This window comes from Adiantum capillus-veneris, chromosome 21 (assembly GCF_014529385.1).
Source record: "Adiantum capillus-veneris isolate H3 chromosome 21, ASM1452938v2, whole genome shotgun sequence".
NCBI classification, from domain to species: domain Eukaryota; kingdom Viridiplantae; phylum Streptophyta; class Polypodiopsida; order Polypodiales; family Pteridaceae; genus Adiantum; species Adiantum capillus-veneris.
In genome coordinates this window covers 53,105,454-53,177,542 of record NC_140951.1, presented here as the reverse complement: position 1 = coordinate 53,177,542, position 72,089 = coordinate 53,105,454, and the positions used below count along the sequence as shown (strand labels likewise).

The window sequence follows — 72,089 nt, the reverse complement described above, 5'->3', positions numbered from 1 at the left end:
ATGAAGCATTTTAATTACTCAAAACACATTTGAATACAAGGTCTTTTACAATGGTTTTTGACATTTACTCATTCTACTCTCAAGCTATATTAAATCAATGGAGTTGTTATCTGGTTCTAAGTCTGAGTGTTGTGGTTCTCCTTGTAATTCAACCTCTACATCTATTATCAAATTCTATTCTATTTCGTCTACAGTGCATTGAGATACACCAACATTGAAATCTTCTTCATCTTTGTTTTGATATTCATACAACCAGGTTGGCATTTCCTCCTCGTAGCCAGCACTTTCGATGTGATTCAATATCTTTTCGTTGCAATACATATACACTAATTTCTCTGCTCTGTTTGCTAATAGTATGTTGTGAATAGTGCTGTGAACATATTTGTACATACTCCAGTTTCTCTCTGAGCTTGAATTTGCTGCACATTGTGTGAGTAATTTCATTGCAAGGGGACGTAAGGTAGAGTAATGCTCTCCACCATTCATCATCCACCACTTCCATGCAGGTTGCTCTTTTGCCATTACCTGTACAAAATCATTCACAAAAGGACCTTCTTTCAATCTACATGCACTCATTTCTTTGATGCAATCAATTCGGTCCTGAACGTTGGAGTAGAACGTGTTGACCACGTGATAGAAATCGCCTACCACCTTTGTATTGGTCATCATATCTAAATTCCAATACTCTGGATCCATGTAAGCCACGCTATGGAGTGGACTATGAGCACTCTTCCACCTTGCATGAAAATACTTAGCCAAAATTTTTCGTTGTTTGCCAGAGAATGGTAATCGCCACTCCTTCTCTACTACAGACTCTTTCATCTCTTCAGGATTTTCAAGACTCTGTTGGACTGACCACCATGTCATCCACACTTTGCCCAAGTTTGGCGCCCTTTGATCAAGATTGTGGATTGCGAACATAACGGGCATCATTACATGGTATGCATCCATTACACTCCTCCACCAAGCAACCTTGTTTACATTGCTACGTAGACATGTAATTTTATCTTTCACTGTTTCTTTCTGCTCAAGTTGCCATTCATCAAAGGCCGCGCAATTGAATGTGTCAATCACAGCATATTTATTACGTAGAAATGATTCCAAGGTATAAAACTGTGTGCAGAACCGAGTTTCAGTAGGAAGTTTTAGCATCTGTGACATATGCATCCTATACAAATCGAGCATTCTTTGTCGTTTCAAGATAAATTTCACAACCTGACGTGCTGTATCAATTATTTTGGCGAACCATGTGGTTTCTTCGCTAGTGTACCAATCTTTCAGCACCAAGTTCAAGCTGTGCGTATTACAACCATTGGAAAAAATGTGTGGAAAGCACTTCTTTATTAATTTACTGGCGTTTTTACAATTCTTTGCATTGTCCATGACAACTTGAACGACATGTTTAGCAACAATTTCTTTAATTACATTAATCAAGACCTCAAAAATGTATTTGCCACTTTTAATTGCACCAGAACTATCAATCGCCTTTATAAACGTTTCTCCCCTTGGACAAACCAACATTACATTGATCAGCGGTCTTCTTTGAACATTTGACCAGCCATCACTCACAATCGTACATCCTGAAAGCGAAATATTCCCAAGTATTATTTTGCCAACACGCTCTTTGAATTCGATGTAACATTTGTCCAAGAAAACATTTCTTATCATGTGATAAGAAGGAGCTGAAAATCCTGGACCAAACTCACCGATTTTCTTCCAAGCAGCCTTCCAATGATTGTTGTCTACCATGACCAAAGAACTTCCAGTAGAGAATATTGCTTTGGCGAGTGTTGTTTGTGCTTCTTCTAGAGACTGAATCCAAAAGCTTTGATGTAATGATTTTTGACGCATTTGACAAAGTCCACCTTCATTGTGACGTTTATAAGGAACACTGCCTGGAATTTCCTCTCCTTGCGCAGGTTGTTCTCCAAGTTTAGTTGGCGTCACTACACGATCTGCGGAGTTAATATTTGGCTCTGGGAACTCTTGACTCGAAGGCACAGAGCTGTCATAAAATCTAATATCTAACCAATCCAAATGATTTTCTCATATTAAATTGATCACTTAATGTGGGAGAATAAACGGGAACAAGTGTTAAGATATAGATATGTGCTTATAGATCTATCTCAACACGGGGCCAATAGTAAAGGGGCCCAAATGGGAGATGGTCTATCAAGAGCAAGGCTAACCAATGGAGCATAAGACCTTAGGGTTAGCTTCATTGTAGATCTCCAATAATGTGTGTAAAAGTCCTTTGACCTTAGGTAAGCTAGGGCTGAGCTTGAGGTGGGAACCCGGCCCAAACTCGAGGTGCTTGTCGTGCTTGAGGTGCTTGTCTTGCTTGAGGTTCTTGTCATGCTTGAGGTGATTGATTAAGATGCTTGAGGTGCTTGACTAGCTCCATGCTTGAGGTGCTTGACTTGGTGCATGATTAAGGTGCTTGAGGTGCCTTGAGAAGCTTGCCTGAGATGCTTGTGGGAACACCCCCTACTTCAAGTGCTTAGTCATGCTTGATGACTAAGGGGCTTGATCATCCAAAGTCAAAAAGATCCCTACAAGGAGGGGGGCGAGCCTACAAGGGGGGGGGATGAGAGAGAACACACTCACACACACACAAGGGAAGCCCCAGCTTGAAGAGGCAGCAAGGACACTTGTCAAGTTCCTCCTCATGTTGCCCTCATGGTGTGCCTGAAACCTATTGGTTGGCCACCCAAGGGGTCCAATGATAATTTAGGATATTTAATTAATTGATTTTTCATTTATCAATTCCTCTCTCTCAAAGGGGAAAGGGGGACACTTGTCCCAAGGCTATCCCTGTTGCTTGTAATGGCTCCTGCTTGTGATTGGCGAGGCCTGGAGGGGTCCAATGAGCTTCAAGCATGAGCTACAAGGGGGGGTCAACCCAAGCAAGCTAGGGGGGTGCTTAGGGGGTATACTCACCCACACACACTCACAAACACTCTCATTGTGTACTATGCAAAGTGCAAGAGCTCCCTCTCTTTCTCCAAGCAAGTAGAGGTTGAGAGCCTACACCAACACTCTTGGCTATGGAGTGCAAATCCATCCAAGAGCCATGCTTCAATGCTTGAGCTTACCATCTATTTCTTCTTCATTACTATGCTATTATGTATGCTAGCACAAGAGTTATGATAAGTGAGGAACTAGCTCTTTCTCGTATGAAATGTTTCTTCTTCCTCTTCCCTACCCTCATTCCCTGCTAGCTCTCTCCACCTTCGAAGGTGTTTGAGGTCTTGGGACTGAGTCTTGGTATATTTAAAGCTTTCTTCAAGTTTAGGTTATGCTATGATGGTGATGCATGAAGCTTTCCATCTTCATTGCTTCACCTAGGTCACAAGGAACACAAAGAATGTATTGTAACAATTCTCTCTTTATGGGAGAAATCATAATACAAATGCCTATTGGAAGGGGGACCGGCTCCACATAAATCTGGTCCTCAACTGTTGTCATGTTCTCTGAGTTCTCTCGCTTGCAAAAGTATTGTCTATGCCAAGTTAGCTAATTGCTATGATTATGTTGCTATCTTCAATTATGTCTACCCGCTATGCTCACAAAATCATTTCTTGAAAGTACTCTCATTAAATTCCGCTACTCTCAAATTGAATAGGCAAATTCCATTACATTGGTATCAGAGCATTTGGTTTCTCTTTTCTTGCTTAAGAAGAGAGGTCCTTAAGTAGCCTATAAATGGTTGATGTTGTTAATTATAATAGAGTAAGTGGAACTGGGATCTAATATCGGTTTTGTTAAGCCCACTATGTGGGGGATGGTGCACACCTCGGGAGATTTGGACTTAATAATGGAGTCTTTTTAGACTTGCCTACGGCTTTACCATTATTGAGCCATAAGATGTCTGAAAGGAGCTAGCCCTTGGCAACTCTGCTATGTTAGACCTACTCCTCTACTCTCTATAATTAACCACTTTGAGCCGTGGGTGTAGATACTTAAGAGCCGATTTTCAAAGGCTAAGAGGAGTGGCAACTAAGGTTTTTTATTGCCAAAGCATACACTAAGTATAAACATAAATTTTGTTAACATGGCTGACAATAATCAAGAGAGTAGAATGAACATTGATAGCTTTGATAGTAGAATGAATGATCCCATGTTTGTGAATTATCTCATCACTAGGTTGCAACAAGCTATGGGCAACCCTGCTTTGCAAGCCGAAGTTGCTCAACAACTTCGTGCTTATGGAATTTCCCTTCCTCTCCCAGAGGAGAGAGAGCTTAGGAGGCCTCTTGAAGAGACCCCCAAAAGAAGACTCTCTCCCATTCGAGAGGAGGAATCCAAAGAGAAAGAAAGCAATGACAGTCTAAGTTCTTCTGAAGATGTGGCTCCACGAAGACGGCGGTCTAGACGATCGCCTACTCCTCCCAAGAGGAAAAGAGCAACCCATAGTCCTTCTCCTCATCACTCTGAAAGGCAAGAGAGGAAACAAAGGAAGAAAAGGGCTAGGAAGAGGTCACCCTCTTGTCCTTCTTCTTCGCCTTCCTCCTCTTCCGATGAAAGTTATGGCTATTCTCCTAGAAAATACAAGAGGGGAGGACATCGCAAATCATTTCCTGCATGGCGAAGGTCACAAAAGCTAAAGAAGTTCAAGGAGGGAGGAAAGAGTATCTCTTTTCTCACCTATGATGGCACCTTTGGTGCTACCGACAAAGTGTTGGCCTTCATCCAGCAATTTGATGCGGCCTTTGGGGACGAGGGCTTCACAAAGTCCTCCAAGCTACGCCATGTAGCTATGCACTTCCAAAAATCAGCTCGTCAATGGTGGGCTAGCCTTCGTGGCAATGGAGAAGCCCCAAGGACATGGAAAACTCTACGAGTTTCCATCATGAAGCAATTTCTTCCAAGTGATACTAAAGATAAAGTTCTTGCCGAATGGCGCGGCTTAAAGCTCCTCTCTCATGAGTCTATCAACAAGTATGTAGACAAGTTTTGGGATTTACATTTCAAAGCTACTGTCTTTCAAAAGATAGACTTTGCCGAGAAAAGACAGCAATTTTGTGCGGGATTACCTGAAGAGATGGCCGAATACATCAACTCTCAACGGCCCGGTACTATTACCGAAGTAATCCACCACACCATGGTTGCTTCACGCATCAATTTCCATCAAGGGGCTAGACGTAATGTCAAGCCCATAGAAAAAAAAGATAAAAATGATGCAAAGGGGAAATCCAATGCTCAAAATAATTCCCAAGGCACTTCCAACAACAACAACAACAACAACAACAACAATCGGTCCAAGGAGAAGGGAGTTTACAAAGGTAAAAACAAAATTCTCTCCTGAAGAGCTTGAAGCTTTTCGCAAGGACCATAAGTGTTTCAAGTGTGGAGAGCAAGGACATGGCTATCGTTCTTGCCCCAAGAAGAATACTCGCAATGAGACTCCTAGAGCTTCCACCATCGAAGCTCCAAAAGAGGATGGTCATTGCAAAGGATCATCACTTTCCTATGTGTGGGGAAAGGTAAGAGACTCATGATGCCTTCATCTTGTTTGACCCAGGCTCTACTCTCAACTTCATATCAATAGAGTTGGCCACCAAGTTGGGCATTCAAGCTTTTGAGATGGGAGATATAGTAACATCCGATGCAGCTTTCAAGGGACAACAAGCCTCCGTTACTCCCTTGATTGGGAAGTTGAGGCTTCATGTCCAAAGCTATGTCGACAAAGAGGAGTTCTTCATCTCTCCTCTCCAACATCAGGATGTTATCCTACGGGCACCATGGTTTGATCGCATGGCTGCCAACATGAAGTTCCCTGAAAGGAGAATTTAGTTCACCTACAGGGGAAAGAACATGTATATAGATGCTAGTGAGCGTGGTCACACTATTCCACTTGTAAATCCTCTTTCTTTTGATAAATCAATGAAGAGCTCAGTTTCTGCGTACATGATTTATGTCAAAGAGTCTCTAAAAGCTAATAATGTTTCATCAAATGAAAATGATAGGAATCAAGAAGAGTTAGACTTGTCTACTTTTCTAAAAGGATTCCAAGATGTGTTCATCGATGATATCCCTATGGACCTACCAACAAAACGAGGGGATGATGACCATCGTATTGAGCTCCTTCCAGGAAGCTCACCGCCTAAAAAACCTCCTTATCGAGTCTCACAAGCTCAACAAGAGGAGATTATGAGGCAAGTACAAGAATTGGTAGACAAAGGGATGGTGAGGCCTAGTTCCTCTCCCTTTTGTTCTCCAGTCCTTTTTAGTGCAAAAGAAAGATGGTACATACCGTATGTGTGTGGACTATCGAGCACTAAACCATATCACTATCAAAAACAGATTTCCCGTGCCTCGGGTAGAAGATCTGTTTGATAAGCTACAAGGCTCTACCTACTTCAGTAGGATTGACCTTAAGAGTGGCTATCATCAAATAAGGATAGTGGATGAAGATATCCTAAAGACCGCGTTTCGCACAACATTTGATCTTTATGAATATCTAGTCATGCCTTTTGGCTTGACTAATGCACCAGCTACTTTCAATCGTCTCATGGAGAAAATTTTTAGACCATATCGTAAATTCACTGGAGTGTTCTTTGATGATATCATCATCTACTCCAAGTCTTTGGAGGAACATAAGCAACATCTCCAAGTGATTTTTCAAGACTTGAGGGAGAACAAACTTTTTCTCAACCAAAAGAAAAGTGAATTCTTCCTTCAAGAGATTCAATATCTAGGTCATATTATCTCTCACGATGGTATTCGTATGGATCCATCAAAGTTAGAGGTAATAAAATCATGGTCTAACCCAAGGAATCTACATGAGCTAAGAAGCTTTATTGGTATGTGTGCATACTATAGACGCTTCATAGCAAAATTCTCTCAAGTAGCAGGACCACTACACGACTTAACAAAGAAGAACGTTAAGTTTGTATGGACTGCTAAGGAGCAAAATGCTTTTGAAAAACTCAAAGAGAAGCTTACTTCCCAACCAGTCCTCGTGCTTCCGGATCTCTCAAAGCCATTTGAGGTCCAATGTGATGCTTGTGGTGATTGCCTTGGAGCGGTTTTGCTTCAAGAAGGGCATGCCATAGCATATGAGAGCCGAAGGCTCAATAGTGATGAACGAGTCTTGGGCATTTATGAGAAAGAGCTTTTAGCTGTTCTACATGCCCTAGACACATGGAAGCACTACCTATTGAGGACTCCATTTATCCTACGAACCGACCACCAAAGTCTCAAGTATTTCATGACCCAAACCAAGATTTCCGACAAACAAATGAGGTGGGCAAATTTTCTTTCACAATTTAATTTCCATATTGCTCACATAGCTGGTAAGCACAATCAAGTTGCCGATGCACTTTCACGATGACCAAAAGTTAATGCGGTGTCTATAGCTACTCACAATGATCTATCCTCTATGATAGATGAGTATGCTAGTGACCCTGACTTTAGAGACATAATGTCAGCCCTTTCTTTGGGGAAGAAAGAGGAACCATTCACCTTGCAAGATGGTTATCTTCTCCACGGAAATAGGCTATGTGTTACCCATTCCCTTCGTGAGAACGTTATGTATGAATCCCATGCTCCTCCATATGCAGGGCATAGAGGTATTCAACCTACTCTCCGAGGAGTAGAGACGTATTTCTATTGGCCTACCATGAAAGTGGACATACAAGAGTATGTTTCAAAATGTGTAGTATGCCAAAAGACCAAGTATGATAGAGGGAAGCAACCTGGATTACTCCAGGCATTGTCTATTCCAAATTCACCATGGGAGAGTATATCCATGGATTTCATCTTTGGATTACCCAAGTCTATCCATGGGAATACAGGAATATGGACAATAGTCGACAGGTTTAGCAAGCAAGCACATTTTATTCCTGTCAAAAAGACTATTAAGGCACATCAAATGGCAACTCTCTTCATATCTCAGATTTTCAAGCACCATGGATTACCCACATCCATCGTGTTAGATAGAGATCCTAGAATGACCAGTAATTTCTGGAAAGGTCTCTTTGAAAATCTAGGAACAAGATTGAATTTCTCTTCGGCCTATCACCCACAAACGGATGGCCAAAGTGAGATAGCCAATCTTACGATACTTGATCTACTCAAGACTTATGTTACCGAAGTAGATCAACGCTCACAATGGGAAAAGTATTTACCTCTAGTAGAGTATGCCTACAATAATACTGTCCATACTTCTACGGGGAAAGCACCTTTCGAGATCATAGAGGGAAGACCTAAAAGTCCCTTGCTACTCAAAGTACATGGGAAGATCTTCGCCGCCGATGAGTATAGCCGTGACCTACAAGAATCTTTTCAAAAGATTAGGGAGGCTATAGCCATCTCTCAACAAAGGCAAAAAGCTGTTGCTGATAAGCACAAAAGAGCCTTAATGTTCAAAGAAAATGATTGGGTCTTACTCAAGTTTCCTAAGGCTCGATTAAGGCAAACAACGAGCAAAAATCCTACGGGCCATCAAAAGTATTATGCTAAACTAGCAAAAAGATACTATGGTCCTTTCCAAATCTTGAAGCCATCAATGAGACGGCTTATCAACTCAAGTTGCCCAACCATTGGCTTATACACAATGCCTTTCATGTAAGCCTACTTAAGCCCTACAAAGGAGAGCCACCAACTGAACCAATTATTGAAGACCCTCCCGAAGTTGAAGACCAAGAAGAGGTGCTACAACCCAAAGCTGTCCTTCGGCATGAAGACAAGGTACTACGACATGGTAAGATAATCCGACGGTATCTTATTAAGTTCAAAAATTATCCTTTTGAAGATGCTAGATGGATGCAAGGAGTACAACTTAAGGATAGTATGAACCTTGTCAATGCTTACAATGCTACATTAGAGTAAGCAAATGGACAAATTCCTTTTAAATGACTCATGTTTTTGTCTTATAAGACTAGTCCTCTTTTTAATTGTGCACAAATTTAACTAGTATGCATGCTTAGAATCATGTTTGTGATGACGACGTCTCTCAAACACCAAGTAGAATTTGTCACTCTACTTTGGGAGAATGAAATGGACTAAAGAGCAGACATGCTTGCCACAGCTATGTCTCCCAAGCACCAAATGGATTAGTCATCCATCTGGAAAGATGTCGTAGGGTAAAAAAGGGATCCTCTAGGCCGCTAAGTACAATTGACTAATGACTAAGGCTTTATCTCTTCTACCTCATAGTCGAGGACGACTATGATTTCAAGAGAGAGGTAATGTCATAAAATCTAATATCTAACCAACCCAAATGATTTTCGCATATTAAATTGATCACTTAATGTGGGAGAATAAACGGGAACAAGTGTTAACATATAGATATGTGCTTATAGATCTATCTCAACACGGGGCCAATAGTAAAGGGGCCCAAATGGGAGATGGTCTATCAAGAGCAAGGCTAACCAATGGAGCATAAGACCTTAGGGTTAGCTTCATTGAAGACCTCCAATAATGTGTGTAAAAGTCCTTTGACCTTAGGTAAGCTAGGGCTGAGCTTGAGGTGGGAACCCGGCCCAAACTCGAGGTGCTTGTCGTGCTTGAGGTGCTTGTCCTGCTTGAGGTGCTTGTCATGCTTGAGGTGCTTGATTAAGATGCTTGAGGTGCTTGACTGGCTCCATGCTTGAGGTGCTTGACTTGGTGCATGATTAAGGTGCTCGAGGTGCCTTGAGAAGCTTGCCTGAGATGCTTGTGGGAACACCCCCTACTTCAAGTGCTTAGTCATGCTTGATGACTAAGGGGCTTGCTCATCCAAAGTCAAAAAGATCCCTACAAGGAGGGGGGCAAGCCTACAAAGGGGGGGGGGGGATGAGAGAGAACACACTCACACACACACAAGGGAAGCCCCAGCTTGAAGAGGCAGCAAGGACACTTGTCAAGTTCCTCCTCATGTTGCCCTCATGGTGTGCCTGAAACCTATTGGTTGGCCACCCAAGGGGTCCAATGATAATAAAGGATATTTAATTAATTGATTTTGCATTTATCAAGTAAAGGAGTACGAGCGGAAGTGCGACGCGAGAGAGAGTGCGAGAAGAAGAGCACGACGATATGGTGAACTCGCTCTACTGTAATGTGTAGAGCATAGTGAGTTCTTATTAGGTTTTTACAAAAGAATATGTGTACATACCTGGCGGCCCGCCCACTTACCTGGGCGACCACATTGGGCTTTATACCCCAAAAACCTCCCACTTAAAGTCCAATGTGGTACTTTAAGTGTGAGAGAAGCTACTATACAAGCTAATATACAAGAGATGTAGAGAAGTGATGTACTACCCTACACCTAATTGCTTGTGAAAATGCGCAAAGCTCTCTTTGGGAAGTCCTTTTGTAAGTAGATCAGCAGGATTTTCTGTGGTGTGAACTTTGACAAGCTGAAGTTGCTTATCCTCGAGCATTTCCCTGATGAAATGATACTTCACATCCACATGCTTTGTCTTTGAGTGATAAACTGGATTGCGAGCCAATTGTATAGCACTTTGACTATCACAATATAACACATGCATCTCTTCTTTGATTCCCAAATCTGTTACTAGTCAATTAAGACAAATTGATTCTTTGCATGCCTCTGATGCTGCAACATATTCAGCCTCTGTAGTAGACTGAGTAACACAATCTTGTAATCTAGAACGCCATGATACTGCTCCACCAGCCAATGCAAAGACATACCCTGACGTAGACCTTCGGTTGTCTAAGTCACCTGCATAATCTGAGTCTGTAAAACCCTTTACACTTAGCTCCTGACTCCCATAGCATATACGCATACTCTTTGTAGCTTTCAGGTATCTCAATATTCCTTTCACTGCCTCCCAATGTTTCTTGCCTGGGTTTGACATGTATCGACTTACTACTCCCACTGCAAATGCAATGTCTGGGCGAGTAGCAATCATTGCATACATCAAACTACCCACTGCAGACGCATATGGAATCTTATCCATTTCAGCCTGTTCTTCCTCAGACACAGGACAATCTTGTTTGCTAAGTTTCACATATGGTGGCAATGGAACACTCAATGCCTTTCCCTTCTCCATATTGAAACGTTGCAAAACCTTGTCAATATACTCTGTTTGAGATAACCAAATCAACTTCTTTGATCTGTCTCTCTCAATGTGCATACCAAGTATATGACTTGCCTCACCCATGTCTTTCATGTCAAACGATTTTGCCATCTTTGACTTCAAAGCTGAAATTTCTTCCAATTGCTTGCCATCAATCAACATGTCATCCACATACAAAATAAGGATCAGCCAACTGCCATCCTTAGCCTTCTTTGTATATAGACAGTGATCGAACTCACTACGTTTGTAGCCTTGAGAAAGCATAAACTCGTGGAATTTATGGTACCATGCCCTCGGTGATTGTTTTAAGCCATAAAGACTCTTTAACAACTGGCATACCCAATCTTCCTTGCCTTTCTCAACAAACCCTTCTGGCTGCTGCATGTAAATTTCCACATCTAAATCACCATGCAAGAACGCTGTCTTGACATCCATTTGGTGCAACACCAAATCTAATATGGCAACCAATGCAAGGAAGAATCTAAATGTAGTCATCTTGACCACCGGAGAAAAGACTTCATCAAAGTCAATGCCTTGTTCTTGCTTAAAGCCCTTGGCAACAAGCCTTGCTTTGTACTTTGGCTGACTATCATGAGCGGTGATCTTATACCTGTAAACCCATTTACAAGGTAGAGCCTTTTTGCCCTGTGGTAATTTAACTAGCTTCCATGTCTTGTTTTTATGCAAAGCTGTCATATCTGACTGCATGGCCAATTGCCAATTCCCGGAGTCCTTCATTTGCACTGCTTCCTTGTAATATGAAGGCTCATTGCAATCAGTCAACATGACATAGTTCATAGATGGAACAAACCTATCAGGAGGTCGTGTGACACGTCCAGATCTACGCACAATAGGTGGCTCAGGCTCAGCCACAACTTGTGGTTCCACTCTATCTTGTCCTTGCTCCTCTTGAGCCCTAACATTTTGTCTTGCACGTGCAGGTCCATCTTCTTGGAAGACAACTCTTCTAATCTCCTCAACCCTCTCTGGTTTAGAATGATATTTGGATTCATTAAAGTGAACATCATTGCTGCGAACAACCTTTCTGGATTCGAGATCCCAAAGTCTGTACCCCATCTCACCAGAATTACCATAGCCTAGAAAGATGCACTTTCTACTCTTTGGCTCAAGTTTGTTCCTAAATTCTTTTGGAACGTGAGTATATGCCTCACAGCCAAAGACTCTGAGATGCTTGTATGAGGGCATTTTGCCTGACCATACCATCTCTGGCACTGAATCCTTCTGCAAAACCTTGCTAGGAGATCTATTTACAAGATGAACAGCTGTTGATACAGCTTCAACCCAAAACCCATTTGGCAGCTGTGCATTAGACAACATACTTATGACCTTCTCTTGTATGGTCCTATTCATCCTCTCAGCAACACCATTTTGAGGAGGATTGTAAGGAGCAGTAAGTTCACGTTTTATACCCTTTGACTCACAAAATTCCTGAAAGGCCTTTGAAACATACTCTCCACCATTGTCAGTGCGTAAGCATTTAAGCTTCTTGCCACTCTTATTCTCCACAAGTGTCACAAACGTTTTGAAAACACTAAACGCTTCATCCTTGTGCTTGAGAAAGTAAACCCATACTTTCCTCGAGTAATCATCTATAAATGTCATAAAGTAAGAAGCTCCCCCTAGAGATAGGTTAGGCATAGGTCCACACAAATCACTATGAACAAGTGCCAACTGTGTATCTCTTCTATTGCTTCTATGCTTATGTGGCTGCTGTGTTTGCTTACCATACAAACAATGTTCACAGAATTCAAAATCATTAAATGAAAATCCAGGCAAATAACCAGAACGAGACAAGATTTCCATTCCCTTCTTGTGCATATGTCCTAACCGGCTATGCTACAAAGAAACGTTCGGCTACTCGGTTACATTGATTACATTTTTAGAGACATTTGATACATAAATCATGTAAAGTCCTCCAGACTTTACTCCATGTGCTACTGTCATAGAACCCTTGGATATCTTCCACATGTTCTGTCCAAAGGTGGTGGCGTAGCCAGCATCATCAAGTAAACCTGTGCTGATCAAGCTCTTTGTAATTGTGGGACTATGTCTCACATTCTTCAGCGTGAAAGAAGAGCCATTCTAAAACTTCAATTGAACATCTCCAACACCTAAGATCTCACATGTCTGCCCATTGCCTAGCCGAACATGATCTTTTGTGGTCACATAAGAAGTAAACCACTCCTTGTTTGGAGACACATGAAGTGATGCCCCTGAGTCTATAATCCAGTCACTCAGTGCATTTCCATCAGATGCTGTAAGAAGAGCTGAGTCCATTGTATTCTTCAAGAAGTAGATGTCTCCTGACACTAGACTGTCATCCTCTGCAACAGTGTTTGTCACATTTATTTCTTGAATCTTCACTGAGGACTTGTTCTTCTCACCATGGTCTTCAGCTTTCTCTTTGACTTTTTTTGCTTTCCATTCTCTGCAGTCTCTTTTCATGTGACCCTTCTTGCCACAATGGTAGCATTCTATGTCACTCTTGCCTTTAGCACTGCGGGACTTGCTACGAGACTGATTCCTCTTTCCACCTTTGTACTTTTCTTTGGTCCTTCCCCTGACAACTAAGGCTGTTCCTTTGCCTTTGTCCATCGTCTTTCTATTGGTTTCTTCAGTAAGAAGACTTCCTTCTACACCTGCTATGTTCAAACCATCTGGAGGTGCAGAATTACTCAAAGCTGTGCGAAAAGTGTCCCAACTTTCCGGCAATGTGATCAACAGGAACATAGCTCTAACAGGTTCATCAAACTTGACACCTTGAGCTGACAACTGACTATAGATTGTGTTGAATTCATTCAGATGATTGGACATAGGTGTCCCTTCTTTCATCTTCAAGTCAACAAGCTTCTTAAGCCAGTATACCTGTGAAGCTGCACTCTGCTTCTCATAAAGATCACTCAGCTTTAACCATGCTTGATAAGCCGACATCTCGTCTGCTACATTGAAGTAAACGCTTTCTGCCAAAGTCAGCATAATGGTAGAAAGTGCCAATTCATCCATTTCGCTCCATTCATCTTCGTCCATATCTTCTGGTTTTATCTCCTTGAGCTTTATAGGTTTTATCTGCTTCTTTTGTACCAACACGTGCCAAATCTGCTTCTTCCACAATGGGAAATTGGTTCCATCCAGCTTCTTGATATTGTAAAGAGCAATGTCCTGTGATCCAGCCATAGCTACGCTTCACAGTGGTTTACTTTCCTAGGAAAATTTCAGCAGAGTTTCCCCTGTAAATTGACCTCTGAACCAATATCAACCTGTCAAATGAACCAAGAAAGCTTCAGATTCTGCAGAAATTTTTGCAGAGTCTCCTTTGTAAAATGGCTCTGGTGTACTAAAAACAGACCAAAAAACAACTCAAAAAACCATTGTCTCTCTGACACTGTAAGCTGCGGGTAAACCTGTCCTGCACCTGTACTGTCTCTGACTGTCCTGTCACTGTCCTTTAAGCATAGACTGCGACAATGCCTCAACGGCAGTAAAGCAAAGATGCAATCCCAACTGTCTAACTCACAGTCAATACATCCTAGCTGCCTATCTAAGGGTGCTCGAGGGATCGCTCCAAGACCTATATCACCGAAAGGATCTCAACATTCGAGAATCCCCCAGCTCAATAAAACCTCACTCGACCCTCAACAAAGGCTGCAGTAAATCTGACAGTACATAGACTTCCCATAAAGTCATACATCCACAAGTTTCCCACTGTATGCTGTAACCGCTGCGGCGGTTGTTTGCTGCGTGACTCACAGCCAGCAAACCCTCAACAGACATACATCATCTCTGACAATACATCCCATGTGGATGTACCTGCAATGTCAGGATGAAATCTGGAATATCAAGCAGCAAACACAAGCTACCTCATGAACTAGTGGATGTCGCCTACAGTTTGTGTGTAGATGCGCCCTTGTCGTATGTAACACGCCTCCAAGAACTGTGAGCCGTCCTTCGATGTGTAGACAACCACAAATCAACACTCTGGGAGTGTCGATATCCTCAGCACCTGCAGTCGTAGACCGAAAACCCCAAATTTGCAGAGTCGGATTTGCACCCGTCGAGACCACGTAGTCGAAAATGGCCTGCGCAGACCTTTGTCGAAGCCGAACGGTGGCCGAGATGACCTCAGAATGATTTGGGGCTGTGTCTTCGCCTGTCGAATTTTACTCCAATCTGAGCTGGTGACTCTAGCCTCCTGCAGTGCTGCCCCGAGCCTCGATCTGAGCTCTAATATGAGAGAAATCATAATACAAATGCCTATTGGAAGGGGGACCGGCTCCACATAAATCTGGTCCTCAACTGTTGTCATGTTATCTAAGTTCTCTCTCTTGCAAAAGTATTGTCTATGCCAAGTTAACTAATTGCTATGATTATGTTGCTATCTTCAATTATGTCTACCCGCTATGCTCACAAAATCATTTCTTGAAAGTACTCTCATTAAATTCCGCTACTCTCAAATTGAATAGGCAAATTCCATTACACAGAGCTATATATGTGTGGTCTCTTGCCACCCTTTTTCACGAGCTCTTCTCTCAAACGCTTTGCAACTGTAGGTGCCTGAGAATGTTCACATTTCTTACAACTGTTTTTAGCGCTATCCAGAGAATGATCCCTAATATGTGGTGCACCGTCAGATTTTGTTGTGTCACAAAATTTACATTGCCAATCCATATATCAGCTGCATATGTTGTGAGCATAATCCCACTCTTTGCCAGGAGCTTTTTTATTCTTTGGCTTCTTCATACCACTTATGCCCACATTTTGCTCCATTGCTTTTAAAACTGAAGAGAAAAGAACAAGATGTTCATTTTTGAACACATTTTTTTTATTTTTAATATATATTATAATTTAAAAACCATTCAATATGAAAGTAACCATGATACACATATGAGATTTTCAATGCACGTCAATCAATCCACATATCGATCACCTATATTGTGAGCAACCATACACATTGCAATGTAGTCTATACATGGCATAATAATTATTTATGTGTCCACTTTGATTTGCAAACAATAAGGCACATCTAATTTCATTTGCTACAAAAAAACAAACGAAAGCAATAAAATATATGATTCGTCATTTCATGCACTAATAATCTATCGTAATACATAATACACTCTTTGTATAAATCAATGGATGAACTAACGCAAATAAATCTTTAATATAATCACCCAATTGGGGACTACTTGTACCCAGTGAAGGATTGTAGCCCACCCATGCAACCAATTCAATATATAAAAGCTATTTTAACCCAATCAAGGATTATAACTCTTATATTGTAAATCAACTCAAATGCAAGACTTCAAGGATCTTTATATACCCGGTACACTAGTAGAGGACATCCGACCCTTGACTATCGACTCGTCATTTACATATGCTCATCTTCTAAAACCAATTACAACCCTCATTTGGACCAATGGCTTCTTCACAATGAGCATGATTCTTCAAGTTTTCAGTTGTTTTGGTTTCGTACCTTTATGTCGGTAAACGAATTAAATTTTTTTAGAAGTGGTTGCCGAATTAAGAATCACGTTCGGCCCAAAAAAAGGACCTGTGACTCTGTAACCTTAGGTCAATTCACAAGGAGATGACAATACCCGGCACTCGGATACACTCCCCAAGGATTTTCCTAGCTAAAAGACCGGGGTTAGTACACTATTCACTATATATAATTACTCCCGTCGGTATCTTTTATTTTCCCGACGGGCTCGCTGGGCTGCTGCATATACCTGGCAGACCCGTAGGGAAAATGAAAATGCCCGGAGAACTAACCGGCTCTTTAGGTTTTTGCACGTCAAAATCAAGGTCACGTTAACAATTAACGTGATCACGTGATTTTTTTGTGTAAATTATACTAGAGTTATTTACGTAATCACTCGATCGTGATTACGTTAATGAAATCCCTGAAGCCAGTAGAAAGATTGTTTAGCCACACTTCTAGTAGATGAAATCTTGTAGTTGAAAATCTGCTCAGTTGGAGTGGAGGGGGTCATATACGGTCTCATAAGCCTTGGAAGCAAGGGATACCCATCACAATATATTCTCTTATTGAGAAAGAACCATTTGTATACTTGGCACCATTTAGAATCAAACCACGATTGCACAATAATAAAATACTGAATTTTGAAGCAATCTAGCATCATCGAAAGACCTTGGAAAACCAACAAAAACATCCAAAAATTGCATGTCACTATCCACTACGCATTGAACCAACATGGAATAGTCTTTCTTCCGATCATACCAATCCAAACTTAGCTCACCTTGTGGCCTCTCCATGACAATGTGCGTTGCGTCCATAGCCCCACACACATTAGGTAAGCCTTTCTTATAAAAAAAACTTGCCTTGACCTTGTTGATATGAGATAAGCTTCTAGGCCAAGCTATAAAGTGGCATCGATGGACCAAGAAGGCATGTATAAAATGATTGATAGTCTCAACAACTGTGGATGTTTCAACACCAAACAACTCACTAATGGCCATGGTTGAAGTGCCTGGTGCCAAACAAAATATACCAATCACCACTTGCTTCTCAACCGAAAGAACTCTACCTTGTATACTTAAAAATGACTATGGTATCTTACCTTGTTGCAACTACTCCTAAAGAAGCTCAGCGAGGTTCTCAAAGAGATCTTAAGGTAATCTAAAAATTCTCTTAAATCTTTTCTCATCAGCTTGAACAAAACCAACATAATAATTCAACCACCTAAGTGTCCGTCCTTTCACGTACCGATTTGAGATTGCATGTTGTGCAATGCAAGCTTTGAAGTTGAAGTGCTCAATATGCATTTGTATCAAAGCAGTGAATACAACAATCTATGCTCCTTGCACAAGCTAACCTTTTTTGGTGATTACTAAGTAACTGAGAAGCTTCAAGATGGCTTCGTGTTGTTTGCTGCCTTCGTTGAAGCAATTGTAGAAGCATAAAGAGTAGACCACGCATGATTGAGAAGAGCACTTGTTGTTGAGAGGCCATGCTTTACTAACGACAACTTCCAATGGAAAATGCTATAATGAAAAACAATGACTTTGAACCCACAAGTTGGCATACTTCGATGTACAAGTTCTAGTCAGATCTTCTCACAATTCGTGGCATAAATTCAAATGTGCATAGAGCCAGGCTCAACATAAGATCGGTACTTCAAGCCAATAATCTTGCAGAACTCTCACTACATGCATATGGTCAACTTTCGCAACAATATCACTGAATGCATAACAATCTGATAGAAGTCTCACTACATACATACATCAACTTCACAACAATCTCATTGTATACATATGTGTTGTTGAGAATATCCAACAATCAAGAGATAAACAATGGACATAAGACAAGCATTTGCAAGTTGGTGAGGCAATAGACATTGAGACTTATCCGTGCTCACTTGCCAAGCGAAGTCCATGTCTTGCTGCTTGGTTGAAGATAATCTCATTGGCATACATTTGCAATCGTCCCAAATCTGTCTCATGTCACAAGCACCATGGGACAAAGGGCTGCATTATTGTTCACCAATCTAGGGCCAAGCTCGCTTAGCAGATCTGGCAGAGGCGTGAGGTCTAGCTCCTTGGCGACCAGAGGCAACAACATAGGCTTGCAGGCGCTGCAGCAGAATGAAATCAAGGGATTTGAAGCTGCCTGTGACTAGAAAAACGCCCTGCGAGCACCTGCCATCTTCAACAACCCGACCAAGGTGATGGTGCCTCTCTCGATCGATTGTGGGAGCAAGGGATCCGCTGTTTTTTAATTTTACAAAAAAGTGGCTCGTCTTTGTTCTGCGAAAACGTGGCGCCGTGTGAATCCGACCACCAGTTATTTTGTGCAGTTCATTTCGTTGCTTGCCCACCCAGCTCCACAGGAAGGCTGGACGGCAGTCTCACGCGACCAGGCCATTACTCCACAACCTATCTCAAGCCTCTATGGAGCACGCACATCATGGCTAAAGGCCCATGGGGGAGCCCCCTTAGCCACCCATGGAAGTGAGGGTTATAAAATGTGTGAAGGGTTTCAAACGCACCATTCAAGGATGTGGATGCTAGAGATGGGCCCCGCGGTCCACATAAGGCTCGTGGGCCTGACACTAACTAGAAACCCTAGAAATGTTAGGAAAGTTTCTTTCCCAATGCGAGAAACGAGTCTGCGTAATTTAGGTTTCATCACCGGAGGGCTTAGCTACTCTGCATGCAAGATGACTTGCGCAGAACTAGCAATTCTTGCCCCTGAGTAGCTCTGCGGTATCATCTAGTAGCTTCAAGCTTCCCATCGCCACGCACCTGGCTACATGCTTTCTTTGTCTTTGTCACTGTCTTTTGCCGCTCCTCCTTTCAACCAAAGCCATCATCGCAGCACGTTACAATTTCCGCACACACAGTCAAATGTAATTTGCGTGTAAATGTTTTGCAGCAAGTTCACTGTGGGTAAAGAATCCTTGACTCCCCGTGAGTAATTACTGAGCTCATAATGTGGGCGCAATCTTGCTACAGGAGGCTGCGACTTCTTTCTAGCTAGTGCTGCTGGAAGATGACAACGTCCATTGCTGGACGTGGGTCTGCAGATTAACCTTCTTTCCATGCTTTTCTTCTGTGCTCTAGAATAGCTCGCTTTTACCCTGCGCTTAAGCAGCTTAATTAGCAGCTTATTAATGCCCATAACCACGCTTTGAGCAGATCGAGCAGCTTTTACTGCAATGGAGTCAAAAGTTTAAAGTACTTGCTCGCGCATGAACTTTAACGGAACCATCAAACGTGGACCCTACTGCCTTCTCATCCTAGCTAGCTGTACTGGCACCTTATACCTGTTCACAGGAAAGCGAAGAGCCATGAAGAAAAGCCTACCTCGTCGACATGGCGAGAGCATTCTTCAGTAACATAGTCTCTGTAGGCCAAGCTCCTCCCTATTCATTCCAGCAGTACAAGGTCGACAATGTCACTGTTTGCCCCATCGGCATATTGGAATCAGCCTTCTTTTGCAGTGAAGCCTCAATACCGAATTATAAGCCTACCTGCGCCAGCTTCCTCGTGCGCTCATAGCAGCCTTGTGTGCAACAAGACCCGGTGGTCATCTGAACAGTATGTCCAGCTTCAACTACCAGCTTGCTCAGCTCGTTTCTGCAGGCGCAATTAGTTATGGCCAGCATTATGGCGCTCCAAGTATAGCGCATACAGATTCAACTACCCTGTGCCCTAGGCCTTCCTTCAATGTTCATGGAAATGACATGCAGCAGGTTCCCCTGCCTAATTCTCAAGATTCACACCAATTCTTCTCCGCACAATATGCCCGTGCAGCAGCAAGCCGGGCAGAACCGGAAAGGAGTACCGGAGACCTTTCAAACCCTGGTTATATTTCGCAGATCATCAAGCTGGAGGGTACTTCGGATACTTGCCGACGCGATGAGCACTCTCAAAGATCAGATATTTCGTGCGATCAGCCCATGGCAGAGGTCTGTTCTGGTGCTACTGAAGCAGAAGATATGAGATTTCAATCGATGATCAGGCTGTTGGCGATGCAGACGGCAGAGGCCGAAGAAATGGAAAGAGCAAACGTCAAAGTGGACATGAGGGCAGAAAAGCTTAGCAGGATCGATCACACTGAACCTTATCCTCAAGTCATAAAGCCAGCGGCTTCAGTGCTAGCTAATGGCATTTCTGAAGACTGGCATATCAATATGTCAGCACCTATTAGCCTCCAGCAACAGTTCACTGCTGGCCATTCAACAACTAGGCGGGATAGCAGAAACTTTGCAAACAATATGGCGGCCAATGCGGCCTGTAAAGAGCTTCTCTTGCTAAACTGTGTGCAGGCAGCAGCCAATGTGGGCGCAATTGAGATTAGCAACAACAGTATACTGCAGCATTGCCCTTCAGCAGCTGCATACGAAGCACGGAATGCTGGTGGTGTGTATTTGAACGCACAGCACTTACTGCTTCGGAGCTCCCTTCTTGCCAATAACCACGATTCGGTGGCGGATCCTATGAGCAAAGGTCCATGTACGCAGCAGCTATCGGATCAAGCTCAGATGGCTGCAGATGGCAGACATCAGTTTGGTATTGTAGCCAACACAAACCCTCATTTTCCCTTGGAGGAAAGCTACTCCAGGGAGGGCAGTGAAAATCTATTCACATCTTCTCAAAGGTCTTTTGTGCAGCAACAGGCGGTCGAGGTAGAGACTCCATATAGCAGCTATAGCTGTATGCCGAGCAGGCAGAGTGCAATTATCGCCAACAGCGAATTAGCATTCCATAGTGCAGGGCATAATGCTGCTGGTATGTTCTCCCAGCCGAGCATCAGCCCCCTGCTGCCAATTGTAGACGGCGCAGCAGGGGCCCTTGCACGTTATATTCAGCCTGAGGATCTCTCTCTAGGCAGGAAATCAAGTGATTTTCTCAGCCTGGATCTCACGTACTCACGCTCAGGTATATTATATGTTGTCTAGCTTGCATTCAAAAGGTAGCAATTTCATTAACAATCCGCGCTCTACAGATGATGGGCGTAGTTATCTGCCTGATGCAGAAATTTTCTCTGCCATTAACACTATGTTGGTGATTGCAGGGCCTGTTAGTGTACTGAGAACTTCCAAATATCTAAAGCCTGCGCAACAGCTACTCGAGGAATTCTGCAACGTCAAGCAGGAGACTAATTCAACTGCAAGCGATTCGTCAGCTCGCAGTGCCGTACTAGAGGGCGCGAAGGAAATATCTCATTATAGCAAAGTGGAAAGCTCGGCGGCCAAGCTGCAACTGAGTGCTGAAGACAGATGCTATTTGCAGATGAGGAAAGCTCGGCTGGTCGGTATGGTGGAAGAGGTAAGGGAAAGAGCTCCATGCTACTCTGTTGTCAATTTCTTCTTGGTTCGAGAGTATGGTCGTTAGTAATTAGAATTAAGGAACCATGTCAGACGCGATATGAAAATGTGGGTCGAGTAAGTACAGCAGGGATGTACCTCGAATGGGCCGTGGCATTAGAAATTGTGAAAAACTCGCAAAGAACGTGTGTGCTCATTGCTCAAATGCGCCATCTTCAATTTTTCTGTGTAGGCTATGTACGTTGTACGTGTGCTACTTAGTATGCACAGCGCGCTGGCCGCCGGGTCATCAACTCCGCCCGCGCTCAGATAAGTGACAGTTGATTTTGCAAATCATCACGTACTACACTACATAAACAATGCCCACCAAAGGGGTACGGGCCCGGGGAAGGGAATGCTCTCTTCATTGCTCTACGTCCTTCACTATCCTAACGAGACCAGAAGTCAGAACGATTTGAACAGAACCCATTGCAACATTCTTCCCTCAAGTTTTGTATTGATAATTGAAGCCTTCACCGTTTTCTCTTTGACATATGGGTAAATGAGCCTTACACTCTTAGAGGACCTCCACATGGAGGGGTAACTGTTTTGAGTTAACCCCTCCCCCTCCATTAAGGTGTAGTTGGTAGCGAAATTGATGGTCTACAAGAAGCCGATGATGGTGACCAGCTTCCACCTGGGTCTCGAACCCATAACCTCCATGTTGGTAGTCCAACACCCTAACAATGTAGTGTGTGCATTTCCTTGCTCCCCTAACCACTTGGCTTGGTTTTAAAGTAAACCGACTCAAGCAAAACAAACTCGAATCCATCAAACGGATCCTGAGCGCCACAAAAATTTGCCCTAATTGAGTCATGGATCGCATCGCTTGTATGTCATTCAAGATATCATAGTATATAGTGCTAAGGAAGAAACTCCCCTTTCGCCTCTACACATGTTGGAAGGACATACACTTGGTTTTTCAAATTTTCTATAATTCTTTTCAAGACTAGCATTTTTCTAGCCCTACTCCATAAGGATAAAACCCCTTGGAAGGATGTTTGATATTTTTAATTTTAGGGCTTGTTCCATACAAGGTACAATGGCCCCAATCATCCCCCTAAGTCGGGCATGATCTAAATCATTGATGGATTTTTTAAAAACCCGATTTGAACTATATGTGAACAGACTCAATGTGAATAGTATCAATTTTTGTGTAAACCATGTGAACTAAGATTACTTAATGCCTAATGTGTATTTATCAATAGTTAACATTCATGCAAAAACATGTCCTTTACTGAACACAAATTTTGTGAACTATTAACCAATGCGGGAACTAACTATGATCTATATGTGAACTAAGATTGTCTGCCCTAGAGCGTATTAATTCAGCTGTCAAAGTAGATAAGCCCGTGCTTTTGCAACCATATTAGAGCGTTGGCCACTCAACAAGCTAACATTGTGTTCAATACTCCCTATCCCCTCCCCTCGATAATGTATGGCCAAGAATTAATGATCATCGCAAGTGCTTGATCCCCCTCGTAACATGGGGGTGTCATCTAGTGTTGAGGACTAAGGATCCATTTATTGAACCTCTCTCTAGCATCTTTGCATTTGAGTCTTTATATATAGCTATCAAAGTGTACCAGCAAGACAACCGATATTATGTAACTCTCTCATGTGCCTCTTTTGATGGATCTTAAGATACCACTTTGACATCCAACTCTCCCTCACCATACAATATTTTAGGGTTTTGAGATCATCAAGAGTGTAATTCAAGGTTGCATCTTCAAATTCTCAAGGTGTTTCACCTCACTGATGAGGATCTTGAGAATACCTTCCTTTATTAGAGATTTAAGGGAGTTAAATTTCTTTAACATGTGTTGTACAAGAATCTTTCAAAAGCTTATGTCTATTGTGGAATGCAAGGATGATATCCCTAAAAGAAAGAACTGCACCTTTGAGAAGGCAACCAAGGCCTCCATATATCAATCCACCTATTCTTGTTTCTTGCCTCAAAAAAGCAAGAGAAGGCTCTTAAGCAGTAATTAACAAAAGAAAAACAATCCTTCTTCCATCCATCTTCGAAACCCAAGAAATGGAGCAAAGGGTTTATTATGCTCTCTAATTTGAAAAATGAAAGAGCCTAGGATACCATTCACAAGTTTAAAACCTTTTTACCTATAATGAAGAGTTGACTATATAGATTTCTATAAGAGGCTCAAGATTTCAAGACAGTGGCCTACACCCATAGAACAAATATTATTACAATCTGAAAGTTAATGTATTGTACAAGAGGAGGTTTTTTCAATCAAGACATATCCCAAGCACAAGCCTATGAATTAGTTGTCCATATTGATGACCTCTATTTATATCGGCCATAAGTCCTTTGCAAAGGTTTTTCCTTGTACTTGCTTGTGCTCTAGTAATAAGAAGCCCAAACCTATTTTGGCCAAAGCTTAGGACTTTTGGAACTATAAATTCTATCTGCACTAAGTCTGAAGTAGTATCTATACCTCAAGCTCTAATTCAAAGATTGATGGCACTAGAATACTTAGGCTTTTATCAAGATTGTAGTTTATGTATGTTTAAGTTCCCTTAAAAACTTGAACTCTTTGTAATAGCCTATATTTAATCCATCAGAAGGATTTCTTGACTATTTATAAATTATTCTTATAAGAACAAAAAATCCCTCTTATTCAAATGATAAAAGCTACCATTGAGAGGCCTTGTAGCACTGATAAAACCTAGGCTTGGCTTTGATGATCCTTTTTTTTACATGAGTGTATTTCTTTACCTAAAGACGTTCTATTTTTTTTCTTTGAGTTTTGTGCTTTTCAAGTTTCAAAGGCTTGCCTTCTCAAGTAAGCATCTTTACACCACATAGACACAACTACTCTCAAGATCTTATAATTATTTTACACAATTTGTACAAATATATCATTCATGGAGCATTTGTCAAATCTATGAATGCTCTTTAGCTGCTTAAGGACAAGATCAAGTGCATCCTAACTTCCAGATGATCATAGCATATATCCCATTGCTATCTCAATCAATTGCTTTTCAAGATTATTTTAGTGGCTGCAAAGGATAGAGTAGCTAATATGGTCATATTATTTACTATACTTGCTTCCCAATCAGTCCAATGGAACTAATATTCCCTAAAAGATGGCTTTGGAAATATAATATCAAAGCCTCGTTTTGAGTTCTTTCTATACAAAGAGTGGAAGTAATTCAAGAAGTAAACAGTTATAGCTGGTGAACATGATACTAAGCTTGCTCAATTGAAAAAAAAAAGTGTAAAATATAAGACTTGTAAATCATTTATCTTGTCTTCTTAGTATAGATAGGATCAAGGTGCAAGCTTGGTTCATTATATGATAACTATTAAATAAAATCTTGTGTGTTCAAGCTACTCAATTGATAGGACAATTTTAATACAATATGATATCATTTTGATGATACTTTGTTTATTTTCATTGCACATATTGTAGACATATTCTTTCAATTATTTAGTGTAGGATTTCAATTATCCTTTGTTGAGCTTATGTGATTGTCACATTCAACATGAAAACAACAATAATTTCAATAAAGGAGGAGAAAGAGATATTATCTCATAATGCTCTCCTTGTACAGTAAAGCTGTCTTTGAAAAAACTTGCAAGAGGAAAAACCTTTGAAAGTAAATTATGGTCAACATGGGATCAATCTATTTACAATTAATAGTGGAAGCAAACCAAAATCAATAATCGAGATATGGTTTACATTGCTAGGGTGATGATGGAAAAGAGACCACCAATACAAAATAATATAACAAATCAGAGTGAAGGTAATGGTCACAAAAAGTATCGGTATAGTGCAAAAAGCAATGTAGAGAATTTAAAACGTATGACCATATACTACATGTCAAAAGAAACCTTGTAATTGTGTCTGTACATCATAAATCTAATTAGTATACAAGGAATCCTAACTGGTCTCTCCTTTATTAAAGTATGAAAGTTTGAATGGTGTGTGTGTGTGTGTGTGTGTGTGTGTGTGTGTGTGTGAGAGAGAGAGAGAGAGAGAGAGAGAGAGAGAGAGAGAGAGATTACATACCTTTCCAAATATTTGGTTAAAAGGTCTAATAAAACTTGTTTTAAATAGAAATACTAGGCTAAAAGTGAAATGCATGCAAATGATGTAATCACCATCTTATGTAAGCTTAAGCAAGTTTTGTAACCGGTACATACATCCATCATAGTAAATTTAGTACTTTCATCTTATACCACAGAATAAGTAAGACTTTGACATTCACTTGTGTAAAAGAATCCAACCCAAACTAGATATAATGTACAATATACTGCTTTCATTTAACACTAAGTTTGTGTTTGAGCCACTGAAGTGGCTTGGCACCTCATTCTATGAAATTGGATCTAGCATTTGTTATGAAACCATGAGCATAGTATATCATTGAGGTCCTATCACATAAAGGAACATTTTAGTATACCATTTAATTTAAAAAATATTTTAATTTCTTAAAAGTAGTAAAAATCCACAAAACTTTCTTTCAAATTCGATAGCGTCATTAGGCTAAAACAAATCGGCAATCTTTCTTTTAAAAATGGTATATATTCAATAAATTATCATTGTAAAAATGTCCATGCATTTCTCAAAAAAGTTTCAATGTTCTTTGAAGGTTTTTAAGGGTTCTACATGGGATGTCAAAAACTTTGAGCAATTTTTATTCGATTGTACTTAAAAGATGGATTGTAAAAATATATACTTCTTTTATATAAGATTATTTTTTTTCAACTCCCTTTTTGACCTTCCCTGCAGCTAGACAACAGATCATCGGGAATTCCTTGAAAAGGTGAGGGAGATCAAGTCAGTGGCTATTTTACATTGCAAGCATCTATCTGGACCAATTTCCCAAGTGAGAAGCTTCACCCCAATCCGCAAGACTCCCCATAGCACCTTCCATAACAAGACCTTCATCATATGCAGTCAATGAGGATGCTGGATATTCTTCACGATCGTCTTCCATCCTGACCCCAGTCATCTTTCTTTCTAGTGCTTGTTGTTAAGTAGGGATAACCAAACCTTTGAAGTCATAAGGGTGAGATATACATCCTTAGTTTTTGGTTTTAGGAAACGTCTATCCTTAGGCCATTGCCAAGCTTTCCACTCAAACTTTGATTCATAGTTTAGCAAATGCTACCTGTTAACCCTTTCTAGGGCTTTGATGATTAGTAATCTTTGTGTTCCACTGAGATTAAACTAGAGAGCCAACTAATCCGTTCCTTTTCAGCAACTTCTACTGTAGTCCCAAAGTTGGCCAAGACATTTAATACTTTTGTTATGTATCTTTATGAAAATTCCCCTCCAAAAAGAGGTCTGAAGCATGCCTCCAGCCTTGGAGAGCCAATGGGTACCTTTACACCTCTCCTCATTTAAAGGACTCCATTTCTCTATTGCATTTCCGAGTGACTCGTTTTTCGTATGGATACCCTTTTTTTTTTTTGCAAAACTCACAATCGTGAGTAGATTATATTATCAAAGCCAAAAAATTACAAATTCCTGCCATGCTTGTGACGAGCCATTACAGCTTCAAGGTCAGAGTTACATCGGCTGGATAGGGGAGCCACTCCTTGACAATGAATGAGCCCACACTTTTACCCATGCAAGTTAGTCCTTGTGGCGCCCACATCTCTACTCCACTCATCATAGTTCATCTATATTTCCCAATGGCGATGATCACCCCCTTGCTTTCTTGTACTATCTGTGTGAACATAACATATGAATGAACCTTGGAAATAGTAAAAAATTCTGCTCTTTGTTATAGTTCTTTATACAATTGATAATTATTAAACATGGCTTATAAAACTTGCTTCATAAATCTTTTAATGCTATGCAATATATGAAACATTGATAACACACTTGATTCTTAAGGTTCAGATGTGGTTCCTAACTCTAAAATATATTTAGAGATAAAACAGACAAATTGTTATATTCCAGAAACCCTTACTAAATAAATTAGCCTCTCGATTGTGATTAAAGTAAGTTTTGAAGTCTTGTAGAGAGCTTTATAATCATGAATCTTTAGACAGGACTCTTGGACACCAACGACATAAGTACATAGATCCTGTAGTTTTTGTCAAGGCCATGTATGATAAAGATAATGATCTTGGTCTTCATGGTTGGACAAGTAAAGTTACGGTTGTATGTTGCTAGGTTCTTAACACTAGCCTTGTAATGGGCCGCAAAGTGGTTGGAGCCACTAAAGTGGCACATAGTATTTTAAGCATAACTTTTGCATACGACATAAAAACTTCATGAAACTTCTAGTTGAGCATCTTGTTAGGATGTGCTTAAGACACTTAGTCATTTATTGAGTTAAAAATACTAAATATATTATTTTTTTACTTTTTTAAAATTAGCCTTTTTGCGTATAGCAGTGACTTACTACCTAATTTGGGAAATGTTGTAAGTCTTTATGTAAGCAACATAGAAGTGCGATAGGCTCAATTTATACCTATTGAGGGATTTTTTAAAGAAGTTTGAGTCTGTTAAAAAACAAACAGGTCTATCATTGAGTCAGTTTAGTAAAAAATCTATATGCATTTTATCAAATTAGTCTTTTGAGATGGCCATGTAAAAAAAACTTCAACCCTTAATTTATTCTCTCAACATTTTTTATCAACTCATACTATGTGTTGGGTGCATTTCTCTGACACGGTTTTTTGTTTAGACATCACTACAAGAGGTTGTGTGCTCTTGTGACGCTTATAGCGACGGAAATACATTGGGTTTTTTAAACCCCCAGCATCACTAAAAGCGTCGCTATTAGCGTCGATAAGATACGTCGCTATAGCCGTCGCTACCACAGTCTCTACCAGCGTCGCTATATAGCGAAGCTGTAGTGCACAATTTAGATAGCGACGCTGCAGTGCACAATTTAGCGACGCCCGAGATTAAAAAAATTTGGTGGCAGGGCATTCAGGGCATTGAATGCCCTGCCACCCATCAACCATATTGAATGTTTCATTGGTCTATTTACCTTTGAAAAAAAGTACAAAGGTAAATATAGACCCAAAATAGTCAGCCACAAGACAATATAATCATTAACTCCATCATCCATAGTACGTATTGTTTGCAAAATAAAGATACAAAAATGACAAGCGTGAATTGATGGAAGTAAATAAATGACAATTGTACACAGCAGCAAAATCACTTGATTGTTAATCATTGCAAATGTAATAGTTACAAACCATTGTCATTATTTAAAAAATATACATGGTTTTCAAAAATACATAGTTACATGGTCTCATGATACATAAGCTAGGACAAAAAGAAACTAATGCTATCTAGCTATGGCTAAACTGACGTCGTCTAGTCAAACGTCTCATCGCGTCCAAGCGGCGTATCCGTCGGATTCTGCACAGAAAAACAATAAGATAGCTTTTTGTAAGTATAAACATATAGCGAGCGACGTTTATAAAACAATACAATAAATAGAAAAGAATAAACCCTAATACTAACCATGACGCCGCGAGAAGTCAGGATGTCTATAAGGGCGTTTAAGCCTTTCCTACCTGCGTACTCACGCTCGTACGGAGTGGGATCACGTCCTGTAAACGACCACTGTCAAAACATACAAAGAATCCATTATGTTAGAATTTCAAATCCCATAAACCCGAAACTATCGAACATAGATGCAAAAACACTTACAAAATCGGCCTCAAATGATGCCCACCCGCCGCTCCCCAAGTGGTGCGAGCTCCCTGCCTCTACTCGCGCTCTGGCTACCTCCTTTTGTTGCTTCCACTTGTCGGGATTCTCGCGCGCTTCTTTCTTCGCATGCTTCCAATCTTCTTTGGCCACCAATCTGGTCTGTTCCATCCATGCTTGATTGCTTTTTGCACTTCGGAACGCTTATGCTTGCAGTATTCGCGCATTCGAACCTTCATCACATCTTCATTGAAGCGCTCATCCCGTGTTGGAACGGGAAACTCGTCATGAAGCATGCTGATGACTCTGTCTTTTAATTCATTCGCTACTTTACTCCAGGTGTTTAGTATGTAGTGTCTAAACACCTGAGAGCAAAGATCGCGCATGCGCGAAATCACCTTCTTGCCGTCATCATCCAAGATGATGTCGCCGCTGAAGTCGATGGAGTAAGGCAAGCCCTCTCGCCGCTGACGCGTGAACCTGGGTGTCTCGACAGGGGTCTCTAGCGGCATGTCAACGGGGGTGGGTACGGATGCCAGGTGTCTCCACTGGAGTCTGAGCCCCGAAGAGAGGAGTGTCCACTGGAGTGACTCCTGGAGGAGTAGCTAGTGGTGTGTAGCTGTGGGGAACGGCACTCAGCCGTGCAAAACCTGGTGTCGATGGCAATGCCGTGGCTGGTGTCGGGACGGAGTCCGACGGACAAAGAAGGGGAGGGTAAAAGCCTCGTCGAACACGAGGCGGTGTCGAAGCATCAGTGGCGCCACCCCCACAACAACCGCCACCGCCACCGCCACCACTAGAGCGCCGGTGCCTAGACGAGTGTGAAGATCGTCTCGTCGACACCGAAGCTTCGGAGCGCACTGAGGACTCCGAAACAGAGGGAGATGAGGATAGAGTAGGAACGCGCGATGGTGCGCCTGAGCGATGACACTCCACGTACCACTGTCTCTGCTGGGGTGACAAAGAAGAAAGAAACTTATCATCATCCATACCTGCATTAAACACACGAACATTTAAACTTAATATTGGATGAATGGAGTAGAAAACATGGACAAGTAGATAGATAGAGAGAGAGAGAGAGAGAGAGAGAGAGAGAGAGAGAGAGAGAGAGAGAGAGAGAGAGAGAGAGAGAGAGAGAGAGAGAGGAGGAGGAGGAGGTGCTCGTCGTCTCTGCTAATGAGAACATACCTAGAGCATACGTACCTGGAGTGGACACAAAGACCATTAAATACAATGACGCATATAAATACAATGACGCAATGACGCAAATATTTAAAGAGCCGGAGAATCGTAGAAGAACATTCCAGTGCTTGTAGCTTTGGAATGTTCAAAGGCTAGCAACAACAGAAAGCATTCTTCTTCTATTCAACTTGAGTGATGAAAGAGGCAAGTACATAACTCTGAATTTACAAAACGGAGCACACTTGTTCAAATACAATATTTATGGCTTTAAGAGATCTCTCTCTCATCCTCGCATAGCTCAGCATAACTTCCTATATCTATATAGAACTCTGCATTTAAACAGATGTCCTCTGTTTCATTTTGTAGATCCTCTGCATGCACCCCATAGAGAGTAGCAGCTTGATGTTCGTCTGGCACCACCTCCACGGCTTCTGACTGGGCATCTTCTCCGATCTCCTCCATTGATGCCGCTGTGATTGGCACATGGTAGCCTTCATACGTCCGTGCACTACGAGGGGCTACCTCTATGACGTACCACCAGTTTGATGCAGACTTTGTGGGATAAAATATCACCTGCCAGAGCCACATAACTTACATGAGAGCTTCCAAGCACATAAATTCTAAAACACATGTTAACTATTTACATACTTACTTGTTCACAATGCTCGGGTAGTATGAAAGTGTCTCTTAGGTCAGTCCATTTCTTAGTTGAATCCACCTGAAGAAAACCAGACTCTCCTCTACGCACAGTAGCGTTGCGACCCTCCATGATTATCTTGAACCATTGCACGTCAAACAAGTCGACAAAAAATTCTCTATAATCGATCCTCAAAATCTCTTGTAGCGTGCCGAAGTAAGTGAGTTCCGCCACCACAGGATCTGCATCAGAGGACCATCGTCGACTAGACTGTTCAAATTTTGCCATGATTCCACAATCTTGAGTAAAACGTTTTTTGTCGATCCGTTCCACCCTAAAATGTCGACCTTTACACCATGCTGCTGTGTATGACTTATACTACAACCAACAAAGATTATGAGTGGCCGTTCAAACATCTAGAAAGTTACTAGTCGTACATTGCAAACTTACCTTGGTCGCGCAACCCCTAGAGTACTCCCACTCTTCCTCAGTCACTTTTTCACCGCACTGTTGTGCGCTTTTCAGTTGGTTGTGCAACCATCTTAAGCTCATGAATGTTGGTAGGCTCTCTAGACCCGTCGGATAGTGCATCGGTGGTCGTCTTCCCCGTCTCCACTCGATTCTTGCCCTTTGTCGCTCTTGCTTTGCATCCTCATATTGTGAGATCCACTTCTGCATGACTGGATTGTGAAGCATGCAAAATCGGTTGATTTTAGCCTCTAGATCTTCCGTCATCTTCTTCTCAACACCGAGATTACACATGACAATTCAAGATATGCGCTCATCATCTATGGTTCGCCTTCTGCCATGCTAATCTCCAGACGTGCCTTCTGACGCACATATCCCTTGAGCGTTTTCATGAAATGTTTTAAAAAGAACATCCATCTGGAATGTTTGTGTCGGCTATTTCCACCTCATCAACTATGTGAACAAGAAGATGCACCTGAATGGTTAGCATGGTAGTAGGAAAATGTTTCTCAAACATACACACAACCTCCGCAACGTTTAGTTTGGCGAATGGTATGGAGTCTACGTTGATCTCCTTTTGTGAGATCCATTGTACGAACTTCATAAGTTTGTAGATTGTGTTACGGACGTCAAGAGACAGACATCCCTCAATGGAAACCGGTAAAATAAACTGCAAAACACGTGCAGCAATGATATTAAAGTACGTCCACACACGAATTTGTTACCCAATTCTCACTATGATATACTCCACTATGAACATACCTGACACATTTTATGCCAGTCGTGTGACTTCAAACCGGTAAGCTTTCCTTCTTTAGTAAAACACGTTCGGAGCGAGTTCATTACGCCAGTGGGGGTCTGCAAAGATCGAATGGTCTCTTTTACTTTGCGTTCTTGGGCTCTTGTGAAAATCCATGGTGCTTTAGGGAGTTTTATCGAACCATCGGACGCTGTTTGCAGCCAATATTACTCCATACGATCCACATTTCTAAGGTCAACTCTGGCTCCCAAAGTATCTTTCTTGCCAGTCAGATGGTCCCATAGTAGATTACCCACATTCTTGAATATGTGCATTGGATCGAGCAAGTGATTGATCATGAGTCGGGGCCAGTATGGTAACTCGTACCATAGAGATAGTCTCTTCATCCCTCGGGGCAATCCGTCATCACTCATCTCCTTCTGCTCTAACCATGCTTGTGCAGACATCCTCGGTGGCTCTCTTCCCAAAAAGCCGTCGCGTAACACATGATTCTTTGGAAGATACGCTTGATGACCTTCGTAGATTTGCTTCTTCAGTGAGGGCGCCCTACGTGCATTCAGTTTAGGTCCACATGTGACACATGCTCTGTATCCGCTTGTTTGAAGCCCTGCATGTATACACATGATAATAGATCAACTTGAGAAAAAGCAAGATTTACAGTGTCTGAGTGAGGAGTGTAAATAGATCACCTGAGCATTATGTTAGTTCGGGATAGTCATGCATGGTCCACATTAGAATGCCTCTGATCAAAGAATTCCGTCGACGTGTCTGTCGGATCATATCCACCACCTCTATGCCAATCCACAATTGTTGTAGCTCTTCCAATAGTGGACGAAGATACACATTCATATTCTTCACTTTATATCGCCCCGGCACAATCAAGCTTAACCATAGGTGCCCCTTCTTCGTAGTCAGCCACGGGGGAATGTTGTAGTTGACGATGACAACGGGCCATACACTGTAAGATGTTGATCTTTGACCAAATGGATTTACGCCATCCATAGCCAGGCCTAAGAGCAAATTTCGAGCTTCCCTGGCAAAATCCGTCCATGTTCCATCTATATGTTTCCAGGCTGCACAATCTGTAGGAATCCGTAGCACACCATCCGAAGATTTATTCTCCTCATGCCATGATGCTAGGGCGGCCATGGACTTACATTCGAAGAAATGCTTGATGCGAGGAAGCAGAGGAAAATGTCGCAAAACCTTTTGCGGAATTTTTGTTCCATGGAGATCTACTCGATATCTTTCGGAATCACATTTCGGACACTTCTCTATGTCTATATATCCCCCTCTGAAAAGAATGCAGTCATTAGGACAAGCGTGGATCAAATTATAATCCATCCCCAAGTTTCGCAAAATCTTTTTTGCTTCCTCTCGAGAATCTGGCATCACATTATCAACTGGTAGTATGTGCTCTTTGAGCAATCTACACAACATAAAAATACGATAGAATTGTGTAAAAATCTATGAGATCATTATACATTTAGAGTTTTATTAAAGTAAACTAATTATAATAGATCACCTGAAAAGAGCTGTGACGCTAGTCACTCCATCCAAACTTTGTCTGCATGTTGAGAAGAACCAGGAGCACTTTCAATCTAGACACACGTGCTCCATTATACAATAGCGTATCGGCTTCACTTTTCATATCATCATAGACAAGCCTTTTTGAATCCATGATCGTCTCGATCATTTCATCCATTTCGGGCTCAAACATTGCCTCGTTGGGAATGTGGTCTGCATGATCATCCCCCGAGCTGTCAGAGGCTACATCTTGTGGCCTCACATATGCTGCTTGACCAAAGCGCCTGCGAACACGTCTATTGGGTTGCAAGATTGCTGCCTGTTGGCCAGCGTCAGAGTCCGACGAGTTATAATTGGCAACAACTCGATCTATAATAGATGGATCGAACTCGCGAAATTCGCGAACGTGCTGCAAAGAAACGTGTCTTGTCCGTCGCACAGCATACTTGCAATGGTTACAAGGACATAAGATCCTCGTTGAGAGATAGGTGTTTCAGTTGGACGGCCGCACATCCTCGTCACTACTCATAATGAGGGCAAAAATCTTATAACCTGGACAACAAATTTAATCTTCTATTGGCATTCTTCGTCTTTTATCTCTCTCTCTCTCTCTCTCCCCCCTTGGGTGAGGGCAGCTCTGTGGAGGGGCGTTAGCAAGAAGCCTCGCCCTCCCCTCCCCAGCTCACACATCTCGTCTCCTGCAGCTGCTCTCCATCGCCCTGCCGACCTCGAGAAACACAGGTCGTGGTCGTCCTCGCCTTGCAACACAAGAGCCGCTCTCGGTCTCAAGCAACACAAGCCGACCTTTGATACTCTGCACAATCTAATCCTTTGTGTCGATTCTCAGACGGTTCCCACATAAGCTTGACCACTTAACACAGTCAGCCGACTACGTCAGAGCTCCCCTCACGCGACCTGCAGACAACAGTGCTTGGTTCGGACCTGCCCGATGGTGAGCATCTATTCTCTGGCGACAGTGAGCATCTCTTCGAATCTCTTCGACAGCGATAGTGCATTCGATTTTGCTCGCCACTGGCTCGACTGCTCGACTACTCGATTCAAGCTCGACTACTCGACTGGCTCGTGCTTGACTACTCGATTCAGTTAAGCTTGAGTTTTCGATTTCCTATTAGGTTTGTTTCAATTAATCAAGGGTTAGTTCTTGCACAAGCTTCTTGCACAAGCCTCGACCCTTGCTTTTCCAACCAAGCCCACAGTTCTCTACCGAGGCATACAAACCCTAACTAAGCAGAGATTCACACAGAATCTCAGTTTTGTGTGTGCTCTCAACAAGAAGAAGATTAGCATCGGAAGCATGACGACCAAAGCCACCACTCCGAAGAGCTTTGCGAAGACACGACCAAGCTTTGCTGCCGTTTTAGCAGCGCCAAGTAAATCTGACCGAATCGAACGCCTTCAAGCAGATCTCGATCGGGTCATGGAAGAAAATCGCGACCTCAAAGCTCGCCTTAGCAAGCTTGAGGCACGATTTGATTCCATGGTCGATCTCGCCACCAACAAAGTGAAAGAAGTCGAAGCCAAGGCCATCGAAACACACTCGACAACCCTTGCACAGGTGAAGACATGTGTGACAGTAGAGCTTCGAGAACAACGACTCCAAACAGAAAATATCCTCAAGATCCGCATTGGTGGGCTACCTCAAGCATGGGAAACGACCAAGTACGACTTCTCGGAACGCATCAACTTCCTCAATGAAACCCTCAAGCCGATCAAGGTCGACCACACCGCAATAGGCCGTATCACTTGGAGAGGCCCTGACATGCCTATACCAAGTGGACATGCCATCCTTGAATTTGAAAGTAGAGAAGGTCGGCTCAAGCTTCTCCAACAATTACGTCTTCTCAAAGACACCAAGTTTTGGATCGCAGAAGAACTCACCCCGCTACAACTCAAACGCAAAAGTGAAGAGCTCAAGAAGGTACATGAAGCCCGCAAACAAGGCAAATGGGCAGTCTACCGAGGTGGTAAAGCCATCATCCAAGAGTTTCGAAGCCCCAAATAGGCTCTCCCCAGAGCTGATCCCTCTTAGGTTTTTGTCTTTTTCATCTTTCCATCTTTCCAATGGACCCTCAGTCCTTAACTGATATATGTATTCAGTGCGATTTGCTACAAATGTCACCGTTGTACTGTTTGTTTTTGGTCCCATGGGTCATATCTGACCTCCGTGGACGATAATTCAATCTATCTCTCTCTCTCTCTCTCTCTCTCTCTCTCTCACGGAGGATAATTCAATCTATCTCTCTCTCTCTCTCTCTCTCTCTCTCTCTCTCTCTCTCTCTCTCTCTCTCTCTCTCTCTCTCTCTCTCTCTCTCTCTCTCTCTGCTCACACTGTAAACTACCTCACATTCTCTAGTCATGTCCAATCCCCGCACACCTCAGTCTAAAGGTGCACGGAGATCAGAACCACCGGGTTATAATCTCGTCTTTATTGGTCAATGTCTATATTTGTGGGTACAAGAAATCTACACACCCACGTCTACATGATACTGCATGTAGTGGACAAAACCCCTTTGCCTCTTCTCTAGCTGTAGCATTTCACAGCATCTTAACATCTTTTCATAGTAGATCTTTGTTTGTAGCATGCAGGTACATCATTCTTGCAATGTAGCTGATGTCTGCTCAAGGCACTTAATTCTTATTCTAGATTTGACGGGATGTGGTGTGTGTGTGTGTGTGTGACCCTTGGAATCGTCATCTTGCATCACTAATTTATGTGTATGCTCAATTTACTCTTCCATTAGCTGAACATGACGGCTTATTGTATGGTAGCAGCAGTCGAACATGCACGTGGAATTGCTGGTCCGCATGGACTGTCGAGGCTGTGAGCGCAAGAAATTTTCTCACCATTTCTTCTAACCTTATCTTAAACGATTTCTTCGCCATTTATTCTAACCTTAATTAAATAACCTAAATCTAATTTAATATAACATATATAAACCTAAATTAATAAACCTAAATCTAATCTAATATAACGTAAATCTAAATCTAACGTAAATAAACCTAAATCTAATCAAACGTAAATCTAACTAAAAATAAACCTAAATCTAATCTAATTTAATTTAAATAAACTTAAATCTAATTTAACATAAGTCTACTAAAACCCTAATTAATCTTTAATGTCTTTTGGAATAGTTTCCTACGGCGTTAAAACTCTCTTCTTCTTGTGTGTGTGTGTGTGTGTGTGGGTGTGTGTGCCAATAAAAAGAGAAAAATGGTATAACCTTTCCATCACTCAAGTGTGGTAGATTGGTTATGCCATTTTCCTTCTTGAATAACAAGTCTTGGTTTCAACTCCTCGTCGGCTAGATTTTTAGGTCTCTTTAATTAGTTTCCTACGACGTTAAATTAAACTCTCTTCTTCTTGGGTGTGTGTGCACGCCAATAAAAAAAGGAGAAAAATGGTATAACTGTTCTATCACCGAAGTGTGATAGATTGGTTATGTCATTTTCCTTATGAATAACATGTCTTGAGTTCAACTCCTGTTGACTAGATCTTTAAGGTCTCTTGGGATACTTTCCTACGATGTTAAAACTCTCTTCTTCTTCTTCTTTTCTCTCTCCCTCTCTCTCTCTCTCTTTGTTTTATATATATCTCTCTCTTTCTCTCTTTTCCTCTCTCAATGTGTGTGCATTCTTTGATTATGCATGTGTGTGTGCACTTTTTTGGTTTATGCATGCTCTCTCTCTCTTTTCCTCTCTCAATGTGTGTGTGCTTTCTTTGATTATGCATGTGTGTGTGCGCATTTTTGGTTTATGCATGCTCTCTCTCTTTTCCTCTCTCAATGTGTGTGTGCTTTCTTTGTGTATGCATGTGTGTGTGCGTTTTTTGTTTATGCTTGTGCTCTCTCTCTCTCTCTCTCTCTCTCAAAAACACAATGTGTGTGTGTGTGAGTGAGTGAAAGAGAGGGAGAGAGAAAGAGGGAAAGGGACCATGAGACTGAGGAGAGGGAAGGAGCATACCTGGCTCTCCTTCCTCTCCTCGTGTGTGTGTGTGTGTGTGTGTGTGTGTGTGTGTGTGTGTGAGAGAGAGAGAGAGAGAGAGAGAGAAGGAGAGGAAGGGAACATGAGAGTGAGGAGAGGGAAGGAGTATACCTGGCTCTCCTTCCTCTCCTCGTGTGTGTGTGTGTGTGTGTGTGGAGAAGAGAGAGAGAGAGAGAGAGAGAGAAAGAGAGAGAGAGAGAGAGAGAGCGTTACCTTGCTTGCTTTGAGCGCACGTTAAAAACTCAGATCTGAGTTTTCGGACGCTCTCGGTTATTTTTTTAGCCCCGTCGGCGTCGTTATATATGTCGCTATAAGCGTCGCTATGTTACTTTTAACATAGCGACGCTCATAGCGACGCCATGCATTTTCATGTTTGAGCGTCGCAATATGAGCGTCGCTAATGTTAAGCATGGCTTGTAGTCCATCTAAACATCTATTGAATTGTTTTTTACAAAAGCCTCTTAAAGCCACAAAAGTGGCTATTTGTTTACATAACTAGTGTCAACATTATAAAAACTAGATTATGATTTTTCTCTTTTAGGTCAGTACATTATAGATTCTCATTTTAGTACTTATCTTACATTATGATGTTTGAAATTTCTTATTTAGCTTTTGTTTCTGTGATCATATTAAGATTAAAATATAACATTTAAGCCTTTAGCTCTCATATCCTTCTTCTTGTGATTATTTTTACAGTTTGGTACTTCTCTTGTAAGTAAGCTTCTCTTGTATTTTCCCTTAGCCTTTTTTTCAAAGCAAGATTAAGTAATTTTTTCTTTCTTTCATTAAAAAAACTTGTTTATAAAGAATGATCGAAGGTACTTAGTGGTCTATTCTCTTACTTGAATCATTGTATTCTGTGCCTTGATGTTTGTTTTGTTTAAGATTCTTTTAGCCACTAGTCTTTAGTCTTTTTTTTGGTTGCAAATCTCAATTATGTGGGAAGATTGTACTAAGAAAACCAAGAAAGATACAATTTAGCCCATGCAAAGACATTTGCAATGAGATTAATAGGAAGGGAAGGGATCCGCCTCATGCTGATGGAGCATGCAAAAATCGCATTGGCGCCACAAAGACCATAGTGACCAAAATCTAACCCACGTGAAGAAGATCACAAATTGTTGAAGAGAAGTTGGGAGAATGTCAAAAACCGAAAATCGTTTGTGGAAAACTCTTGAGGAAAAACGGAGGTACATGTAGGCTAATATGCGATCAACGAAAGGCTTCGTTACGCAACAAACCCAAAGAAGATATTTGACAGTCTCATCATAGGATGAACATCTGGCACAACAAGAAGAGCTATTGCAACACGCTTTAAGGAGAGTTCCAATAGGGAGAAATCATAACAAACAACGCGAAAAAAATAGACGCTCCTTAAGAGGCAAATGGAACTTCCGAATTGTAGTAAGAGCCTTTCTCCACCATTGATAAGATTTATGCAGAGACCATAGCGCATTAGAATGATTAGTCAGCCAAGATTCATGCAGGCGAGAAGCATAAATGTTGCAAACAGAAATGGCATCAAGAGGAGTGCCCCATAAAGTCCAATTCGACATACGACATCTATTGGCCAATGGAAGAATGGGGAGGAAAACAGTCAGCATATACCCAAATACACTCCAAATTTGATTTATCATAATGCACGCCCAACCCAAAATGTGCGGCTACATAGAAAAGAAGAAGTATATTCCCAGAAGGATCAACCATATCATCCGTCGTGTGTATGCCTTGGTAAGAAAGGAAGTATGTCTGGTGAGGCGATCGATCAACAAGAGTAAGAGATAATGCCCTACTTCAGTGAATGCCTCCCAAGCGCAGTGAATTCCCATCTAGTTGTTGTCTGCCATGCCATGAAAGATGAGCCATAACGACTTTCGAAGAAAAGAGGAATCTAGACATGACCGTGCAACCATATGGCCGCCCATCTTGCCAAACACAATCTCCCAGCGAGAAGTCTGAGAGTGACCAAAGGCGAAAGTGGGAGCATAATGACATAGTGTGGCAATCATAACTATCCATGGCTGAGACTATTGTGCAAGAGTAGACAATAACAAGGCCTTCTCCGCTAAAGCGTGGTGGTGAAGGTCCAAAATATTCAGTCCCCCTAAACGCTTCAAAGTGCAAAGTTTCTCCATTGAAAACAAACAGAGTCCTTTCTTTCAAGAACTAGTGCTTCACAAATGAAAACCCACACACATATACATGTAAAGAATTGGAGAGACAAAGGAAGATAGAGATAGAGAGATCAATTGCCTCTTGTGTTGAAAGCTTGAGAAAGAAAAAGCAAATATCAATTTTCTTACATAGGAAAAACCCTAATCTACTCCTTTGTTTGTGGGATCTGTGAAAAGTCTATATTTTTTGTATCATTATATCGCTAAATATTACACAAAACTAATTGACTACGAAGCTCTTGTTGTAAAGCTTGAAACATCAAAGTTTCAATTGTCTCAACAAGTTTCATGTACATTTATTTCACCCATTTTGCTGATCGAAATGTTTGAGGTTTTAGGGTTTTAGTATTTCAGAGCTGTGAAACTCGTACCTTGAAACAAGTTTTGTGTTTCAGTCATTTCAATTCATATGTGTTGGGGTTTTGGGATTGTAGAGCTATGAACACTTCTCTATGTCACACTCGAATGGCAATATCACCACAAACTTGTACAACCCGTTTTGAGTTTTGAAAGCTATTTTTGGTCAATCTTGTTCAACAAGTGGGATTTGTGAGTATCTTCATGCCATATCAAGAGATGTAAGAATATAGATCCCAATATCAATAAGGTCATCTAGCCTCGGTAGCAGATACACATTATGAACTTTGATTTGATTGAGCTCTTTGAATTCCATATAAAATTTATATTGGTCTTTTTTATCCAAGTAAGGGTAAGAAGCCCAAGGACTTCTAGAAGCTCCATGTTTAAGCATATCTATGAAAACTTTATTGATGACTTCATTCTCTTTTGGTCATCTACCCTCTGTAACAGATACCATGACCTGAAACTTTATTGAGTTCTTTGAATTCCACATTAGATCTATACTCTTTATTTAATATGTTTCTTTTATCAAGTAAGGGTTAGAAGCCTAAGGACTTTGAGAAAGCCTTATTTTTCCATGTTCTAGTGTATCCGAGACAGCTTTGTTGATTACTTCAATCTCTTTTCGAGATCGTTGTTGGCGAGCCACTTTATAACTCCCCTTGTTTGATAGCTACTTCACACCTCCTTTGCCAATCATGGGTTGTTGCCATCCATCAAATGGGTATCCTTATACATACACAACAAAGAAGCCATTTCCTTGCTTGTAGTAGCCATCTCAATGCCAAAACTAAGGTCATTTTGGAAGGGGTGTTGTGGTTGGCCCAAAATGGCATTAGCTACCTCAAAACTAAGGTCATTTTGGACGGGGTGTTGTGGTTGGCCAAATATGGCATTGCCTGTCTCAAAACTAAGGTCATTTTTGGAGGAGATGCTGTGATGGCAAGCTCAACACCAGAACTAATGTTAGTTTGAACTTTGGACGGATGTTGTGGCTGCCTAGAGCCCACATACGGCGTTAACTTCACCATTCCTAAATCAACATTTTTATACCCCTGCCTTTCTTTTGAATAGCAATGTAGCAATTGCGTCATACGTGGTGGAAGGAGGTGTGGCGGAGAGATAGGGTGCAGATGCTCAAAAATTGCCATCATAGATGCGACGCTCTTTCCCCTTTCCTCCACATTCACACCAAAGTCCTCAATATTGATGCTCCTCAATGCATCCTGCTTTGGGAATTCCCCAATGGCCCTGCATGAAGCTTTAGTGAATGGGATGTCTCTACAAGGATAGAATAACCCTATTGTCTCCATGGTGTCCGCAGGGGATCTTAAGTACTCCAGTCCATGTTGTTCAAGTATCGCCCATTACTGTGCATATTTCATTACCTGCACACTCCCTTCCTAATGCTCCAGCTATCATCACAAGCAATATATTCAGAATGGAGAAGCGCTTCATCCCAGATTTCAAGCATCAGAGGGATTTGACCCCTATTAGTGAGCGACTTTCAACCTCTGCATCACCTTCACTGCCCACAAGGTATGACCCATTTTTTGATGCCCAAAATGCCCTACACAAAAGTTATTAAAGGGCCTCAAAACAGATTTTCCAATCCCCTGTTCCGTCGAGTCCATCAATGTACTCCAGGTATAAAATTCATGCCTCATTTTTTTCAATCAAATGATTGGAATGCTTTTGAAGAAGAAACACAGAAACTGTACAATGAGGATTTAAGAAATTAATCCCAAAGTGACCCCAGTTTGCCCCCCATCTCCAATGGAGGGTAATCTTATTTTGTCTAACTCTCCTAATCACATTGATGATGCATTTTAGTCTATTCACGAACCCTGTCATGTACCTAATAATGATGATCCCAATGATCCTAGAAACTCTGATATAGTGACCATTAGAAAGCATGATTTAGAAGCTTGGCACTCCCAGCTAGACCGGTCTAAAACATAGAGGTCTGCTACAAAATGGTGGACTAAACATATGACACAATTTTTTTTTGGAAGGACAAAAAATTAATTTAAGAAAAAGGAGATTACAACAGTGCCTCATTGGAGGGGGAAAAAGGCATCCCAAAAAGGAGAAAAAGATTACAAATTCAAGTAGGCATGAACCATTAAGAGTCTTTTCCTGGAATAATACATTAACATCTTATCCTTCCAGTTCTGCCAACTATGGGACTTCTGAATTACATTTAAGCACAGAGGGTAAATATCTCTGATATGGTTGATACAAGAGAGAGATGTTTTCTTGATCTCTATTAGAAATAACAATGAGTTATCTACAAAATTGTGACTAAAAATGGACTCATTTCTTTGATTCTAGTAGGTCCAAAGGTAGGAGAATCTCGATTCTCCACAGATTCCACAGTGGAATATCCGGTCTATAGCATTCTCCTAACAAAATTTCCCTGACAATGAAATGCTGGGGGTGAGTTCCTCTACAATAGTTATGTAAAACTTGTAGCTTCAAGCCATTGAAAAAGCAAACCAAGAAAAGATGTTCCAGGTTTTCATCAGCCTGACATATTTTGTATTTACCATCTCCTATTGTAGCTTGCAGAGCTTTTAACCGAGTCCAAATTCCCTGATGGATGATGAGCCAAGCCAGATAATTGTGCTTAATATGAATAGAAAAGCCCCAAAGACTTTTGAATCTGTATACTCATTATCTAGCATTCCAATTCAGTTGCCATTTTCTATTCAACCCTAGCCTATCTACGAGTTGGGAGTGCCAAGCTTCTAAATTATGCCTTCTAATGTTCACTGTATCAAAATTTTCAGGTTCATTGGGTTTATCATTATTAGGTGTAGGGCAAGATTGAAAGGCATCATTAGTGTGATTAGAAGAGTTAGACAAAACATGATTACCCTCTATTGGAGATGGGGGGACAAACTAGGGTCTGTGGGATTGATTCCTTATATCCTCATTGTGCACTTTCTGTGTTTCTTCTTCAAAAGCATTTAGTCACTTGGTTGAAACAAATGAGGCATGAAGAGGGGATTGGAAAATCTGTCATGAGGCCCTTTGATAACTTCTGCACAAGACATTGCGTGCACAGGGGAATGGGTCATACCTAGTGGGTGGTGAAGGTGATGCAAAGGTTGGAAATTGCTCACATAGTAGGGATTGAATCCCTGTGTTTCTTGAAATCCATGATGAAGCGCTTCTCCATCCTGAATCAATTGAGTGATTGCAGCTGGAGCCCTAGGAAGGGAGTTGACATGCAATGAAAGCCATGCAGTAATGGGCGATACTTGAACAACGCGGGCTGTAGTTGAGATCCCTGCGGACACCATGGAGACAGTAGGGTTACTCTATCCTCGTAGAGACATCCCATTCACTCATGCACGGCCATTGGGGATTCCCCCAAAGGGGGAGGCGTTGAGGAGCGTTACTACCAAGGACTTTGGTGTGAATGTGGAGGAAAGAAGAAAGATCGTCGCGTCTATGAAGGCAGTTTCTAAGCATCCGTACCCTATCTCTTCGCCATCACTTCCTTCCACCACGTATCTGAGACAGCTTTGTTGATTACTTCAATCTCTTTTCGAGATCGTCGTTGGTGAGCCACTTTATAACTCCCCCCCGCCTGCTAGCTACTACACACCTCCTTTGCCAATCACGTGTTGTTGCCATCCATCAATTGGGTGCCTCTATGCATACACAACGAAGAAACCATTTGCTTGCTGGCAACCAGCTCGGCGCTAAAACTAAGGTCATTTCAAGAATGGCATTAACTGCCTCAAAATTAAGGTGATTTTGGACGGGGTGTTGTGGTTGGCTATATAACTATATAACTAAACTCATCGTCTGTATGGTCTAATCACGCGGTCAAATATTTTAAATTTTTACTCAGACGATGAGTTTAGTTATATAGTTAGATAGGTTCATTAAATAATGCCACTGACGTGCCATTCTTTAATTGCCTCTGCGCACAGAAGGTTGCAAGTGAATGCTGTCGATGACAGCCTGCTACGCTCTCCCACGACCTGCCCTCGACCTGGATGTCGGCGCCGTTGCGCGCATGCTTGGCCGCACCCAAGCCCACTCCCGTGTCCAACCTCCTGCGCAGTGCATCCTCAGTTCTCACGCTTATGTGCGCGCATGAAAACACACACACATACACAGGTCTTTGGGTAGCGAGCAACCTTCTGCCGTTCGTCTGTCCCCAACCTTCTGCCTCTTGCCCGTCTGCTTGGCTTTTGCTCCCTCCTCGTGCCCCCAAAGTTAAAGTTTCTATTAGAATAATAATAGAAACTTGCTATTATAATAAAATAGCATCTCCTTTCCTCTCAATTCTGAAGCGTTAAATAACGGGATCTTTTGCTTTCGTGGGGAAATAAATACAAACCCCGGATTTGGGTGCTCTATTTTAACTGTCTCAAAACTAAGGTGATTTTGGAGGGGATGCTCTGATGGCGAGCACAACACCAAAACTAAGGCCAGTTTGAACTTTGGTCGGCTGCTGTGGCTGCCCACTGCCCACATATGGCTTTAGCTTCGCCATTACTAAATGAGCATTTGTAATACCCCTGCCTTTCTTTTGAATAGCAGTGTAGCAACTGCGTCATACGTCCGGTCCGCCATTTTGAAGCAGACCACCATGTTTTAGACCGGTCATCGATTTGAAAATGGCGATCCTACTAACCGCCCTCAGGTATTGATGAAGTGAGATCAGTTTACTTTATCCATACAGGAGATGCTAATTATGATGACGACCCATTAAGTCTGTATCATGGCTGGGATAGGTATGTTGTCCTAATCTACGCGTCTGTATGTACTTCATCTGATGCTCGGAAGGATTGATCGCATGCTTGGAGTGCCCTGAATGTCGCAAGAGAAAGCTTCAATGTGGTGCATGTGCCTTGGTAAACCCTAAACCCTAAATATGAGCTGGGGGCTGAATTGGGTAGTTGATAGAGCAGGTTGATCTGAGAGTTCGCAATTGTCATGTTCTGCAAGGGCTAGACTTGAGCTAAGGGGCATCGAGCTCATGAATATGTTCTCAATGTGCAATCTACAGTTCTAAAACACACTCAATATACATGAGTATTGGTACAATGGTTTCGCAGACTTACATGTGGACATCTTTTTCGGTGGGAAAAGAATCAAAGATTGCAAGAGGATGAATGAATGAAGCGAGGCATGATCACAAATTGTGGTGTGCCATCTGTAGAAAAGCAATTAGACATGCTTCATCGCCTCCCTCACAAAGAACTCGGTTGCTTTACACAGAGGCGCATACTCAGAGAGACACAACTGCTTGTTTGATTAGCGTTTTGAGTACATTATAATTATTTGCACATGCCCGTATGTATCTGGGCGACGGACAATTTTAAGTGATTGGTTTTGACTTACTGCATCCCCCCTCGAGACCAATTGCGGTTTGAGAGAGAAGATCTGCACGTGTCTCAAGTGTGGGTAGAGAATACAGGTGAATTTCCTTTTTTGTGGTTGTATGAAGACGACCGTCCAATGCATAATTAGGAGAGATACAACAAGGATGTAGAGGCTATCGAGGTTCCATGAGATCCTTGATGCTATGAGTAGCAAGAGTGCTATCATCCTATGTCCAGCATAGCATTGAGGATGATCCAATGTTGCAACATGTTTGTTGTCATTCTTCGATCAGCTTCGACCGTCGCACGTAGAGCTTGAAGGCTTGCACCATAGATCCTCATTTCTTGACATTGCTCATCACCTTTTCTCTCCCTCAAGGGAAAGAAACAGAAGATCGCTGCATAGATTGGTCGGACTTGGATTTCAAGCTCGAGGGATGCCCGGCACTTTCGTGAAGGCTTGTGTTGACAAGGTTGCATCATGGCAGCCTCAAAAAGAAAACTCCAATCATAACCAGCCCCCTGGATCAAAGGCTTCAACTTCAGGTTCAGATTCATCTTCTTCTTTGTTGGTGGCATCAACATCATCGTCGAGCATAGGTAATCGATCATAGTTCATGAATGTCAAGCAAGAAAATGGAGTTCGTTGCTTGAAGTGTTTGTAGGGAAGAGAGGACCTTTATGGTATTGTGAAAAAGCATGGTGTCGTGTTCATCTTCGTCTCTGTTGTCCTCATATGCCTCTTCCACGTCAGGGTGCAAGAGGTTTTTATGCTCAAGCTCACAGGTTGTGGCGTTTTGCATCATACATTGGTTGGCTCCATCTATATTGTGTGGTTCAGAGGGTGCGGCATCTTGCTTCTTTGCGCTTTGGCCTTCGTTTGTTGAAGCGGGACCATTCACCGAGGTGAAAATTTGCCCTGAAAATGGTGCTAGCAGTTCATTGTTATCTGCTGATTGGTCTCCTGTTAGTTCATCTGCGTGTTGCAGAAATCCAGGCTCAGACGGTGCAGTCTTCTTCTTCGCATCTTGGCCTTCATCATCGCTTGATGGCTTGTCTTTAGAATTGTCGAACTCAGATCAGGCTTCCGGTTGCTTCATCCGACTCCTTACAGCATAGGCTCAGAGGGTGCCGCTTCAGGCTGTTCACCTTGGCCCTTCTTCTTCCTTATCTTCTTTCTCAGGCTCAGCGGGTGAGTGTTTCTCATGTCTTGGGCTGCAGCTTCGCACCTTGGCCTTCTTATTGTGTGCGAGGCTCAGAGGGTACGTTGGGCTGCGGCCATGCACCTTGGCCATCTTCTTCAGCGTGCTCATCACAAATTAATTCATTTACTGCAGTCGCTTCAGCAGAGGTGTTTCCAAGCAGGAGCGAGAGAGGGAGACAGTCGAATAATTGGCGGAAGGTGGGGGTGAGGCCACCTGGAGGGGAATGTCTGGCCCCTGGATAATATGTAGAAAAGCAATTAGACATGCTTCATCGCCTCCCTCACAGAGAACTTGGTCGCTCATACACAGACACACAACTGCTCGTTTGATTAGCGTTTGAGTACATTATAATTATTTGCACATGCCTGTTCATATCTGGACGATGGACACTTGAACCAATTGGTTTTGACTTACAGCATCATCCATATCTGCATCTAATATTGCTCTGCACAAAATGTACTATTAGTAACTTATATGAAGTTTTTGCATGGAGGGAGCTAGCTGATTAAAAGGTGGGTATTTAAATGACTGGAATGATGGCATGTTTGTATATAACAGTTGGTGGCATTACAATCACAAATCAATAAATGATGGTAGGTAAGTAAATGATTGGCATGATGGCAATATGTGTGTGTACAACAGTTGCTGGCATTATCTGATTGATGGCAGTGATATGACTGACAACAAGCAGCTTGATCGAAGGTATCAGCGATATCAGGATCAGATGCAGCTAATAATAACATCGTTTGAATCAGCGACCGGAATGAGTGCAGCGGTACCCTATACGGCCCTTGCAAGGAAGCTGATCTCAAGGCAATTTAGGGCTTTAAGAGATGCCATAGGAGAGCACATTAAGGTTGCTTGCAGGTCATTAGGAGATGACATTTCTAGCGTACCAGTGCTCAACAAAGGTGAAACTCCGCGTCTCCGGATTCTGGACCAGCGCCTTCGGCATCATCGAACCCTGCAGCAGGTTGGCATGTTGCACCAAACCCAGTCATGGCGTCCGCAGCGCGGGCTCCCGGAACGTTCTGTCGCAGTGCTTCGTGCTTGGCTCTTTGAACATTTTCTTCACCCGTAAGATGATCCTAAATATCTTCAATATTGACCTTGACCTTTTGCAGTCGGTTTTGCCCTCTATAAAGTTGAGCTCAGAATCCAAGACATTTCTGACCTGCTTGATGTTTCATTGATCTTTAGGTATCCGAAGGACTCGGAGAAGCTCATGCTCGCAAGACTCACTGGTTTAACAAGAAGCCAGGTCAATTTTTCACCTTGCTGATGATCTTAGTATGAAAATTCTTCTGATTTTGAGTGTCATCGCATGAATTTTTCTTCAAAGTTCTCAGTTCGTGAAGCTCTCTTGGTGTGGTGATGGTTTTAAGCATTCTTGCTTTGGTCATCTCATGCTTCAATCTTTCTGTATCTAACTCGCATGCAGAGCATTAAAGATTCAAAGCTCTTGGTGTGGTGATGGCTTTGAGCATTGTAGTTGTAATCTCTCTGTATCTAATTAATGGGAATTCAGAGAGAGTACAAAAGGTTCAAAGAATGTTACCTAAGCATGTAATATCGCAACAGGCATGGGAACAAGGTTGAAGTTTTTTAAAGCAATATTGCACTCAAGGTCAGAATTATTTACTTTGACTACAGGTTGCAAACTGGTTCATCAATGCAAGGGTGAGGTTATGGAAACCTATGGTGGAGCAGATGTATGCAGAGGAAAGCAAAGAAAACGAGTTCCAAGATGCAGCTGAAGGAAGTGTGGCAGTGCAGAATGGGCAGCTAGACCACATGGACTATACAGGGAGTGATGGCCACTTTGGCAAGGGTGATATGGTGCAGGCCAAGGATAATAGTGGTGCCCGCCATAATCATGACGTTGAGAATTCTGAACATTTGTCATACAACAGCGGCAATAGCACGATGTCGTACAATAGAATGATGACACCAAGGCATGGAGTTTCTCTGACCCTGGGGCTTCAACACTCATCCTCGTCAACTGAGTTTCCACTCCACCCTAATTACAATCCTAATCAGCACTTCAATGTACAGGCAGCTTCAGCTGAGGATGTCAACTACACATTCGTTTAAATGACTGGACATGGCATCGGCGGGTTGGCTCCTAATTGGCTCAGAAATCGGAGCATTCTTTCATCGAGATTATTGCCTTAACTTAATACTTTGCCTTTAATTCTGGAATATAAGTTGGTTTCCTTATGCTCACTCGGCACAATGGCTTGCAGAATATCTCGCTTCCTAGTACAGAACCACCACAGCAGGAAGAATTATGCAAGAAGTAATTTGATAATTGATGTTGAAGGCAGTGCATGAATATTTGGTTTGTTCAAAGATTGTATATTGGTTTACTTAAAGTTCCTTAATCCCTTTTGTGTAACACTTGTTGGTTCTTTTGAATAAGGGGTATGTTCACAGAAAATTGACAATATTCAAATAACAATATGAGGACAAGTTGACGCACACTTTTGGTAATGTCAAGTTTTTGCATATCCTAGTTATTTGAATCCGCGGGAACGACTCCCTCAATGGAGAAGTTGAGAAAGGTAGGTGACACCCATTGAATGCAGCCCGCGAGCCTCAAATCCTCAACCTTGGGGTTACATCATGAAGGCTCAACCAACTGAGCTACACTCTTTTGGTAGGTAATTGGACCCTACTGTCAAAATCTAGACATGTACTAAATCCCATGAAGTAGCCCATTTTTGTTTGGCATAAAATTTGGTTGTCGAAAAAGGTTGCCCTAGGTTAGTTTCAGACATAAAAAGCCTAATTCACATTCAAGGGCTGACCAAGTTGGTTGGCCCTTAAAAGTGAATGAACTTTAAACAAATCTTGCCTAAGACCGGAGTTTTCTTCTTTGAGAAGTGGTTGGTAGTAATTGAAAAGAGCTTTTGTATATTGCCTGGATTTAATTTTTAAATAAATAAAGTGTCTGCAAAGTATCAGTTAAAAAAACTATAGAGCTCATTCGATTTACTTAGGTCTCTCTATATCATAAGCAGCTTATTAAGAAAGTAAATTTTAATCCTGGAATTTTTGTTAAATGTTTGTATGGCTAGCTATCAAAATTATTCCTTAAAATTGATGCTTTAATGCAACTTATACTTGTTTTTCAAGGAGAATTCTTTGTGAATTTTAAAGAGCATCATCCTACCTCCATTGTAGTTGGCTTTCAAACTTTTTGTAAGAAGAGAAACACATGCTTTTGTACCATACGAGGATTGACTTAATGTGTGTAGCTATCAATTCCATCATAACTAATACAAAGACATTGCACAAACAGGCATGTGATTGTTTATGTAAGACTTGCAAGTCAAATGCAGAGGCAAAGTGCATTGCACATGCATTGACCTTTGGATATGTGAAAAATTGTGGAGGTCCATAGTGAGGAGTTCGCAAAGTAGCACATGCCTAATGGGAGCATGCAAGAACTTTCCAAAGCCTTTTTTTTTCCTCGGGAGCATGAGCAAATCAAAAGCTTGTGAAATGGAAGACATATCAGCATATCACAAAGTACATAGGGGGCAATCAAACAAAGAAACAAATAAAGGAAGTCTACAAGGAGTGAGTTGCCAAAGACATAATCCCTCTATTTTTTCACCATTTCAATGTTTTTGTCCCTTATAATTTTTGGAGTTATTGGTAGAACACTCAATTTATACATTGCTTGAAGACTTTGCTAGATGTTTGGTCATGTGTATGATGCCTTTGCAGAAAACAATACCTTCAAGGTTGTAGAACAAAATCCAATCCATACATAATTTGGCGTAGTGATCAATGCATGATACTTGTGCATATTTACCACTCAAAGTAGGATGGAGATCTAAAGATGGAAATTGTGGTTTATATTTTGGATGATAAATAACGTGACATGTTTTTTTGTGCAAAATTGCTTTATGCTGCATATCAACATCTTATATCTCAAGGCCACAAATTTACAAGGCACCGGGATTGTGCGGATGGTGCAACATCTCACTTTAATGCAGCATGAATATTTTGCTTCATTGTAAGGTGAGTTGCTCCAATACTATCACTAAAGAAGTATATATGCATATGTAGTTCTATGGAAGTACTATGTGTGTTTGTGTGAATGCTATAAAACCACATGTTGTTAGTCTGAGTTGGCATATAAAGTACTATGTGATTACTTGTATCACTCTATGAGAATACCACACACTTATTGCTCATCTTAGCATGTCCTAAGTGCTAGCATGAATTATTTACTAACTCAATATCCTATCTTTGTGTAGCATGTGCGAGTTAAAAGGACTTTTTGATATTGATGTTATTATGTGATCCCAAGTGGGAAAGTTTATGACAATAGATTGAGAGCAATTATGCATGGCTATGTATTACTGGTGATATCTTAGCACTTGGCTAATCAATCTATGGGCATTGATAAGTCTGAGCACTATGTTTGTACTACCTCATATCTATAGTCCTATGATGGTTGTAATCTGTAGTATTGTACATAATTCTTGGTTTTAATATGTATCATTATACATAGTGCTATAGATTGTACACTAGCACATATACACTAAGTACTCAATTTGAACAAGAACTTGAAGTACTATGTAATGTGAAAGTCTAGCACTCTTTCAATATCATGTGATCCAAGTATAGTCCTCAATACTATGTCAACACCTCTAGCACACTTCCTAATTTATGTATAGTATGAGTCTTCTTGTGCAAGTATTAGTAAGGACCAATAGACAAATGCTATAGAACTACTTTGGGACTTGCCATGGCAAGGGAAAGCACGATGGTGCAATTGCTATGATAAAACGGCCTCAACAATTAGATGCAAATTATGTTAAGCTACAAAATGCTCATGAAGTTATTCAATAGTTGACTTGCAAGATGGCAGATGATGGAAATGATACACTCTTTGTGGAATTCAAGAGCAGCGATTTCAACAGGAGCAACATATATGCTTGCAAAACTACCCAAGGTACATGAAGACACATTGTGCTATGATTCAGTAGTAAAGACCCTACACAGGCTCTCTTTTGTAATCTGTCATGTTTTTAATCATGTTCAATGTTGATGAGATTTGGGACAACTGCATCAATCTTAGTCATGGAGATTCTAGAATCATGGAAGTTGCACATGCTGTATCCTGAAAGAGGAGATAACCATTGAGAAAACGTGTCTGAAGATGATTTGATGTTCCAACAACAACACAATCAGCTAGCAGATTTATTAGTGGCTGGAGACCATTTACTTGACTATCTCTATTTTTGACACTCCTCACACAAACACGCATGATGTAATGGAATTGGCCTATTTAACTTGAGAGTAGCGGAAATTAATAAGAGTACTTTTGAGAAATGACTTTGTGAGCATAGCGGGTGAACATAATTGAAGATAGCAACATAATCATAGCAATTAGTTAACTTGGCATGAACAATACTTTTGTAAGAGAGAGAATTTAGAGAACATGACAACAATTGAGGATCGGATTTATGTGGAGTCGGTCCCCCCTCCAATAAGCATTTGTATTTTGATTTCTCCCATTAAGAGAGACTTGTTATAATAAAATCTTTGTGTTCCTTGTAACCTAGGTGATGCAATGAAGATGGAAAGCTTCATGCATCACAAGCATAACATAAACTTGAAGAAAGGTTTAACTATCCCAAGCCTCAGTCCCAAGACCTCAAAAACCTTTGAAGCTTAGAGAGCTAGTAGGGAATGAGGGTAGGGAAGAGGAAGAAGAAACATAGCATAGTAATGAAGAAGAAGGAGATGGCAAGCTTAAGCATTGAAGCATGGCTCTTGGTTGGATTTGCACTCCATAGCCAAGAGTGTTGGTGTAGGCTCTCAACCTCTACTTGCTTGGAGAAGAAGAGGGAGCTCTTCCACTTTGCATAGCACACAATGAGAGTGTTTATGAGTGTGTGTGGGTGAGTATACCCCCTAAGCAACCCCCTAGCTTGCTTGGGTCGATCTCCCCTTGTAGCTCATGCTTGAAGCTCATTGGACCCCTCCAGGCCTAGCCAATCACAAGCAGCCAAGGTAGCCTTGGAACAAGTGTCCCACTTTCCCCTTTGAGAAAGAGGACTTGATAAATGCAAAATCAATTAATTAAATCGCGTAAATTATCATTGGACCCCTTGGGTGGCCAACCAATAGGCTTCAGGCACACTATGAGGGCAACATGAGGAGGGACTTGACAATTGTCCCTTTTGCTTTCTTTGTACCATGCATGCCTTGTGTGAGTGTGTGGGTGTTCTCTCTCATTCCCACTCATGTAGGGCTCGCCCCCTCCTTGTAGGGATTGAATATTTGAATTTTTGACACCTCAAGCCCCTCATGCATAGGCCCAGTTCCCACCACACGTTTGGCCCTTAAGCACTTTAAGCTTGGGTTGGGTTCTCACCTCAAGTGCAACCCTAGCATCTCAAGCATGTCAAGCACCTGAAGCATCTCAATCATCAAGCACCTCAAGAATCTCAAGCACCTCAATCATCAAGCACCTCAAGTACCTTATTCATCAAGCATGACAAGTAGGACAAGCACCTTGAGCTGGGTCGGGTTCTCGCCTCAAGCTCAACCCTAGCTTACCTAAGGTCAAAGGACTTTTACACACATTATTTGAGGTCTTCAATGAATCTAACCCTAAGGTCTTATGCTCCATTGATTAGCCTTGCTCTTTAAAAGACCATCTCTCATTTGGGCCCCTTTACCATTGGCCCCGTGTTGAGATAGATCTATAAGCACATGTCTATATCTTAATCCTTGTTCCCGTTTATTCTCCCACATTAAGTGATTAGTTTAATATGAGAACATCATTTGGGTTGGTTAGATATTAGATATTAGATTTTATGACATTACCTCTCTCTTGAAATCATAGTCGTCCTTGACTACGAGGTAGAAGAGATAAAGCCTTAGTCATTAGTCAATTTTACTTAGCGGGTGGAGGATCCCTTTTTACCCTATGGCATCCTTCCAAGATGGATGACTAATCCATTTGGTGCTTGGGAGACATTTCTGCCGCAAGCATGTTTGCTCTTTAGTCCATTTCATTCTCCCAAAGTAGAGTGACAAATTCTACTTGATGTTTGAGAGACGTCGTCATCACAAACATGATTCTAAGCATGCATACTAGTTAGATTTATGCACAATTAAAAAGAGAACTAGTTTTATAAGACAAAAACATGAGTCATTTAAAAGAAATTTGTACATTTGCTTACTCTAATGTAGCATTGTAAGCATTGACAAGGTCCATACTATCCTTAAGTTGTATTCCTTGCATCCATCTAGCATCTTCAAAAGGATAAATTTTGAACTTAATAAGATATCGTCGGACAATCTTACCATGTCGTGGTACCTTGTCTTCATTCTGAAGGATAGCTTCGGGTTGTAGCACCTCTTCTTGGTCTTCAACTTTGGGACGGTCTTCGATAATTGGTTTACTTGGTGGCTCTTTTTTGTAGGGCTTAAGTAGGCTTACATGAAAGGCATTGTGTATGAGCCAATGGTTAGGCAACTTGAGTTGATAAGTCGTCTCATTGATGGGCTTCAAGATTTAGAAAGGACCATAGTATCTTTTTGCTAGTTTAGCATAATACTTGTGATGGCCCGTAGGATTTTTGCCCATCGTTTGCCTTAATCGAGACTTAGGAAACTTAAGTAAGACCCAATCATTTTCTTTGAACATTAAGGACCTACTGTGCTTATCAGTAGCATCTTTTTGCCTTTGTTGAGAGATGTATATAGCCTCCTTAATCTTTTGAAAATATTCTTGTAGGTCACGGCTATACTCATCGACAACGAAGATCTTCCCATGTACTTTGAGTAGCAAGGGACTTTTAGGTCTTCCCTCAATGATCTCAAAAGTTTCTTTTCCCGTAGAAGTATGCACATTATTATTGTAGGCATACTCTACAAGAGGTAAGTACTTTTACCATTGTGAGCGTTGATCTACTTTGGTAACATAGATTGAGTATCGTAAGATTGGCCATCTCACTTTGGCTATCCGTTTGTGGGTGATAGGCCAAAGAGAAACTCAATCTTGTTCCTAGATTTTCAAAGAGACCTTTCCAAAAATTATTGGTCATTCTAAGATCTCTATCTGACACAATGGATGTAGGTAATCCATGGTGCTTGAAAATATGAGATATGAAGAGAGTTGCCATTTGATGTGCCTTAATATTCTTTTTGACATGAATAAAATGTGCTTGCTTGCTAAACCTGTCTATTATTATCCATATTCCCGTATTCCTATGGATAGACTTTTGTAATCCAAAGATAAAATCCATGGATATACTCTCCTTTGGTGAATTTGGGATAGGCAATGGCTGGAGTAATCCAGGTTGCTTCTCTCTACCATATTTTGTCTTTTGGCATACTACACATTTTGAAACATACTCTTGTATGTCCACTTTCATCGTAGGCCAATAGAAGTATGTATCTACTCCTCGGAGAGTAGGTTGAATACCTCTATGCCCCGCATATGGAGGAGCATGGGATTCATGCATAACTTTCTCACAAAGGGAATGTGTAACACATAGCCTATTGCCGTGGAGAAGATAACCATCCTGCAAGGTGAATGGTTCCTCTTTCTTCCCCAAAGCCAGGGCTAACATTATGTCTCTAAATTCAGGGTTAGTAGCATACTCATCTATCATAGAAGATAGATCATTGTGAGTAGCTAGAGACACCGCATTAACTTTTGGTCGTCGTGAAAGTGCATCGGCCACTTGATTGTGCTTACAAACAATGTGAGCAATATGAAAATTAAATTGTGAAAGAAAATTTGCCCACCTCATTTGTTTGTCGGAAATCTTGGTTTGCGTCATGAAATACTTGAGACTTTGGTGATCGGTTCGTAGAATGAATGGAGTCCTCAATAAGTAGTGCTTCCATGTGTCTAGAACATGTAGAACAGCTAAAAGATCTTTCTCATAAATGCCCAAGGCTCGTTCATCAGTATCGAGCTGTCGGCTCTCATATGCTATGGCATGCCCTTCTTGAAGCAAAACTACTCCAAGGCAATCACCACAAGCATCACATTGGACCTCAAATGGCTTTGAGAGATCCAGAAATACAAGGACTGGTTGGGAAGTAAGCTTCTTTTTTAGCTTATCAAAAGCATTTTGCTCCTTAGCAGTCCATACATACTTAACGTTCTTCTTAGTTAAGTCGTGTAGTGGTCCTACTACTTGAGAGAATTTTTCTATGAAGCGTCTATATATGCACACATACCAATAAAGCTTCTTAGCTCATGTAGATTCCTTGGGTTAGGCCATGCTTTTATTACCTCTAACTTTGATAGATCCATATGGATACCATTGTGAGAGATAATAGACCTAAGTATTGAATCTCTTGAAGGAAAAATTCACTTTTCTTTTGGTTGAGAAAAATCTTATTCTCCCTCAATGCTTGAAAAATCCCTTGGAGATGTTGCTTATGTTCCTCCAAAGACTTGGAATAGATGATGATATCATCAAAGAACACTCCAATGAATTTACGATAAGGTCTAAAATTTTTCTCCATTAGACAATTGAACGTAGCTGGTGCATTAGTCAAGCCAAAAGGCATGACTAGATATTCGTAAAGACCAAATGTTGTGCAAAACGCAATCTTTAGGATATTTTCATCCATTATCCTTATTTGATGATAGCCACTCTTAAGGTCAATCCTACTAAAGTAGGTAGAGCCTTGTAGCTTATCAAACAGATCTTCTAGCCGAGGCACGGGAAATCTGTTTTTGATAGCAATATGGTTTACTGCTCGATAGTCCACACACATATGGTATGTGCCATCTTTCTTTTGCACTAAAAGGACTGGAGAACAAAAGGGAGAGGAACTAGGCCTCACCATCCCTTTGTCTACCAATTCCTGTACTTGCCTCATGATCTCCTGTTGTTGATCTTGTGAGACTTGTTAGGCGGTGAGCTTCCTGGAAGGAGCTCAATGTGATGGTCATTATCCCCTTGTTTTGAAGGTAAGTCCATAGGGATATCATCGATGAACACATCTTGGAATCCTTTTAGAAAATTAGACAAGTCTAACTCTTTTTGATTCCTACCATTTACATTTGATGAAACATTAGGATCTTTTAGAGACTCTTTGAAAAAAATCATGTACGCAAAAACTGAGCCCTTCATTGACTTATCACAAGCAAGAGGATTTACAAGTGGAATAGTGCGACCACTCTCACTAGAATCTATATACATGTTCTTTCCCCTGTAGGTGAAGTAGATTCTCCTTTCAGGGAACTTCATGTTGGCAGCCATGCGATCAAACCATGGCGCCCCTAGGATAGCATCCTCATGTTGGAGAGGAGAGATGCAAAAGTCTTCTTTGTTGACATAGCTTTGGACATAAAGCCTCAACTTCCCAATCAAGGGAGTAACGAAGGCTTGCTGTCCCTTGAAAGATGCATCAACCACCATTACCATATCTCCCATCTCAAAAGCTTGAATGCCCAACTTGGTAGCCAACTCCATTGATATGAAGTTGTGAGTAGAGCCAGGGTCAAACAAGATGAAGGAATCATGATCTCTTACCTTTCCCCAAGCATACGAAAGTGATGATCCTTTGTAATGAGAATCCTCTTTTGGAGCTTTGATGGTGGAAGACCTAGGAGTCTCATTGTGAGTATTCTTATTGGGGCAAGAACGATAGCAATGTCCTTGCTCCCCACACTTGAAACACTTATGGTCCTTGCGAAAAGCTTCAATCTCTTCAGGAGAGAGTTTGTTTTTACCTTTGTAAACTCCCTTCTCCTTGGACCGATTGTTGTTGTTGGTGGAAGTACCTTGGGAAGAATTTTGAACATTGGTTTTCCCCTTTGCATCATTTTTTCTTTGCTCTCCATGGGCTTGACATTATGTCTAGCCCCTTGATTGAAATTGATGCATGAAGCAACCATGGTATGATGGATTACTTCGCTAATAGTACCAGGCCGTTGAGAGTTTATGTATTCGGCCATCTCTTCAGGTAATCCCGCATAGAATTTCAACCTTTTCTTGGCAAAGTCGATCTTTTGAAAGACAGTAGCCTTGAGATGTAAATATCAAAACTTGTCTACATACTTGTGGATAGACTCATGAGAGAGAAGCTTCAAGCTGCGCCATTGGGTAATCACTTTGTCCTTTGCATCTCTTGCAAGGAATTTCTTCATGATGGAAATTCGTAGAGTTTTCCATGTCTTTGGGGCTTCACCATTGCCACAAAGGTTAGTCCACCATTGACGAACTGATTTTTGGAAGTGCATAGCTACATGGCATAGCTTGGAGGACTCTGTGAAGCCCTCGTCTCCAAAGGCCGCATCAAATTGCTGGATGAAGGCCAACACTTTGTCAATAGCACCAAAGGTTCCATTATAGGTGAGAAAAGAGATACTCTTTCCTCCCTCCTTGAACTTCTTTAGCTTTTGTGACCTTCGCCATGTAGGAAATGATTTGTGATTGTCCTCCCCTCTTGTATTCTCTAGGAGAATAGCCATAGCTTTCATCGAAAGAGGAGGAAGGTGAAGAAGAAGGAGAAGAGGGTGAACTCTTCCTAGCCCTTTTCTTCCTTTCTTTCCTCTCTTCCCTTTCAGAGTGATGAGGAGAAGGACTATGTGCTGATCTTTTCCTCTTGGGAGGAGTGGGCGATCGTCTAGGCCGCCGTCTTCGTGGAGCCACATCTTCAGAGGATCTTAACTTTTAATGCTCTCTTGCTCTTTGGATTCCTCCTCTTGAATGGGAGAGAGTCATCTTTTGGGGATCTCGTCAAGAGGCCTCCTAAGCTCTCTCTTCTCTTGTAGAGGAAGAGAAATTCCGTACAAACATGGGAGAATAATCATTATCACCTTCATGTGCAAAACCAAAGCTATCAATGTTCATTCTACTCTCTTGATTATTGTCAGCCATGTTAACAAAATTTATGTATGTACTTAGTGTATGCTTTGGAAATTCAAAACCTTAGTTGTCACTCCTCTTAGCCTTTGAAAATTGGATCTTAAGTATCTACACCCATGGATAGATGTGGTTAATTATAGAGAGTAGAGGAGTAGGTATAACATAGCAGAGTTGCCGAGGGCTAGCTCCTTTCAAACTTATTATGGCTCAATAATGGTAAACGCGTAGGCAAGTCTAAAAAGACTCCATTATTAAGTCCAAAGCTCCCGAGGTGTGCACCATCTCCCACATAGTGGGCTCAACAAAACCGATAATAGATCCCAGTTCCACTTACCCTAATATAATTAACAAAATCAACCAATTATAAGCTACTTAAGGACCTCTCTTCTTCAGCAAGAAAAGAGAAACCAAATGCTGTGATACCAATGTAATGAAATTGGCCTATTTAACTTGAGAGTAGCGGAAATTAATGAGAGTACTTTTGAGAAATGACTTTGTGAGCATAGCGGGTGAACATAATTGAAGATAGCAACATAATCATAGCAATTAGCTAACTCGGCATGAACAATACTTTTACAAGAGAGAGAATTTAGAGAACATGACAATAGTTGAGGACCGGATTTATGTGGAGCCAATAGGCATTTGTATTATGATTTCTCCCATTAAGAGAGACTTGTTACAATACAATCTTTGTGTTCCTTGTAACCTAGGTGATGTAATGAAGATGGAAAGCTTCATGCATCACAAGCATAACATAAACTTGAGGAAAGCTTTAACTATCCCAAGCCTCAGTCCCAAGCCCTCAAACAGCTTCGAAGGTGGAGAGAGCTAGCAGGGAATGCGGGTAGGGAAGAGGAAGAAGAAACATTCCATAGGAGAAAAAATTAGTTCCTCACTTATCATAACTCTTCTTGCTAGCATACATCATAGCATAGTAATGAAGAAGAAGGAGATGGCAAGATTAAGCATTGAAGAATAGCTGTTGGTTGGATTTGCACTCCATAGCCAAGAGTGTTGGTGTAGGCTCTCAACCTCTACTTGCTTGGAGAAGGAGATCTTCCACTTTTCATAGCACACAATGAGAGTGTTTGTGAGTGTGTGTGGGTGAGTATACCCCCTAAGCAACCCCCTAGCTTGCTTGGGTCGACCCCCCCCCCCCCCCCCCCCCCCCCCCCCCTTCTTGTATCTCATGCTTGAAGCACATTGGACCCCTCCAGGCCTAGTCAATCACAAGCAGGAAACATTACAAGAAGCAAGGGTAGCCTTGGGACAAGTGTCCCCCTTTACCCTTTGAGAGTGAGGACTTGATAAATGCAAAACCAATTAATTAAATCTTCTAAATTATCATTGGACCCCTTGGATGGCCAACCAATAGGCTTTAGGCACACCATGATGGCAACATGAGGAGGAAATTGACAAGTGTCCCTTTTGCTTTCTTTCTACCATGCATGCCTTGTGTGTGTGTGTGGGTGTTCTCTCTCATCCCCCCTCATGTAGGGCTCGCCCCCTCTTTGTAGGGATTGAATATTTGACTTTTTGACAGCTCAAGACCCTCATGCATAGGCCTAGTTCCCACCACAAGCTTGGCCCTTAAGCACTTTAAGCTTGGGCTGGGTTCTCACCTCAAGTGCAACCCTGGCATCTCAAGCATGTCAAGCACCTCAAGCATCTTAATCATCAAGCACCTCTGTAAGAAAAGGGGAACTGGAACCTAGGAGTCCACCACCCAACCACACACTATATAGCATAGACCTTGGCCCTTTTCCCTAGTTGGACTCCCTTTCCACACTGCCTAGCTCGGCCCTGCCCTTGTCTAGTCCGGCCTTGCCAGTGTCCTGACATTACTCCCCCCTTAAGAAGAGTTTTCGTCTTCAAAAACAAAAGTGGGGAACTTCTTCTTCAGAACACTAATGTTTTCCAGAGTGACACCCTCCTCAGGTCGGTATTTCCACTTGATTAAGGCTTGTTGACGTACGTGATGACGTGTACGCAACTCATGATAATCGAGAACACGTTCAGGTTCATGCGATAAGGTAGGAGGTTCAATGAAATCAACCAAAATCTATTGGTCAATGACATTGTCGTCCCTATGTAACCGCCTACGTAAACGGCTTACATGAAACACCGAATGAATACGAGAATGTGAAGGTAGTAATAATTTGTAGGTACGATCACCTACTCACTTGAGTATTTTGAAAGGCCCACAATATCGGGGAGAGAATTTAGGTGTTGGCCCAGTTTTTAGACTTTCTAAATATTCTGGAACACGTAAAAATACTTCCTCCCCTTCTTCAAAGGTAACTTGCCGACATTTCTCATCAGCGTACTTCTTATACCTGTCATGTGCTTGTCGGACATTATGACGAGCAAGTTTCAGCATATCCATGCGGTCTTGGAGAAAATCCTTAACCTGTTGGAGTTTTTTGGTTGCCAACCCCACCGTAACTGGTGACCTAGGTTGAAACCCATACATGAGCATGAAATGACTAAAGCCTGTTGTGACATGCTTAGCACTGTCGTAGGCAAACTCAAGAATAGGTAAGTAATCTTCCCAGTATGACTGTTTTTTGGTGACGTATGCTCTTAGCATATCCTCTAGCACTTGATTAACTCATTCAGTCTGACCATTTGTTTCTAGATGATCAGCTGTACTGAGGTTCAGTTGTGTACCCAATCGTTTAAACACAACTCTCCAAAAGTGACTGTTAAACTTGGGATCACGGTCACTGACAATGTTACTTGGCAAACCATACAATTTGTATAGATTGTCCACAAATAACTTGGATAGTTTTGGTGTCTTAACCGTGATTTGGTTGGATTAAACTTACATAGTTTAGTCAACCTGTCTACGACCACCCATACTGAGTCATGACCTCGTAAAATGGTTGGTAAACCTACAATAAAATCCATAGAGATGCTTTTCCATTTTCCATTGGGGATATCCAAAGGATGTAAGAGTCCTCCTGCTTTCAGGTGATTTTCTTTGTTAACTTGACATTTTTGGCAACGCAAGACATAAGCTTGAACAAAGCCATGTATACCTCGCCAATAAAATTATCGTCGTACGAGAGCATAAGTTTTTATAATCCCCGTGTGCCCTGCACTTGGACTATCATGACATTCATAAAGAATTTGGCGCCGAATGTCTGTGTCCGTCGGTACACAAACTCTCCCCTTATGGAGTAGGTACTCATTGTCGATGGTGAAATGCTTCCATTACTATCGTTCATCACTTGATAAAGGAGAACTATGTATGGAGGTTAACTGTACACTACCGTCACTGGAGTGAGAAGGATCCCTCTTTTGAACATGGCTCCACACTTTGGAATATGCTTCATCATGCTCATATTTGCCTTTGAGAGACTCTAAAAATTCACAGCGAAGTTCCATGAACAAGAGAGAATTGATCTCTGGTATTCGACTTAGAGCGTCCACGATTACGTTGTATTGTCCTTTGTGATACCGCTTGGCATCGTATTCCTAAAGAATCTCGGCCCACCTGGCTTTTCGACCCTTCAAATCCATTTGTTGTGTAAACCATTTGATGCTTTCATGGTCAAACACAATGTCAAATTGAGAACCATACAGATAATGCCACCATGTTTTTAAGACAGACACTATTGCATAGAGTTTGTGTTCATAAGCAGAATAGTTCTACTGAGCTGCATCAAGCTTCTTGCTTTCAAATGCAATCGGCCGTCCGCCTTGTAACAGGACTGCTCCAATAGCACGATCACTGGCATCCGTTTCCAAAACGATTGGTTTCAAAGGATCTACAATAGCCAGAATAGGAGATGTAGCTAATGCATCTTTGAGTGTATTGAAACTGTGCTGTTGAATGGATCCCCACTAAAAAGCTTTGCCTTTGACTTTTTGTTGATCCGTCATGGGAACAACTATTTGAGCATAGTTTTTAACGAACCTTCGGTAAAAACCTGCAAATCCCAAAAAAATCTGTAATTCTTTTTTAAATTTTTAGGAGAAGGCCATTTCCGGATGGTATCCACTTTGGCTTGATCCACATATAGCCCATTAGCTGAAATAACATGCCCTAAATAGTGATTTTGTCTTTTAGAAAATCACATTTAGATTCCTTGGCATATAATTTATTTGTGTGTAACAACTCAAACACCTGCTTGAGATGTTGTAAGTGTTCTTATTCAGAAGCACTATACACTAGGATGCCATGGAGGAAAACAATGACAAATTTTCCCAAATATGGCTTCAAGACACTATCCATAAGTGTCATGAATGTTGCGGGCACATTGGTTAACCCAAAGGGCATCACCAAGAACTCGTAGTGTCGAAACTGTGTTCGGAATGCAGTTTTGGGTATATCAGCAAGTCGAATACGGACTTGGTGATATCCTGACCGCAAGTCTATTTTTGTAAAAATGGGAGCATGAGTGAGTTTGTCAAACAACTCATCTACTCTGGGCAATGGGTATTTGTTCTTAACTGTAACCGCATTTAAGCCACGGTAGTCTACACACATGCGCATAATGCCGTCTTTTTTCTTCACTAATAGGATAGGCGAAGCCCATGGTGAAGAACTGGGTTGTATAAACCCTCTGCTAAGGTAGTCAACAAGTTGACATTTCACCTCAGCAGCTTTTGAATAACTCATACGGCAGGGTGGTTTACTAACAGGTTTACAGCCTGCAGCCACGTCAATGCTATGTTGCACTGATCGTGTCGGCGGTAATCTTGATGGCAAATCATTAGGAAATACATCTTGAAATTCCTTTACTAATTTTTGTAATTGACTAGCTATGTTTGCTTGTTTAGAATTAGCAATTGGTGGAACAGATGAGGGAGAAGCATGCGGCGTTGAGCAATGTTCAACAGATAGTGAGTAACACAAGAAAACCTGATCTATTTCATTATCAGAAACGAGCTGCATAAGCTCAACGGTACAAATCAGTGGTGATGAAGGTATATCTTTTTCTCCTAACAACAACACATGTGCGCCTTGGGATTCAAACATCAAGCTGTTGTGCTCATAGCTACACTTCAGCGATGGTCCTAGGCTATGCAACCACTCCCTACTAAGAACCACATCTGCCCTTTCCATGTTCATAGCTACACTTCAGCGATGGTCCTAGGCTATGCAACCACTCCCTACTAAGAACCACATCTGCCCTTTCCATGTTCATAACCTAAAAATCCAAGCATGTGGAGTACCCTTGTACTTCCAACGTAACAACTCGTCATTGAGTATCCTAGATTTTGGTATCATGTCCATTCATCATTGCTACCTTGTAGCGGTGGGTACTCAAAGTTTGAGGCAATTTGAGTTTTTTCACCAATCCGTAATTGATGAAATTGTGAGTAGCACCGTCATCTACCAAGATGCACACCTTGTGCCCTTGCAGATATCGTGCATATGTACTAACTCATGTGGTCCAAAGGTTGCTTGCCACATGGAAGCTATGAGACAGCATTCATGAACCACCTCAGTGTGTGTTACTTCCACTGTAGAGAATCATGAGGAAGACTCAAGAGGCAGCAGTTGCACCGTGTGCACTGCTTTCTCCTTGCCCTGAGAAGCAGATTTTCCCTTGGGACAATCCTTTTTGCCATGACCTCTTCCTAGACATTGAAAACATAACTTTTATTTCTTAGCCTTATCAAAGTCCCTAGGAGAGAGAGGACTCATACACCCCTTGGGTTTTTTAGATGCATCCGAATTGGCAACTATAAATTTTCCTTTATTGTGCCCATACTGAGTGCGTGTATTACCATGTGTATTAGCAGGCACGTGACTATTATGTGTTTTCTTTTCATCTGGATCATCATGAATATGTGCTTTCACTATGGCTTCCTCAAGTGTTTTAGGGTCTTGGGTCTTGAGATACTTCTTAAGCTCGGGTGTCAGACCTCATATGAACCCTCGTACTTTTTGAAAGGTATCTAAGCCTTCCAACTTGAGGATAACATCTCGATAGTGAGAGATATATTCAAGTAGTGATGGGTATTGGCGCATGGAACATGTGTCCCAAGCCGTCCAATTCCGATTTGCCTCATTTGTAGGCAAAATTTCTTTGCTAAACATAACTTCAAAAGCTGCCCAACTCTGTCGTAAGATGTTATTCTCCTTGAGAGACATCCACCATTTGTAGGCCTTGCCTTCTAGAGTTAAGCTCATCTGTAGAGCTCTGACTGCGTCCGGAGTACGCCGTAGCGGCGTGAATTCCATCCCACTTGTTGAGAAAGATATTCACTGCATCCTTATTGCGGTCTCGGTCTTCTCCCTTAAAAATTGGTGGTTTGGTGTTTTTCAACAATTCATCCACCTCTTTTGCAGTGAGAGTATGCAACGTATCAGCATTTGGGCCTTGCCCTAGATTAGAAGTGCCTTGCCCTTGTGTAGCAACGTGCTCATGCATGTGCGTGTCAGCAAGACTCTTGGACTGCTGTTGCATTGATTGAATTACTAATGTGGATAGTTTTCATTTAAAGCTTTAAAATTTTCATCCATGACTGTCATGCGTGTCTGAAGTGCACAAAATTCTTGAATATCGAGCAATTCGCAAGTATCATCACCTGCTATAGTGTCGCGGGTACTCTCCTTGAGAGGATCCGGCTGTGGGACATCATTGGTAGGATCAAGCGTACTTTTCTCAAAATCGAATGTCATATTGATATCCGAATCCATGGTGACACAGTGTGGTACAAGGAGTAGTCAGAAAAAATACCTGATATTGAGAGCACTCGCAAAGTGTAATTAGCCTTGCTAATTCCGTCAAAATCGATAGTATCCCGGTAGAGAGTGAGTCGAATTATCCGTCGTATATGGAATTCCACAAGTTCTTGATAGCCGAATCAATTAGACTTGAAAGCGTTAATTGATTTTACCAAAAAATTGTACTTGAACTCCGTCGGAATGGTGTTCTTGAAATCTCTGAGTTTCTACGTAATACACAGAGAATTTGGCTCGAAGTTTGTGCCGGCCTTGTCAATGCTATGTCGAACCTCTCCGGCCTTGTCGAATCTGCACGTGGAGTAAGGGGGTGGGGTACCCTACTGTGGGTACCGTCCCTTATGTTCAAATTTTGGGTATGGCCACTAACCCCTAATGGGGTTGGGCGTCCGTAAGTGGGAAAAAAGACGTCCACATTCGGCTATGGCTGCTCAAAGCAGCGTGTAGGTAAGCGCCATCGCCGTGGAGCTCACTGTGTTGAGGTAGGGGCTCCAGCCTTGTGACGTAAAGTCCTCCCCTGCCCGATGCGCAGCTGTAGAGCTCGTAAGCGGCGTTTTTTGTGCAGGTCCGCCTCGACAGCTCCTCTTTGCAAGGGGGGTTGCCCACGGCGTGCTTGCCTTGTCTTCCTCCTCACATGACGGATGCTCCACGTCCCCTTGACCTCGACATGCAAAAAAGCATGCACAATTGTGTGGCTCCCCTCCTCCATGGCTTTGTCTTTCCCAAAAAAGGAACCTTGCTCTTGATACCAATGTAAGACAAGGGGAACTAGAACCTAGGACTCCACCACCCAACCATCCACTATATAGCATAGCCCCTGGCCCTTTGTTCTAGTTGGACTCCCTTTCCACACTGCCTAGCTCGGCCCTGCCCTTGTCTAGTCCGGCCTTGCTGATGTCTTTACAACCTCAAGCATCTCAAGCGCCTCAAGCACCTTAGCCATTAAGCATGACAAGCAGGAAAAACACCTCAAGCTGGGTTGGGTTCCCGCCTCAAGCTCAACCCTAGATTACCTAAGGTCAAAGGACTTTTACACACATTATTGGAGGTCTTCAATGAAGCTAACCTTAAGGTCTTATGCTCCATTGATTAGCCTTGCTCTTTGATAGACCATGTCTCATTTGGGCCCGTTACCATTGGCTCCGTGTTGAGATAGATCTATAAGCACATGTCTATATCTTAACCCTTGTTCCCATTTATTCTCCCATTTAACATGAGAAAATCATTTGGGTTGGTTAGATATTAGATATTAGACTTTATGACACATGAGGTGGGTTAGCTAGCACTTGTAGCCTATCTTGGGCAAGGAGGTGTGGGATCAACTCTTCTCCAAACTTTGTGGGGAAAATCAGCCCATTCAATATTGATTTGAGAAAACTAATTTTCTCAAGCAAATATGTTTTAGAGGCATTATTCCAAGTTCAAAGGGAAAAATCCTCTCTCTCTCTCTCTCTCTCTTATTTTTGTACTCAAACATTACTTACATTCATGGATGTGTATGTAATCATTGTCTTTGGAATGATTTGATCATAATACATTTTTAAGGAGTTTTAGACATTTAAACAATTCCATACGTTGTTAATACCACTCTATTAAGCATTATGGGGGATGGACATCCAAAATTTTAATGGCTATGGGCTTCACAGCTAGAAAACCAAAATTGGAGGATATCTTATGAAAAAAAACTTATGGAGTATGATTTAAACATCCCTAGACAAGCAACCTGAGATAGACCCAACACAAACTATGGCACCATCGTAAAGAATGACAACCTAACTCCAAGCCAAAGATGAGCAAGCCTTTAATCATGTTAATGTATCACGTGAGTTCAACAAAAGGGGGTTTTTTAATGCAAAAATTTTACCCAAACTAACAGAGATACATTAACAAAAGGGATTTTCTAATTCCATTTTCGAAAAATTTCCTAAAATAAAAGGTCATTTTATTCATTTAGGCATGTTAAAAGAGGGTTTTTTTAACGCTAGTTTGGTAACATAACAGGACATAAAAGAGTCCTTTCAAAATTTTGGAAAAAAAACTAAATACTCCTTGTATATGTGTGATGTTTCAAGAATCCTTACACGAGCTTGTGTAAGAACCCATTCTACATGGAAAAAATAAGTATCGTGAATATTTCTTGATTTCTAGGTCATGAAAAGCTTTCAAAGCCAATGTAGTGCTGCATTTGGTAAAAAACAACATATTTTCACGATCTATCTCATCACATAGAGAATTTTTCATGCAATCAATGTATTTTTTCCATTAACTTTAATGGATTCCTAATGTAAGTTTAAGGTTGATATAGCCCCACATTTTTTGGATTTTTCATACATTTAAGTACAAAAGAGTTGCATTTTTTGTATTTAGCATACCTATCATCGTGTCTACATGAATACACCCATATTTACCTATATATATCCTTTATATCAATACACCTTGGTAAGTAACCTTCATAATAACACCCACAAAGCATCAAAAACATACAAACATGTTTTCTTATGAAAATTCTAAACATAACTACAAAGCCCAAAACCTACACAAACAAACAAACTAGCTTCCACATTGTGGCCATCTCAATTCCTTTGAAAAGTATGTATTTATAGCCAAATTGGTATTTTATACTTATTTTTGGACCTAAGCTACAACTTGACCATGTTTATTGAAGCAATTGAGGAAAATTGGGCATCATACATTTCTAACTCAAAATGAGTCCAATTTTTGTAAAATGGATTTTTTTCTCTTGACTTTGTGTTGTTAGTTATTGGGGGTATTAGGTGCCCCAAATCCCAAGAACGATACAATACATATATTGATGAGTCTATATACACACTCAAACTTATCTTTCTATTGCATATACATTACCGAACAATTCATCAAAGTGTGAAACCCGTCCATACAATTGCATGGCATGATTTTCATAAATAGGCCATAACTTCAAATACATAGTATCCATATATTAGAATAATTTAGAAACCTTTACAACAATAAAGGCTACTAATGTATCACCCTAGAACTCAATAAGAGGTGTTTTATGGTGGTCTATGGCCAATTTCATGAAAAATGTGCAAAAACAGTACACGTTTTTTGGCACAATTTAGGCTGGAAAGTGCTTATGAAAGATAGTTCTAGAGCTAGAATACATAGCCTAAAAAAGTTCCAAGATTTTTTTAGCTCATAAGTTATCTTTGTGGATATCAAACACTCGAAGACCTCATTGGCATCCCTTGTAATAATTCTAGGAAATTGCTTAATTAAGAGGACTAAAAGTGTCCAAGGACATGTAGAAGTGTCATGTTACCAATCTAGTGTTAAATAATCCCTCAAACGCACATTATACAAGGGGGTTCTCAACACCCCCCAAGGACTGCACAAGTGCTTTTAAACCTTGGGAGGCATTAGCAAAAAACTTTGGAGCTAGAGCACAAACAAGTAAAGGCAATTTGAAGAAACAATTGTATAGGCTTACTATTTAAAGCCTAGTTATACCACATACCTACATCAAGAGTGAAGAGTGGGGGGGACACTTCAAGTCTTTAATAATAACTTAAAAGCCTAGTTATACAACATATCTAAGTCGTACAAGAAGCAGAAAAAAGTTGCACTGTTACTTGGAGCACTTCCAAGCCAGTATGACCACATTGTCCCTATAACACCATATTAGAGAGTTTGAGACTTTAGAGGCAATTTGGGAATCACCAATATCGTAAATATTTGGCCATATGGACATATCTCAAACTATGTTGTAAGGACAACTCCTTCCACAAGGTAGTACTCCTTCCCAAATTCACTAATATGTTGTTCTATAAAGAAGAGAAAGAGTTTGCAATAGATCTTCAAGTAGTTTTCAAATCTTTACAAGAAGAGAAAAGAAAGCAAATGACCCGATCAAAGTCAAGGGGAGGATTGTATCTAGCTTCTACTCAAAAACCAAATGCTTCATATGCACAAAGCCACGGACCAAGCAGAAACAAAAAAAGCACCCAATGGAAAAACAAATCATCCACTTGTGAGATGCTACTTTAAGGATCAACCCAAGAAGAACAAGGCCATCACCAATGCCAAAAATACAACTAAAGATGAAGCAAATGTTTGCAAAAGGCCAAGAAGCTAAGGGTCATGTATTCAATCACTTTGATTATGATTTTGATATAGATATATTGTAGAGCATATATGATTATTACCCTCTAAATCCTTCAATGTATTATTTATGAAATAGCCCTAAAGTGCTTGGTCTCAGTTTATGAGCACTACTTTAAAGGGACGATGCCATGAGATGCATCACATTGGCATCTATGATTCATCTTAATTTATAAACCACCTTTAGGCTCTTATGATTTTGACTATCATCCATAATAGGCATTTGATGAGTTGATACGGGCCACTATTGGCATAAGAATGTTTGTATATAGTCTCAATCCCAATGGGAAATTTCATGAAAATAGGATTTAGTAAATTATTCAACTCTTACAAATTTGCATGACGTAAGGTGGCATGAAACAAAATGAAATGCAAATAGCATGCATTAGTTGACTCCCAAATTCAAGTCCTCCTTTCTAGGGTTGACCCCTTTGTGTAGGGATGCTTGCACATTGGCATCATGTGAGGGCTGGGTGTGAGGGTACCACCTTCACTATTTATCACCTACTTCAAGCATATCTAATGGCTATAAAGTTAGCTTCTTTGTACCTCTTTCTAGTTAATAATCAGGATTCTAATTTTATTTTACTCTCTTGTGTATGTGTGCATAATTAAGTCAATCATGAATGATACTTTGCTCAATTCCTCCATAGATGCATACCTAACAATGTTCTCTTCAGTGGTAGTACTACCTTTGGCCTCTTTTACTCCATCAGCTATTGTCATCTGAATCCAATTCTCTAGATGAGTTTGGATTTTTCTTGCCATTTGCATCACCTATGTGAAAATTATTAGACTCCAAAGGCCCAAAACAACACAAAAAAGTGAAGAAGCATCTAATAGCAAATATAAAAACAACATCAGATATGGTTTAATGATTTTTATAAAGCCTCTATCGTGGGATGCCTTTGTATAGCACCTATTGGGATTTTCTCTTCTTACAAATGCATATCCCATGTTCTAGAGATAGCTTCTCAAGAATAGTTATGCTACTTGGACCTGATTCACATTTAGAATTGTTACAATTAATGCAGTGATAATAACATGTACTCTAACACATGTACCTATTGGTGCAAATTGACTACATTCACACATTGCTAGGACTCCTTTGGGACAAGCTTCATCACTACCAATATCCTCATGTGGATGGCTTTGCATGTTATTATCGGAGCTTAGAGGCTCTACTTGTTGGAAGGATATTCTATTGTGCTGATACTCATTGTATGAGTCCCTTGAATGTCCCATAGAATTCTCTTGTAGGTAACTTTGATCCCCTGCATCATCCCCTCTGGCAAGAATGAATTTAGAATCAAGGTAAGGTGGACACATATCCATTGAAGAGATGGAAATGAGGGATTTTTGGGGCTGATTTTGATGGTGAGGAGCTTTTGAGATGAGCCACATTTAAATTGCACCCATGTGCTAGTATTTCCATCATCTTGCATTGTGCAAAATGATCTCGAGTGTTTTTAAATCTGAGGTGTGGATCCTATTGTTCCTACATTCAATAAACACATCATGATGTTAATATAGTATTTTTAAAAAGAAACTTAAAAAATCATATGTGAAACACATGGATAGAAGGTTAGTATAGTCTATACTACAAGTTGCCTCAAAGAGGCTTAGTACTAAAAAGAATACTATGATGTAGAGGTTGTAGTACTAAACAACAAAGGATATACATAGTCATCGGGGGGTCACTATGAACTGAACCCAAGGAGATATGGTCTCACTTAAGGGAGAATCTATTTCTCATGAGAGCATTTAAAGCTTAAAGAAACTCCAATCTTGTATCGTGGCCACAAAAGTGGCTTAAATTACTAAAGTGGTTCATGCTAGATTTTAGTAATTTGAGTATAACTTTCGCATATGAGCCCAGAAATTTACAAAACTTCTTCAAAATCATTTTTAGCTACACATTAAGGAAATTTTGGACTCTCAAATGGGCCATGTATGGACTTCGACTTTCTCCCTCTTGTCCAAAAACGGGCGCACGATAAATTTTTTACAAATGAAATCAAAACTTGTCGGACCGTTTGGATTTAGTATATACTCATCAAGGTCTATCCAAGTACATCAAGATCTATCCATTTATATATATAACATGCCATTAGATTCTTTATATTCTAGAAGATTCCATTTTTGATGTGACAACTCCATCTTATCAATGGACTTTCTCCCTCTTGTCCA

General features: G+C 41.2%; 1 protein-coding gene across 1 annotated transcript; it reads left to right on the top strand.

The window, feature by feature from the left end:
• Positions 1–19,175: 19,175 nt before the first annotated feature.
• LOC147430960 (uncharacterized) lies at positions 19,176–49,586 on the top strand. The gene is made up of 5 exons (XM_086493488.1): positions 19,176–21,449; positions 21,586–21,839; positions 47,878–48,263; positions 48,387–48,447; positions 48,840–49,586. The coding sequence occupies exons 1-5, from the start codon at positions 20,108–20,110 to the stop codon at positions 49,278–49,280; spliced, it is 2,484 nt and encodes an 827-aa protein (XP_086349614.1). The 5' UTR covers positions 19,176–20,107; the 3' UTR covers positions 49,281–49,586.
• The last annotated feature ends 22,503 nt before the right edge of the window (positions 49,587–72,089 follow it).

Bases quoted from the DNA above. Each gene is read 5' to 3' on its own strand.
- LOC147430960 (XM_086493488.1), top strand. From the start codon at position 20,108: ATGTCCAGCTTCAACTACCAGCTTGCTCAGCTCGTTTCTGCAGGCGCA. The intron at 21,450-21,585 runs GTATATTATATG...TGGTGATTGCAG, and splicing joins TCTCACGTACTCACGCTCAG to GGCCTGTTAGTGTACTGAGA. The intron at 21,840-47,877 runs GTAAGGGAAAGA...GACAACAAGCAG, and splicing joins TGGTCGGTATGGTGGAAGAG to CTTGATCGAAGGTATCAGCG.